Source organism: Lepisosteus oculatus, chromosome 14, assembly GCF_040954835.1.
Source record: "Lepisosteus oculatus isolate fLepOcu1 chromosome 14, fLepOcu1.hap2, whole genome shotgun sequence".
In the NCBI taxonomy this organism is placed as follows: Eukaryota; Metazoa; Chordata; class Actinopteri; order Semionotiformes; family Lepisosteidae; genus Lepisosteus; species Lepisosteus oculatus.
This window is the reverse complement of record NC_090709.1, coordinates 47,897,808-47,969,331: the sequence shown is the minus strand read 5'-3', so window position 1 is coordinate 47,969,331 and position 71,524 is coordinate 47,897,808. Positions and strand designations below refer to the sequence as shown.

At 47.5% G+C, this 71,524-nt stretch overlaps 1 protein-coding gene, 2 long non-coding RNA genes, 3 other non-coding genes and 1 pseudogene across 8 annotated transcripts; 3 read left to right on the top strand and 4 right to left on the bottom strand.

Moving 5' to 3' along the window:
* The first annotated feature begins 12,662 nt into the window (after positions 1–12,662).
* Positions 12,663–12,775, top strand: trnal-caa (transfer RNA leucine (anticodon CAA)). Its single transcript has 2 exons — positions 12,663–12,700; positions 12,730–12,775. It is a non-coding gene; the product is annotated as a tRNA-Leu (tRNA).
* Positions 12,776–17,760: 4,985 nt separating this feature from the next.
* Positions 17,761–17,834, top strand: trnat-agu (transfer RNA threonine (anticodon AGU)). The gene has a single exon. It is a non-coding gene; the product is annotated as a tRNA-Thr (tRNA).
* Positions 17,835–22,338: 4,504 nt separating this feature from the next.
* Positions 22,339–22,492, bottom strand: LOC138243706 (U1 spliceosomal RNA; annotated as a pseudogene).
* A 7,380-nt stretch (positions 22,493–29,872) lies between these two features.
* Positions 29,873–29,930, top strand: LOC138243842 (U7 small nuclear RNA). The gene has a single exon (XR_011192460.1). It is a non-coding gene; the product is annotated as a U7 small nuclear RNA (small nuclear RNA).
* A 306-nt stretch (positions 29,931–30,236) lies between these two features.
* On the bottom strand, positions 30,237–42,609 carry LOC138243052 (histone H4-like). The gene is made up of 4 exons (XM_069198546.1): positions 42,524–42,609; positions 40,212–40,256; positions 40,013–40,042; positions 30,237–30,722 (listed from the first exon to the last, which is right to left on the bottom strand). Exon 4 carries the CDS (start codon positions 30,546–30,548, stop codon positions 30,237–30,239), a length of 312 nt encoding a protein of 103 aa, XP_069054647.1. The 5' UTR covers positions 30,549–30,722; positions 40,013–40,042; positions 40,212–40,256; positions 42,524–42,609.
* A 7,792-nt stretch (positions 42,610–50,401) lies between these two features.
* LOC138243053 (uncharacterized) lies at positions 50,402–58,088 on the bottom strand. 2 transcript variants are annotated; one of them, XR_011191906.1, is made up of 4 exons: positions 58,010–58,088; positions 55,686–55,759; positions 54,762–54,832; positions 50,402–50,648 (listed from the first exon to the last, which is right to left on the bottom strand). It is a non-coding gene; the product is annotated as an uncharacterized lncRNA (long non-coding RNA). The 2 variants fall into 2 exon arrangements; XR_011191905.1 differs by lacking the exon at positions 58,010–58,088 and adding an exon at positions 57,472–57,958.
* Positions 58,089–61,471: 3,383 nt separating this feature from the next.
* LOC138243239 (uncharacterized) lies at positions 61,472–69,578 on the bottom strand. Of its 2 annotated transcripts, XR_011192060.1 has the most exons (5): positions 69,522–69,578; positions 63,685–63,754; positions 62,621–62,689; positions 62,000–62,092; positions 61,472–61,637 (listed from the first exon to the last, which is right to left on the bottom strand). It is a non-coding gene; the product is annotated as an uncharacterized lncRNA (long non-coding RNA). The 2 variants fall into 2 exon arrangements; XR_011192059.1 differs by lacking the exon at positions 69,522–69,578 and having other exon boundaries at positions 63,685–65,859.
* Positions 69,579–71,524: the final 1,946 nt, after the last annotated feature.

The window sequence follows — 71,524 nt, the reverse complement described above, 5'->3', positions numbered from 1 at the left end:
CTCCGAGGGGATCTACCAGCAGTCCGGCTGGCTAGTAGAAAGTATCTATGCACAGAGTGTGACCGCAAGTCCTCACAAGTCACTCTTTTGCCCGGGAAGAAGCTGGTTCGTTCCCGGACCAGCGCTGCTTCTGAATAAGCTATTCAGGTTGTTGACGAGGGTCCAACTGTAGGCTGCCGTTGATCAAGCAGAGCATTCACGTTGGTAGAATTCTGAGTACGTACGGGATCCTCGGCCTCGCGCTTAGAACAAAGTCCAAGTCCCAGTGCAGACAACAGCAGTTGTCACGTGATTGTCTCTGAGGATGCGCGGAAATGGCCAAGGAGAGCCCCGATCTGAGCTTGCGCTCCCTTTTTGACCAAGACACAGATGTGTGCTGATTGGTTGAGAGTTTGGCGGGCATTGGAGACCCACGTGGTATTACCACGCCCTGCCAATCCCTGATTGGTTGATCAAGGTGAGATATGAGTCACTTACTCCTGACACTTAGGAATACAGTCCAGATGTCCATTCGGCACTCCCTAGACAGATAGGCGCCAATGGATGACCATTGATCATGATAGTTAGGCTTAGCTAAGTGCATCTCCGTTTAAGAGCTGTCCCTTATCAAAAGAAAACATCTTAAATCAGCCTGCATGAATACCTTCTCAGTGGCTGCACCACAGAAAGGGAGAGTGAGATGGGGCCTCATTTAGCTTTTAAGATTTTTGGTGAGCAAGAACCACTGAGAACGAGTCTGAATCAATCAAGAACACATATGGTACTGCTGTCCTGTGTATTACTGCTTCATCCTAATTGAGCTTTTCAGTGTTGAAGAAGATGTTTCCAATTTCGATTGCTGGTTTCAGAGGATGTGCTACAGGATCACAGATTCAATTGAAAAGATTTGGAGATGCATTGGCTGGGATTCAAACCTGGCTCAATTTCATGAAGGCACCTATACTCAGCAACGTGAGGAAAGGAGAGGGGGCCAGAGGTAGTGTGGCTGAATGATCTAATATGCTGGATTTTAGGCTCCACTCTCTCAGTGGTGTGGGTTTAAATCCCACTACTGCCCAATGTTTTAAGACCTTACTTCCTGTGATTTGTAATATGGTCAGTAAAAGCACTTTATGTGAGTATCTCTTATGTTAGCGAATTCCTCACCGCGTGTCCTGTACTGTGCAGCACAGTGACAAGAACGCCTTGAGTTCTTTTCCGTATGTGAAGAAAAATGCAAAAGAGCATGAAAAGTATTGATGGTATAAAATATCCATGGTACAACTCGAGAAAGAACTGACGGACAAAACAATGACATTTGATGAGTACAAGAGAAACACAACCGTCCGAACATGGGCTTGGATCCTGACCGCTTGCGTTAAAAGACAAAGCAAAGGATATAACCTGTAAATGTCTTCATGTCTTACAGTTTATGAAATAACACAATTTCTTACTTTCTTAATAATTTCTTACTATTGATAGATGCTTTTTTAATTTGAACAGAATCACAATTACAAACATTTGGGGTTAAACTGTTATTCACATACTCTAACGAAGAGAAACGTTAGTGTCTTCCGGTGTGTGAGCCCATTTCTTAAAAAATAAAAAAATAAGTTATAAATATTGAATTGTTCTATTTTTCAGGCTTGCATAGTCTTATTCATATTTCAGTTAAGCCTTTTCTTCTGTAGTAATTTCATTTTATATTAAAATTAGTCCTGATTTACAATTTTTGGACATGGTTCATCTTAAAGAATTTTGTAATAAGTTTCAGTTTAGGAAAATCGTGCCCAGAAGCTACCAAAACTGGTAATGTTCACATTATGTGTAATGCAAAAGCAGTAGTTGGGGTGGGAAACAAAAGGCATTTCTTGGTATGAATCCTAAAACTTCATAGATGGCGTTCTAGGACTTCTCGCTTCAGATAAAGCTGTCAATACATCATAGATTTCTACTCAATCAATATCAGCAGTGTTATCACTACCGAACGCTAAATATAGATCCTGGCAATACTTCGTGAGATCTTCGTAAGAAAATCCAAAAAAGTACAGAAGCAATCAACGTTTCTTTTGGATCGAGAAGAGGATAATTATGAGACTCAAAATATGCCTGTCTTTTCTTTTTTCGAGGACAAATGGATTATTGAGGTGTAAAGATGGGTTCAAAACCAAAATCATCTGCTATTGCTGCTGTTTCTTTGATAGTTTCTTCAAATCCTTCAATTGATCATTGATATCGAGGAATAATATTATACAAATTGTGTTTTTCTGTTAATTGCCAATTTTATTGTAATTACATCTTCGTTTACAGATGTCTTGCATGTATCACAAGGTATAATAGTCGCCGTGTGTCCTCAGCTAAAATGTTTTAAAAAGTACGACAAAAGTTCAATATGCTTAACATCATTTATGGTTATATCTATATTAAAATGAAGGTAAATATACCAAGATATTAAAAAACAATTTTACAGTCCTAACCTAATAATGCTTGTGAAGTTTTCTAATAAATCCGAACTGTAATTTTGAAATATTATTGCTCATTACTTCCCCGGAGGAAGCCGGGTGGGTTTTGCTCTTGTCGCCCGACTTAGTGGCGTTATGACCATGGAACCGACTGCACCTGCTTTTTCTGAGATGCTTCCCCTCTCATGGCGAGATCTCGACTTCTTTAACACCTCTGGATAAAGATCTTCTGTGGAGCAGGTTTCAGACCTCTGCGTACAGCACCCTTGATGTCATTTTATTTTTACAGCAGCCGCATCCGGAAAGTTGTGTCTTTTACTTTTAATTTGAACAACAAAAATACATACAATACAAACGAGCACATAAAACGTATCAAGATAATCGTCAGGGGTTCATGCTATAATACTGTACTGTTTTCAGGTTCCCTCAGGAAAAGGACAAGTGGCGACGTGATAGTTAACCAAGCGACAGCTTTATTCTTTTATCGAAACCACACAAAACCAAACACAGGACATACACACACATGAGGAGACTGATGGAACACGTTCACATATTTAGGGTGGTAATTACTTAACAACAGGCTATACACTTATAAGGCTACACAGGACACTAAAACTACTATAACACTATTCACATATGCAGAGTCAGCTGCTGGTCATCGAGCTGACCCTCACTCTCCCCGGCTACATCTCCCAACCTGCTCCACGGTACCATGAGTGCCTAGGTGCACTTCCTCCTCACCACCGGGCCAGGGGGGTTACACTGTCCCCACCTGAAGCGTCTGGCGTCCCGCCGACATCGAACACCCCCCTCAGGCTATACTCATACTAGGCTAAAGGCTGTGGAACTCTGCGTGAGCAGCTGTTACGAAGCGGTGGTTGCCGGCGGCCTGCGGTCACCCCATTGTCGGTCGGCTCCGGCCCTGGCTGCTCCTCCGGAGCCTCCCCGCGGGTCTCCTCCTCCCGGTCCCAGTAGGGGGCCAGGCGGTCTCGGTGCAGAACCACCACTCTCCCCTGGTAGCAGTCCTTGCCTACCACCCTGAGGACCTCAGCGGCCCCCTCCCACAAAGGCGCCAGCTTAGGTCTGAGGCCTTTGCGGCGGTGCGGGCTGTACACCCAAACCAAGTCCCAGGGCAGGAAGGCAGGCCCCCTGCAGAGCAGGTCGTAATGCCGCTTCTGCCGGACTCCCGTCTGAGTCAGATGGGTCCGGGTTAAGCTGTCCGGTCGTAGTCCGGTCCAGCTGGTGGTGCCGACTCGTCTCCGGGCGGCGGGCCGAAGACCAGGTCCACCAGGGTTTGCATTTCCCGGCCCAGCATGAGTGAGGCCAGGGTACACCCGGTAGATTCCTGGACTGTGGTCCGATAAGCCCAGAGCTCGAGGGGGAGGTGGCGGTCCCAGTCCCGTTGGTGACAGGACACCAGGGAGGCCAGCTGGGTGGGGAGCGTCCGATTAAACCGCTCTACAGACCCGTCGCTCTGGGGATGCAGCGGGATGGTCTGAGTCTTAGAGATCCCCAGGCGCTGGCACACTCTGGCGAAGACCTGGGACTTGAAGTTACGCCCCTGGTCACTGTGTAACTCCTCCGGCACCCCCAGCCTGGCAAACATCCCCTCCAGTAGTGCATCGGCCACCGTGGGGGCACTCTGGTCCAGGAGGGCATAGGCCTCCGGCCACTTCGTGAAATAGTCCATTGCTACCAGGACATAGTGGTTTCTGGCCTCGGTGCGCGGAAACAGGCCCAAAACATCCACCCCCACCCGCTCCATAGGAGCCCCCACCTGGTGTTGTTGGAGGGGGGCCCGAGAGCACTCGAGGGGACCTTTCTGCGCCACGCACACCGCACACGTTTGGCAATACCGCCCCACGTCCCGGTGGCAAAGACCCCAATAAAAATGGCCTCGGAGACGCTGCAGGGTTTTTTTACAGCCGAAATCCCCCATGCCCGGCTGGCCATGCACCACTCTGAGCACAGCCGCGCGGAGCGACTGTGGCACCACCAGCTGCCACCATATCTCGCCACTGGAGGGTACCTGCCACCCCCGGCGCAGCACCCCGTCCTTTACCTCCAAGGCCTCCTACAGGACGCAGAGGGCCTTGACGGACTTTGGGTGCTGGGGGAGCTCCTCTCGCACAGGCCGCGCTCCTGCTGCCTTCCAGCGGAGCACCGGCCCCACGTCAGGATCAGCTGCCTGTTGCTGTGCCAGGTCTGACATGCCCACCCCCAGCAGCCGCTCCAGGGCTGTGGCCGAGGTGCTCGCCTCCGTCACTGTGCAGACGGCTCCCTCACACTGCTCCCACCGGGCACAGTAGTGGCAGTCCGCAACCTCACAGGGGCGCCGCGAGAGAATGCCGGCATTGAGATGGCGAGATCCAGCACGGTGCACAACAGTGAAGTCATACTCCTGCAGGACCTCTATCCATCGCACCATCTGCGCCTCCGGCTCCTTAAAGTGGAGCAGCCAGGTGAGGGACGCATGGTCGGTCCTCAACAGGAATCGGGTCCCGAATAGGTATGGCCTGAAGCTCGCGACGGGTCACGCAGTAGTTCCGTTCAGCCTTATTCAAAGCCCGACTGTAGTAGGCAACTACCCGCTCCCATCTGGCCCCTCCTGTGCCAGCACCACGCCCACCCCCGTCACTTGCATCGGTATCCAGGATATACGGTAACCACGGATCGGGATAGGCTAGCACGGAGGGAATGGGAATGACAGTAAAGTGCCAGGGGCCCTGGCCGATGGAAAAGGCTGTCTTCGAGCGAGCATTGGGAGCGAGCGGTACCTGTCATTACCTGCTTAGTGAGCCCAAGATCTCATCAAGAATCGTATACAGCAACAGCATTTGGCGCATTGTTCCATACTCCGACCACTCTCGGTGTAAACAGGTCCCTCCTTGAAATGCACTGGTCTCTGCTTGAAATGCACTTTCCTGCATTTGCTTTGGTGTAACTGGCTTCCCCTGCATGGGCAAATGTGAAGAAGATCCTTAGTAAGTCATTGAAGAAAACCGAGAAGAGGTCGGAGTGGCCTCTGTCGTTCATCAACGATCCACTCAGGCAGTACTCCGCCGTTTGTTCACATCGATAGGCTTTTTTTTGCCTTCATTTGTGCAAGTAGTAAAAGCAGACACCCCTATTCTGCCGTGACACGGATTCGAACCGGGGTTGTAGCAGCCACAACGCAAAGTACTGACCACTATACAATCACGGCGAGTTACCAATACACACGTGCAGGGCAGAAAAGGCTGTGCTCTCTTCGTGTGACAGGAGTTGGAAAAGTCCTGATGTTGCATTTCAACTGAGCCCCAGTATACATCGACCCTTCGACACTATAAGTGCAAACAGCAATTACAGTTTGCTTGCATGACACACGGAAGAAGGCTGCATGCTCCCATATGGGCTAGTGGTTAGGATTCCTGGTTTTCACCCAGGCGGGCCAGGTTCATTTCCCGGTATGGGAATGTGTCAGTTTTGCCTCCTGCTTTCCAAAAGATCAGCACCGTGTACGAAGGAGCCACACTGAAACCACTCGATCATGTGCAAAACGTACAAGAAGAAGGGGCGCGTGTTTCCAACCGAGGACCTCTCGCTTGTGAGGCGAAGTGATCATCACTGCAGCTCGGAAACCTGCAGGAGGTGGGAGGGGTGACTCTGGTAGATAGTGTTGACCTTCGGCAATAGAATTTATACTCTCCAAGATGATATTTGCACTTTCTGGAGAGGCGATTTTCTCCACTTCAGTAGCCCGATTGCGTCGATTGCGTGGAGAGGGCTGTAGAATGTGGCGCAGCCTTTCCTGCTCCGTCCATGACAGGCGTGCTGGTCTCTGGTGAGCACGGTCAATCAGCGCACTCCAACAAAGGCACTGGAAGCAGCTGAATAGCATTGGCGAAGCTCAGCACTGGGTCACTGTGCATGGTTTCCCATCGTTTCCGTTGTGTAGTGGTTCTCACGTTTGCCTCACACGCGAAAGGTCGCTGGTTCAAAACCGGGTGGAAACACAGTGGCCACGCTCACTGTTTAGGGATTCCTAGTGTGGGGATCTAAGGGATCTGCACAGTGCATGTCGCAAAGCTTCCTGCTGTCACTTCAATGTGCATCCTGATGTCGAGTTGTGTGCTGTGCACAGGCTCTGAAAGTGATTAAAAGGTGCACGACGCTGTGAAAGAAAATGCAAAGAAGTGAAAGGCAGTCCTTTCTATAAGGAGGTAGAAGGAGAGCAACTCGCTGTCGGGGAATCAAACCACGGTCTCTAACGAGGAAGACATCGCTCTCTGTCTCCCGGTATTTCACATCTGAACGGAAAACACAAACGACCAACTCGGAATGACATGCTTTTGATGCTTTTCAAAGCCTTCTTTGTGCACGACAACTGCGCCGCCTAGCAGATACAGCTTCGGCTGTGGAGACTTGTTCGGCTGGCGTTCTGGGAGTCGCGTTTTTCAGAATTGTATTGAGATTGTTTTCCACAGAGCTCAGATGTCAAAGCACAGCAGCAGCTCTTCACATTGATCATCTATAACGCCCTTTCTCCCGCAGCTCCGTCCTTATTGGAAGGAAGCAAGAGTGAAATAGTGCAGGGAAATAGACTGTGTGTAGTGTCTATGTGAGTATTAATGATCATGACATTACTGATAGTTTCAGTATTAATGCTAGTATTCATGTTAATATTAGTGAGAGTATATCTGGTAGTTTTACTAATAATACAAGTATACATGTGACTTTGTGATGATAGATACTTTTAAATTTAGTTTTAATGCTAGTTTTCATGTTAAATTTAGTGATAATTATACTGTTAGTGTCAGAGTATTAACACTCATCATCATGTTAGGTTTCATGACAGTATTACTGTTATTATACATATTATTAGTCTAGTAGTTGTTTTTGTCAGTGTTAGTAACAATGATAGGGTTTGATGATAGTGTTAGTGTTGTAATATTGGCAGTATCTGCATTAGTGTTAGTTATAGTGTATCTGTACCTAAGAGTGGATGCGGTGTCTATGTGTGTACAGATGCAGCCATTCAAAGTGAGCGGTACAGACACGTACCGCAGGTAAGATGACACGGGGTACCGCGGTGCGTGATTGGTTGACCGACAGGGGCACTCGTGGTCCGTTGGTCTGTCGTAGAAAGACTTACTGTAAACGTCTTTACTGTGCCCGTTGTAGATATTGAATTTTACCACTGAAGGGAAATCTTAGTAGCTGAGCATGAAAAGAATAGGAGCATACTGTAACGCGTGTGAAGGCCATAAACGATATTAATTTTGGAACATAAACATACAGTACATGGCTGGTCTTGGTACTTTAAAGAAAAAAATACACACCAGTATTCCATTTCTCCCTAAACATTGTAAGCTTCGAAGTCTTTAACTAACGTGATACTGGAGTCAACAAGCATACTTTTAGAATTTGATTAAAAGGGAATATAATATGGAATCGCGTATCTCAAGAATTTAATAACGGTATGATTATATCCGTGTACTGCGGCAGGGCTGTGTAGGGCTGTATCGCCTGCCTGTTCATGCGAGCTGTCCTGTAGCCTACTGGTCTAGGTGCGTGACTACCAGCTTGCAGGTTGTGTGTTCAAATCCAGCTGGTGCTGGACCTTCCAGTTTTATTTATTTATTTTTTAATCGCGTATATGGCGCTGAAATATGTGTGACACACTGGTGGCCTGACACGGTGAGGTGCCCTGGCGCCATATATTTCATGGATATTATGGAATATAATGGATGGATATCTTAGTTATCTTTCTAGTTCACAGGTTTGCATGCATAATTTAATTTTGAAAGCCACTGAGACATCAGGTACTACTGTTGTATTTATGAAAAAGAAACAAAACAAAAAACATACTAACAACTGTGCCATCCTACTCCTTAGTTAATACATTTTATTATTCATAAACAGTTAACATTGTTAGCAAAATATTTTGAATTATATTTAACCCTATTTTTTCTTTAGTTTTGTATTTAACTTATTATATGATAGTCAGACTTAATGTATATTTGAACAATGAAAATATATTTTTACAAGATTTTACATTAAGCACTTAAAATTAATATGGTTAATAATAGTAAACTGTAACATGCTGTAGCAAGATCGGTTAAACTGCGAAGAAAATGCTTTCAGAGAAAATGTTTCAGGTGTGAAGAACATAGATCTCCAATGCAATTTCAACCAAACCTGTTCCCACACACCCTGCCCCCACTACCATTAGAATATACACAAACATTTTAGCGTTTCATTCTGAGCAGAAGACCCTCACACCTGAAGAGTGCTGGCTGTGACGAATTAAACCGGTTTTACAGGTTTCAATCACAGACCATGTGACATAGGACTCAGTAAAGTAACACACAGCGCCACTGGATTTGATAATACCTAACCAAAATCCGCAATATGGAAACAGAACCTGTGTGATTGTTGATAGATGATGTACTCGTAACATTTTTTCAAGACGAACTACAACATTTAAAAAATGACTTGTATGTACTTGATATCTCTAATCAATCCACGGGTTCCAGCACAAAACAAAAGTAAAACGCATACCGTTTCGCGCTTCTTATTAGTTGCTCAAAAGTAATTTGACCGTATGAAATGCATAATATAAACCTAGAAACATATACGTGAGCAGTACTTAAGCACTGTAGTATCGGTGTTAAGACATACCTCTCAAATACTGTAAATCAAGTTAAAAATATCTCAAGACCGATTCTGGTCGTAATGAAACCATGCAAGGGAGTTTTTATGTCCGTTGCAGTTCTTTTGCAACATGAATATAATTATATCGTTATTAATTTCTTGAGATACGCGATTCCATATTATATTCCCTTTTAATCAAATTCTAAAAGTATGCTTGTTGACTCCGGTATCACGTTAGTTAAAGACTTCGAAGCTTACAATGTTTAGGGAGAAATGGAATACTGGTGTGTATTTTTTTCTTTAAAGTACCGAGACCAGCCATATACTGTATGTTTATGTTAAGATTTCCCTTCAGTGGTAAAATTAGATATGAATATTCAATACTTAAACGGGCACAGTTAAGACATTAAATATACATATACATATTGTATACAGTACAGTTTGCATACAGTAATATGTTTATGTTACGCGATTAAAAAATAAATAAATAAAGCTGGAAGGTCCAGCACCAGCTGGATTTGAACACACAACCTGCTAGCTGGTAGTCACGCACCTAGACCAGTAGGCTACAAGACAGCTCGCATGAACAGGCAGGCGATACAGCCCTACACAGCCCTGCCGCAGTACACGGATATAATCATACCGTTATTAAATTCTTGAGATACGCGATTCCATATTATATTCCCTTTTAATCAAATTCTAAAAGTATGCTTGTTGACTCCGGTATCACGTTAGTTAAAGACTTCGAAGCTTACAATGTTTAGGGAGAAATGGAATACTGGTGTGTATTTTTTTCTTTTCATGATAGGTGTCGCATTTTAAATCATTTTCGTAGTTAGAAATTATGAAACGCCCTGTTAAAAGCAAGGAAGTTTTTATGCCCGTTGAAGTAAAACAAAATGCCTGACAAAGTATGGCTTGGACAGATTCCAAGTGCTTGTACAAATGTGCTAAAGAAATTATACTTTGAGTATACAGCTTGTCCAAAGTCATCCATTATTAATACTATTAGTAATATCTTCAGTAAAGGCTTTGATGCATAAATATTTCTGATAAAGGTAGGTTGTGTACTTTTGTCCAACTGAGCAATCTTGCTTTCATAAAATATACCAACATTTTAATGACTGATGATTAACATGCTGTAATACACAGTTCAAAATTAAAGGCTCAAATGCTGTACATGAGACGTTAAGCTCCCCCTGGCGGTTTTACAAGGCGACGCCGGATAGTTAGTCACGTGACACACGTGAACCGCGTGATACCCCGGTGGGCGTGTATGCCGCGGTATGCCGCGAAATACCTCACCCATTTTGAATGGCTGCATCTGAACATCCCCGACATAGAAGGTTGTGGAAGTGACTTAGAGATGTGCAGGTGCTCACAGAACACAATCCATCTTTTGCATCTTTTAAGTGCTCTTGATTAAACTATGCATAGTAAAACAGCAGTACTGATGATTTTCATGGACTGATGCACACTTGTTCACAACTCCAGTGATAAAACCTTGTCTGTAAATATTGTAGAACGTAAAAGGGTGAAACAACGCTCCAACCGCAGGAATGGTAACAGAAAGGATAATTTTCTTATTTAATACGTCCTTTTGAGATGCCTTGTCAACGCACACAGACGTTAGAGCTGAACAAATATTTTGTACACAAGACGGCAGTGCGATATTAGAATTCCTGTCTTCTTGATGGATTCAGACTCCTTCTCAGAGGTCCATGCTCACCAAATAAGTTTACAGCTGTAGCGGCAATGCTTGTTAATAAGACAGAATTAAGCATTGCTGAGCTTTCCTAAATGAGGCCCCATCTCACTCTCCCTCTCTGTGGTGCAGCCACTGAGAAAGTATTCATGCAGGCTGATTTAAGATGTTTTCTTTTGATAAGGGACAGCTCTTAAACGGAGATGCACTTAGCTAAGCCTAACTATCATGATCAATGGTCATCCATTGGCGCCTATCTGTCTAGGGAGTGCTGAATAATTTTGCGAATAATTTTGCACGCCCCACTTTTCATTTTTTTATTAGTTAAAAAGGTTTCAAAAATCCAATAGATTTCGTTCCACTTCACAATTGTGTCCCACTTGTTGGTGATTCTTCACATAAAATAAAAAATTTATATCTTTATGTTTGAAGCCTGAAATGTGGCAAAAGGTTGAAAAGTTCAAGGGGGCCGAATACTTTCGCAAGGCACTGTACCTTGTATATTGATAACCCTCACAGTAAGGTCTGCCGCTTGTATCCAGGCAGACTGGTATATTTTTGGTGCACAATTTATATTAATCACTGTATCTCGTGTATTGAACCCGTGTGTGTGCGTTGTTAGTTGTTCTGACGATTGATTTTCTAAAAGCCACAACGAACCACCTCGTGATTACTGCCTCAGTCTCAGTAATTGTCTCAGTAAACCCATCAAACCTCTACACAGCTAAGGAAGAGTAGCTCGGAAAATACCCAACTCAACAAGCGAGTGCGTTGGTTGCTCTTGCTCTTAATGCAAGGAGCTGTTTTTTATTTTGCATTAATTATTATTAACCAGAAACAGCTGCACAACTGGTCGCATTTGTGATTGTCACTTCTCTGCTTCAGCAAGGTCAATAAAAGACTCTGAAAGTAGTAGAGAAAAACTGAATTAAAATCATATTAGCAATTCTGAGCGATATCTGCATACAGGCAATCCAATAAGAACGTTGAAATCTTTGAATGTCATCTCTCTATATATTGCGCTGCTTTTTACTTGGAGTAAAACTATTGGATTGAAGGGTTAAAATGTATTGTTGTTATTTGGAGAAATCAATGAACTCGTGATTTTATATGTTTTAAAAGACGGTCATGCGCACAGAAAAAAGACAGTGCTGATTATTTTTCTGGAGACGGAGCACTGATGACCTGTCCGAGCCAATTGATAAAGCCCACCCAGTGGATACTCTAGCAGAACGTGGAAGAACGTTCACCATTGTAACCAAGGCAACCACAGGAACAACATCAAGAAGCACAGTCAATTCCCCATTTAAATCTTTCGTGTAAGGTATGCCATGTGAAAGCATGAAGTAGATCCCCTGATCTCTTTTGAACATGGACAAGGTATTTTTGATGGAGCGCTATGAGAAAAGATTTAATAAGCTACTCCTGCCGATGATTCAGCATAAAGAAGTAAAAGCTTCACAAACAAAAGCAGCTCGCTACCACAGCCAATATTAAATGTACTTGGTGGCACATTACTATTTGCACTGGCTCAAAAGTGGTCTCGGCAGACGTTGTTCCCTACTTTACGTAGCGCCAAAGAGCATTTCCATTGAGAAAAAAAAAATCTTTCTTGATGTTAAACATAGAGAGCCTGCCTTTTAGAAGTTCTCCCTCTAAACACCTTGTGCAGCCTCCCGACAGACTAACAAAAAGCGCCTTTTCACCAACTCAATTTATAATATGCCCCTCAAAACTCACAACCGAATAACAATCCATCCGTATATTTGATTTCCAAGATCCATTCAAGGCAACTTGGCTCTTCGCAAGCAAATCATTTCAGGGAAGAAACTCAGTTTAGTCAACTACTGGTGCAATCAGCACACCACTTGCTCTTGCTTGTCAGGGTGGCCGAGTGGTCTAAGGCGCCAGACTCAAGGACATGTGTCTTTCCAGCTGGCTTGGGTGTTCTGGTCTCCAAATGGAGGCGTGGGTTCAAATCCCACTCCTGACAGCTTCTGCTTTTACCTCTCTTGAATTGTTCCAGTGCTAGCTGACAGTGAATGACTGAAATATAAAAGCAGCAGAAGAAAGCAAGCAACTCAGTGCAATTTGTGAGTATTCTGCACTGTTAAAATGCACAGGTTTTCATACTTTTTGGAATTCGTAGCTCAAGAAGTGACTCCTGTTTCATTTTCTATTCACCAACTCGATTTGCATTCCGCCCCTCACACCTCACAACAGAATAACAAACGGCTTCATGTGCCACAGCATTCCCCTGTAGATTTGGTTTGCACTATGAATTAGGCGACCCCGAATGAAATATTTTAGTGTTGGCTCAAATGTGAGGAATTTCATGAACCCTCAAAAAGGAACGCTTGCAGAAAATGCCAGCAATTCAAAGCGTGTAGGCAGCATGAACAGACCAATTCTGCAATTTCTTTTATCGCGGGCGGTGCTTTCCGAGTCGATGGCTCTGCATTAGAAATGAGAAGTCCTGAACTCTAAACACGTTCTTGCCATAACTGCTACTCCTGCTGCTACTCCTTCGTCCTCGAAAAAAGAAAAGACAGGCATGTTTTGAGTCTCAAAATGATCTTCTGGATCCACAAGAAACATGTAAATTTGATTGATTCCGCAGTATTTTGGATGTACTGTACTTATAACTTCCATTGAAGAGAGATTTCATCAGTTGCATGAAATTGAAACTTTCGACTTTTTGTCTGGTATTGAAAATATGTTAAAAAAAAACCATAAACAATTTTCTTACAAACAACTCATGAATTATTGCCAGGATCTATATTTAGTGTTCGGTAGTGATAACACTGCTAATATTGATTGAGTAGAAATCTATGATGTATTGACAGCTTTATCTGAAGCAAGAAGTCCTAGAACGCCATCTATGAAGTTTTAGGATTCATACCAAGAAATGCCTTTTGTTTCCCACCCCAACTGTTGCTTTGGCATTACACATTATGTGAACATTACCAGTTTTGGTAGCTTCTGGGCACGATTTTCCTAAACTGAAACTTATTACACAATTCTTGTAAATCAGGACTAATTTTAATATCAAATGAAATTACTACAGAAGAAAAGGCTTACTGAAATATGAATAAGACTATGCAAGCCTAAAAAGTAGAACAATTCAATTTCTATAACTTATTTTTTAATGTTTTGAGAAATTGGCTCACACCCCGGAAGACACTAACGTTTCTCTTTGTTTGAGTATGTGAATAACAGTTTAACCCCAAATATTTGTAATTGTGATTCTGTTAAAATTCAATAAATCGTCTATCAACAGTAAGAAATTATAAAGAAAGTAAAAAATTGTTTTATTACATAAACTATAAGACAATGAAGAGAGTTTACTTCGCTTTTGTTCTTTTGACTTAAGCGTTCAGGATCCGAACCCATCTGCGGACGGTTGTGTTTCTTGAATCTCTTGTAATCATCAAAAGTCGCTGTTTTGTGCTTCAGTTTTTTATCGAGTTGTACCATGGATATTTTATATGATCAATACTTTACATGCTCTTTTGCATTTTCCTTCACATACAGAAAAAGTTCAAGTTGTTCATATCACTGTGCTGCACATTTACGCTGGACCACCTGTAACAGTACAGGACACACAGTGAGGAATTCGTACAGCTTTCAGCTCAGTGCGGAGTCCAGAGGGAGGACTCGCTCGCTGAATCATCTCTCAGGAAATCCCGGGTGAGATTCAAAAGGTAAAGCTGGCTCTCTATGAACACGAGCAAAGAGTTCTCACTCAACAGAAGATTTCAATGTGAGTACAGTTATATAAAACACCTGAAGATGCCAGGGATTGAACCCCGGACCTGTGGAGCAGTAAGTGACTTGTAGCACTGACATAAGAGATACTTACATAAAGTGCTTTTACTGACCATATTACAAATCACAGGAAGTAAGGTCTTAAAACATTGGGCAGTAGTGGGATTTAAACCCATGCCCCTGAGAGAGTGGAGCCTAAAATCCAGCATATTAGACCATTCAGCCACACTACCTCTGGCCCCTTCTCCTTTCCTCTCGTTGCTGAGTATAGGTGCCTTCATGCAATTGAGCCAGGTTTGAATCCCAGCCAATGCATCTCCAAATCTTTTCAAATGAATCTCAGCCAATGCATCTCCAAATCTTTTCAAATGAATCTGTGATCTTGTAGCACATCCTCTGAAACCAGCAATCGAAATTGGAAACGTCTTCTTCAACACTGAAAAGCTCAATTAGGATGAAGCAGTAATACACAGGACAGCAGTACCATATGTGTTCTTGATTGATTCAGACTCGTTCTCAGTGGTTCTTGCTCACCAAATAACTAAAAAGCTGAGGAAGAACGCTACGAAAAATACTAATCAAAATACAAAATAATAATTAGTATTAACCAGAAACAGCAGAAAAACTGGTCACAATTGTGATTATGTCGCTTCTCTGCTTCAGCAAGGTCAATAAAGGACTCTCTGAAAGTAGTAAAGCACTAAAGCACTGCAAAACTGAATTCAAAATCATATTAGGAATTCTGAGTGGTGCCTGCTTACATGCAATCCAATACGGATGTTGTCTTTAAATAAGAATTCTCTATGTTTCCCTGCCTTTTCCCTGGAGTGAAACTATTGGATTGAAGGAATTCTTCTGACAGGTTTACAAGGTCCCGTTGATATTTGGATAAGTCTATGAACTCGTGATTTTTATATACTTTAAATAACTGCCATACACACAGAATAAAATGACAGTACTGATGATTTTTCCTGAGATGAAGCACAGCTTATCTTTCCAAGACTGCTTATAAAGGCAAGCCAGTGGATACTCTAGCAGAACATGGACAAACGTTCAGCTTCGTAACCAACAAATTCCCAATTTAGATCTGACATGTGAGGTATGCTTTGTGATTGCTTGAAGTGAAACCCACAATCTCTTTTGGACTTAGACAAGTTATTTCTGATGGAGCGCTATGCGGAAAGACATAATCAGCTCTACCCCTGAGGATGACTCGACTTGAAAATGCAGAACATTAACGTTTCACAGATAAAAGGAGCACAACCGACATAAAAATTGAGGGCGCACTGTGATTTGCACTGACTCAAAAGTGATCTTGGTAGACAAACTTCCCTGCTGAAGGTGGAAACGATAAATTGTGTTGAGAAGAAGAAACACTTTTTTCTCCCTGCTTTGATGTTAAGCTGATAAAGTAGCTTTTAACACATTGCTCCATTTGGTGGTTGTAACACAAAAACTCCTAGCAGCAGTGGGATTCAAGCCCACACCCCCAAAGAGACTGGAGCCTTAATCCAGCACCTTAGACCGCTCGGCCACGCTACCCACTGGGCCCTCTTTTTTTGTCTCATTACTTGCCCGGAGGAAGCGGGCTCTTGTCACCCGAATTAGTGGCGTTATGACCGTGGAACCGACTGCACCTGCTTTTTCTGAGATGCTTCCCCTCTCATGGCGAGATCTCGACTTCTTTAACACCTCTGGATAAAGATCTTCTGTGGAGCAGGTTTCAGACCTCTGCGTACAGCACCCTTGATGTCATTTTATTTTTACAGCAGCCGCATCCAGAAAGTTGTGTCCTTTACGTTTTATTTGAACAACAAAACTACATACAATACAAACAAGAGCACATATAACGTATCAAGAAAATCGTCAGGGGTACATGCTATAATACAATTACACTTTATGAAAAACGATTACACAAGGTAAATAAAGATAAGGTCCGCACAGCTCGTTCTTACATTTCGAAAGAGTCCGTAAATACCCCTTTACGTCTATTTTGAACTGTTCAAACGTAGGACTCTTCCCAGACCATTTCACTTTATACCACATTCCTAAACGAGGATGCTTCTCCTGTTTTAGAACTATTTTGGGCGGTATGGCTTATACAACACCCCCACAGTATTCTAATGGTGGACTGCAGATCTGTGCTATAGTTCAGTCGAATTCAAAGGATCCAGCAATCTTACTGGATTTGACTGGGATTCTGAAATGTCTCTTGCAAAAGTATTCGGGTTTGCTTGAACCTTTGATAAAAAAAGTGATCTGATCTGAAACTACCCAGCTTACAATCTCTGAGGTAGTTGTCACTAAACTCGGACGTGATGTGGCACACATGTGCCGTGTGCCTTTACTTTTGTAAAAAACTGGTATCGGGAAAAGTTTCTTAATATTTCTTTTGATTAGCATGCAAGAAAATGTGATCATTACCTATGGAATTTCCCGCCAGCGTGGAGCTTGAATTCACAACCTTGAGACTCAGTCTTCAAGAGTCACAGAAGAGGTCAGCCTGGTCTTCAGTTTGCCAACGATAAGCTCCGGCAGTGCTCCTCTGTAAAGCAGATTGTTCGGATCGGTTATGTGGGACGGCACTTCGATACTAAGATCGTTTGCAGCACACGCATGGTTTCCCCCTTCACGCAAAAAACATAGACGAAGGAAACTCTCTTGTCTTGGGCTGCTGACTCCCGGATTTAAAGCGCTCTGGGTGCCAGCTATGTCTCTAACAAGCACACTATAAAGACAGGAATTACACTTTGCTCACGTCACGCATGGAATGGCGAGGCTACTTGTTCCAATATTATCTAGTCTCACCTCATATGGTGCCGATTCCTGGTTTTCATTTAAGAAAGAGCACTGCAAACACCGTAAACAGTGCAAAACGTGTGATGAAAGAAGTCTTTTCCCCCCTTTGTCTAAAGCAGAACACAGCGGAGTCATGCCGAGGGTTGTGAGATCAAGATTTCAGTGGAGCACTGTCGTCTACGTCTTTAGCTACATGAGTTGGACATCCTCTTGTACAGGGAAAGCAGATTGAGATCCTCTGACATGAAAAGTGACAGATAAAAGCCATTTCTCATCCTTTCTCTTAGTTGTGGAACTATCGCATGTAAATGAGGCAACTTGCAAGGCGAGCAGGCTCGGTGCACACCGAACGCAGATGTCTCAGAGCAGTTGAGACGTGTCCAAGTGGCTGTCAAAGGACAGCACTTCGCCGGCGCCGTGGCTTAGTTGGCTAAAGCGCCTGTCTAGTAAACAGGAGATCCTGGGTCCGATTCCCAGCGGTGCCTTTCTTCCTGTCTTACTGTACAGAATTTATCCTTATGGGCAAATCCCATGCCTTTTAATTCAGGTGCATGCAAGTGTTCGTTTCCTTTCTGGAACAACTTGTTTTGAAAGAAATCTATACAGCTTGCGAAAGATGAAACACAAATCTTGCTTATCAGTGAAGAAGAGGTACTCCCAGCAGGCCAGCTAATACCAGCAAAGTTTTTTTTTCACCCTAACCCAGAGAATGGAGAAAAGCGAGGTGCCTGTGGCTCTGCAGTGTAATCAGTTCGCGAGTTCGGTGGTTAGCTGAAAGAGTGGTAAATGGAGCTCGCCATAGCCCGTCCTTATTCTTTTAAAGAGGATAAAAAATTAACTTCGCCGCCATTACTACCAGCTTTAAAAGACTGCCATGGGCACGGAAAAAAAACAAACTACAGATGACTTTTCTGGAACCGAAGCAGAGATTCCTTTACGAACCAACTGATAAAGCTCAGCCAGTGAATACTGTTAACAGAATGTGAAAGCACGATCAACTTTGTAACTGCAACCACAGGAAAAACAGCAAGAAGCAGGCTCCATTCCCCATTTAAATCTGTCGTGCGAGGCATGCTTTTTGCACGCATGAAGTAAATCCCACGATTGCTTTTGAACTTGGACAAAGTACTTCCAAAGGAGCGCTATGCACAAAGATTTATCATGTTCTTTACCACCCCTGGGTGCTGCAGGTGCTTCAGGTGGAGAAAGGCCTGCAGGTAATACAGTACAAGAAGCTGCTCAGGCAAGGTGATGTCTTGCCCAGTCTGTGCAACACATCTCTCTTTGCAACCATCAACACCTTCCAGCAATCCTTCGTACTTGGTTCTGGACTCTGCAACTGTCTATATCTGTTTGAGAAATTCGTACTCATCAACTTTTTTTGTATTCAAATTAAAAGTACAACTGAAAGAAGTTTTATAATGAAAATGACCTAATTTTAGTAATCTCTTGGCAACATTCTTACTGTTCTTCTTCTGAATATCCTTTAGGATACTTTGGAAGTTGATGAAGAGGTTAGCCAGGCTGGGATCCTCTACTTTCACACTGATATCATTTAGGATGTAGCCCGGAAAATGGTTTATGTTCTTAATATAATTAGCAATGATTTGGTGAGACAGTCCAGTGGTCTTCATTTGGTTACAATAATTGTTGTTTTGGATAGGCCCTTTACAAAATTTAAGGAAGATGCAGATGGATCCATAAAAACAGGAATCTGGAAACATTTTCTACCTGATAAATGTAGAGTCACTATGTTTATGGCTGAGATTTCACATGGGTGAATTTTAAGCTAAGGAGTAAAAACGTGCTATGGAAATATCACTGCTCAATTTTAAATGCCTTTAAAAAATAAATACCTCCTGAGAGCAATCTGCCACTCCAAGATCCTTGGTAAGGTCCTGTTTAAACCCAGCCAGGTGAGGAGCATCCAGGGAGTGCGTTCTGTCCAGTCCAGCCTGGGTCACCATCTTCCTGAAAGCCTGCTGATGGCTTTTAAGAACTGGGGGGACAGAAGGAATACAAAATACACATTTAAACATTTTTACTTCTAAGACAAACTAGAATACAAGTATAAAACAAAAGATACATTTGGAAAAAATAGAAAGTTCTCCAGAACTCACATCTTCCCCTTCCTCTTCCACTTCAGTCTCTGGCATCTCTTCCTCCTGGACAGCAGCCTCTTGCTCAGGGCATCTGGACCACTGGTATATCATTTTAACATACCCTTACATAAAGGTAAAGGTTAGAAATGAAACAGAAGAACCCTTATAAATTCTAAATATCTTACCTTGCTGATGTGTCTTCAAGATTCCACATAAAACAGTCCATGGACTCCGCCAGTCTCACATTCTCACCACACATGAGCCCTATGCTCTTGCAATCCCTGACCTGCCGATTCCTCAAGTGATTCAACAAGTCCTTCCTGGCCTGGAGAAGGACCTTGCTGATCTCCTCTGCTGAGGCTCATTTCATACACACCCTCTTTAGGTGAAGAGGAAACTGGTCAAATGTCTTCAGGCAGGTCTTGCACACCAGAGGAATCCTCATGGGTCTCTTTTGAAAATAAATAACTTTTGTGTAAAGGAACAAGTCAAGACTGTTTCAGTTTCTTAACCGAGCCTTAATTGTCTCTCCAATAGCTTCACCATATTGTTTATTGTATTTTTATCAGAATTATACCTTGCTCTAAAATAATGACTTTATAAAACAACTTAACTCTTACTTGGTCTTGTTCGCAGTCTTTCCAGTAGAAGTCGTTGTAGAATCTAAAAACTGCTGTGATAATTTGATCTGCCCGAGTGTCCTTCCCTAACCCAGTATTGATAGTTTGTGTACTGTAGGGTCCAAAGGTGGTGTTCTGCAATTTCCTCCCATAATGTTTCTTTGATCAGTTGGAAGTAAGTGTGAAAGCTTCCTCCCAGTGGGGAAGCTCAAGATCCTCTAGTTGTATGACAGATTTTCGTCGTAGTGCTCTTCGAGGATCTGCAGTGTGGTGTGAAGCCAATTTTTGGCATTGCTTACCAGGTTCAGATATGTGAGTTTAGGTGGCTTGGCAGGTTTTATGAGTTCCTCGGTCTTCCGTCGTAGGCTGGCGGGTGCTCGGTTCTCCCGTCCAATAAAACTGCTGTGTTTTGTAAATGGTGGACTGTTTGGATCATTTTGTAGATGATCCTGGTTCCTTGGTGGAAGGTATCCTGTCTGACATGTTTGTTGTGTAGGCAGTGTGGAGGGTGACCATACGGTTGCGTGCATTGTCAACTCTGGATTGATCCATACTTACCATTTAAATGCCTAAAGCTTCGTTGACACCGTTAGGTTTCCACTGTTAGGCAGCTTTAACTCTGTAGAATCTGTGGCTCCATAGGAAGACTATCTTGCCTTTCTGTGTGTCGCTATGTTTCTGCCTGGGTCTTCTTCAGGCATTGTTCTGGAACACTGTGTCCATGCTGGCTTGTTTTTATCCTGTTTTGTAAGGGGCAGTGTGTTGTAGTTCCTCCTAGGGGGCTAGTTTGTATCCTATGGTCTGTGTTCCTTCTGTACGTTTCTGTATGAGTAGGTGCAGTTTCAGTTGGTAAATGGGTTTCTGCTTTCCCTGGTGGGGATTATGCATGGACCATTAACATCTCAATAGGCAATCAGGGTCTTTTGTTTTCCTCCCTAGTAGGACTGTGCAAGCTGTGTGAGTTTCCATAGCTGATTGGTTTCAGTTATTCTTCTGTTTGTTGCGTGTTAGTATGGTGAAGAGTTCCAGTCCCTGTAGGATCTGGCTAGTTAGGAGAGGGGAACGAAGCTCCTTCTCCCAGACTTTATCCGAGAGGGGACCATCTGGGACAAGGAGAGGACTCTCCTTCCAACGACTAAAACCCTCCCGGTTTTTCTGATGTACAGGTCTTGTGTAAAGATAGTATTAAGTCTTTTGATCCACTCCCTTTCCTTTTTCTTTCTTTCTGTCTCTGTCCAGTTGGGGTTGCTTTCCAGTCCCGTGGTTCCTGATGTACCTGTGTTGTGTCAGCTGGGTTCGGATGGAGTTACCCGTTCCCCCCACATAGGTCACCCCGCACTTTTTGCACTGGATGCTGTAGATGGCGTTATTGATGTTTTCTGAGAGTGCCTTTTGCAACTGGAAGATTTCTTTAGTTTCTTTGTTTTGGATAGTTGTTTTCTGTTATGAAATGTTTGGCTCTTGGTGTATATGATCTGTTGTGTACAGGTTTTAGCTTGCTTTGGTCTAATTAATGCAAAAGGTTTTTGTTTTTTTCTGTGTGCAGATATGATTTTGTGCTCCCTCAGTATGTTTGTGTTTTCTAATATCATGGTTTTTGGTTGGTTGGTTTTGGAGTTGAGAATATGATGTGTTGAGGGGTATTTTTCTGTCATCTGGAGTTTTTTTATTTAGAAATGTTTGTGCCACATTTTTGAGGAAACTTTGTGTGTATCTTTTCTGGCATAAAGCTTGGAAGAGTGTGTATTTGGCTTCCTCAAAGTCTTGTTGTTGTGTACAGATTTTGTGGAAGTGTAGGAGTTGTGATTTTACCAGTCCTTTTAAAGTATGTTTTGGGTGGAGGCTATCCTTGTGCGGTAAGCCGTGTAAATGTGTCTTTGAAAAATACCTTGATGTCCAGTTTGTCTGTGTTGTTGAAGGAAGAAACCTTGTATGTGGTGGTGTCTAGGAAGTCTATCAGGCTACCATGCTTGGTGTATTTGAGTTTAATGGACCTGTGGTGTGTGTTGAGGGTGTTAATGATTTCTTGTAAGGCTTGATATGTGCTGCCTATATGTTTATTTTTTATATCTTTGCCCTGGGATGGACTGGAGTCCTTACCAGGGTTTAGCCTGCCATGTGTCTATTTCTTGCCACGTTTTAAAGTGGAGTTACAATCTTACTATTCAAGCTTTTTAATATATTTGTATTAATTCCTTTCGAATTGGGATCCTATCGCAGCTCGTGGTGTCGTAACTCTTCCGTATCTGATATTGGACCAAGCACATCAGGGGAGAGCGTGAACACAGTCCCCCACTACCAGAAATGATGCAGTCGAGATTCCCACATTTGGGGAATTCGCAGGGGTCAGCACAGCTGGAGTGCAATGGCCGAGCCTCGCTCTGGGTGAACCGATTTCGATTTCGATTTTTAAGAACTTTTATTTCCTTTTCACAATCAAATACAGGGCATCACAAATGCTTTACATTAATATACATACTTAAAACAGTATATATGATCACATCTTATTACATTTTGACACGGTACCAGTTACATAGCAACAATTTCTTTTTTCTGAAGCAAATCACATTCTTTACTTAAACATGATAATGTTTTTCACAGTTTCTTGAGATATTGACCTATGCCCTCTATTTCCCACAGATTTTCTGCTTCCTCCCTCCCTTCTCTCCACAGATCTCTGAGGTAATAGTTCTCTCGGGTGATGAACAGGGCCAGGCTACCTGCTGCCTTGAATGGGACCTCGATGCCTTTGAACAGCCCCATGTTCCTCACTCTCCACAGGGCGTCTTTCCCACTGTTCACCACGGCCCAGATCCTGTCAAACACGTCAGGAGGAAGTTTGACAGGAGAGATGCCGTATATGACGAAAGCAGCGGTCAGGGTAAATTGGGGCGAGAGAGCTTGCAACCAATCTTCAAACTGTGCCCAGAAGGCCTTAGCAAAAAAGCAGGACCACAGGAGATGGGTCACAGTCTCCTCCTCGCCGCAGCCCACCCTAACGCAGCGAGGGCTGGGGGTGAGGCCTAAGAACTAAGAAAGTTCGTACCGGTAAGCACTGGTGGACGACACTCCAGGCTAAATCTCTGTGAATGTTGCACAGAAACTTAGAGGATGTGTGTTTCCACACCTTCCTTGTTTGGGCTGATGTTAAAATGCCCACAGGGGTCTGCCTATTGTTCTGGGGTGCAACGAAATCTTCCAGTTTTTGGACGCTGACATCTCGGAGGGGATTATGGCGAATTGGGTGAGATCTTAGAAAACTTTTAACTGTCCCATAAATTGCAGGGCATGTGTCAGAGAGTGGGACATCTAGCTTGGGTCTGACACCCCACACTCTGAACACCTCCCTACCTACCCAGAGCCTGGCACAATAAGTCCAGGTACGCGCTGCAGGTGCTGTTGCAAAGCCTCTCAGCACAGAGGACAGGAAAATGCACAGCAGCTTCGTAGCAATATCTGGGACAGACTTCCCCCCTGAGGGTAGCGGCCTGTACATTATTTCCCTTCTGAGTCTTTCCTGCTTCCCACCCCATAGAAATTGAAACATCAATCTCCTCAGCACCGCCGCAACACGGTGTCGGATTGGGAAGGTAGAAGCCAGAAAATTCACAGGCAAGAGCTCGGCTTTGATGACCAGCACCTTACCTGTCATGGTGAGGTCTCGGTCCTTCCATTGCATCAGTTTTTTGTTTAAGATTGGCAATTTGTTCTGCCAATTTACTGTTCCCATCTCTTCTCCAAAATACACCCCCAGGACCTTAATTCTCTTCTCTTGCAGCCTGAGGTCATGTCCTTCTTTTGGCTCCCTCCAGTTCTGATAAAAAATCTCACTCTTAGATTTGTTAATTTTTGCAGAGGAAGCCAAAGAGAAACGATCACATCACTGCAGAGCTCTGCTAATTGAGGCATTGTCAGAGAGGAGCAGGGTGACGTCATCCATGTATAGAGATGTCTTTACCTCTCCTCCCCCACTTCCAGGCACTGGTATCCCATTAATGGCCTGATCCTGGCGCAAGGCACAGGCTAAGGGCTCCATAGCCAAAACGAATAACAAGGGGGATAATGGGCAGCCCTGCCTCACCCCTGAACAGACTTCAAAGGGGCGTGATCTATTGCCATTAACCATTACTCTGCTGTTGCTACCTGTGTACAGCAGGTTAATCCACTTTCTCATGATGGGGCCAAACTTCATGTGCTCAAGTACCGATGTTAAGTACTGCCGGTTTAGGCGGTCAAAGGCCTTTTCTAGGTCTACACCTAAAATGCACAGAGGGAGGGAGCGATCCTCTGAGTACAGACAGACATCCCTCAACAAGGCCAGGTTGTCGCTCATCAGGCGTCCTGCTATCCCACAAGTCTGTTCTTTCCCTACCAGTGAGGCCACTACATTTTGTAGGAGCAGGAAAAGGGCTTTGGACAGAATCTTAGTGTCCATGCCTAACAGGTTGAAGGGTCTCCAGTTCTTTATGTCATTCTTTGCTCCTTTCTTAAACAAGAGAGAGATAGTGCCTTCTCTTAAGGAGTCAGGCAGCAATTCTGTCTTATAGTTTTCCTCGAATAGGAGCAGTAGCGGATCCTGAAGCAGATCCCAAAAGGTGCAGTAAAATTCTTTAGGGAGCCCGTCAGCACCCGGATTTTTCCCCTTTTGTAAGCTCTCCATAGCCTGTTTCAGCATTTCTACTGTCAAATTCCTCTCAAGTACTTTCCTATCTTCTTCACTCAAAACGTTTTCTAGCTTTGAGGTAAAAAAATGAATTTCTTCATCCTTTACCTCTGTAGAGCTGTACAGTCTTGAGTAGAAGGCCTCGGTGCAGGAGAGGATAGCACTCGGCTCTGTTCTCTCTCTTCCCTCCTCATCAACTACACTTTCCATGACAGACTTGGAGCCTACCACTTTCCTGAAAAAGAAGCGAGTACACTTCTCATTTTCTTCCAAGAACTGCACTCAGCTTCTTAACAGCACTCCTCGACTACTTTCTTTCGCTATGCTCCGGATGTCCTTTTTTAAGAGGGTGATATCCTCGAGCACATCGAAGCCACTGTGCAGCATCGTGTAGAGACCCTGCAGCTGCCTCTGTTTCCTGGCTAGCACTCCTCTCCGTCTGGCAGCAGCCTTCCTTCCCTCAGCCATGAAAAAGGCCTTTGTCCTCACCTTCACCTCCTCCCACCACTCTCCTACTGACCCATACAGACACTGCAAGGACAGCCACTGTGATAGTTTCTCCTTGTAGCGGGATACTAATCCCCTCGTTCTCTAGCAGCTTTGTGTTGAGTTTCCAGAGGCCTGGGCCAAAGACAGTCCCGCCCTTGAGTTCCACTCTACACCCTAAAGCCTGATGATCTGATGATCTGAGAAGAAGACAGGCTGAAGAGTGACCCCAACAACTTTCATTTTCTCTGACACAAAGCAATAGTCGATTCTGGAGCTGCTATTCCTCCCTGACCATGTATATCCTGCTGTTGTGGGATATATACATCTATATGTGTCTGAGAGTTTAAAGTCTTGAACTAAGTTTTGCAGGGCCAGTGAGCTGGAATCCAATTTTATCGGCCTTTTGGCTAAGATCAAGTTCAAGTGGCATGCCCGCAGTTCTTGTCTTTCCAAAGTTCTAGAAGGCGATCGAAGATCCTGAAGAGCGCTTGAGCTGGTATCACCCTAGGTTGAGCCTAGGGGGTTAAGGCCAAGCAGCAGCTGAGCTGGGTAGGATCCGGCAGCAACGTTCTCTCTCTCTGCTCTCTCCTCTCCCCTCTCCCTTTCTCTCTCTCTGCCTCCTTGGCCTCTTGGCTGGGAGTAGGTACTCGTGGCCTGCCCGGGGTGCTTACTTTCTTCCTCGAGACATGGAAGCACTATCCGCTCCCTCCCTCTCTCTCCTCCTGCGCCTGCACCTAGCTGGGCTTTGCCCACAAGGACAAAGGCCAGGGCTCCCTCGCTGCTCCTTTAGCAGCTAAACCCTCCTCTCCACAGGACCTTGCTCTCTCTCTTTCTCTCCTTTTTTCTTTTTTCTCCTTTCCAGATGGCAGACAAGAAGACACTGAAAGAGGACCTAGAGGGCGTCAACGGTTTCCAGCACCCCCCGGCCCACTTCAACATCGGAGCTGACAGGGGGTAGCTTTACTACCCCAGGATGCTGGATTTCTGCAAGAAGTGCAGACAGTCCGGCCACAAGGAGAACACGTGTGACATCGTCAGATGTCACAACTGTAACAAAGAGGGGCACCTGGCAAAAGTGCGATGGATGCGGCGTCGAGGGACACCTCCTTCACTAATGCAAGGTAAGCAAACCTTCGTTTGCGCAGGTGGTGGAAGCCGACCGGCAGAAACCGGTCTCAAGACAAAGGGAGATAGGTGAGAACAAAGAACCCGCACCTCCCCTGCAGAGAACCAAAACTGCCGAGGCCACACCCCAGCCGCACCAGTGCCTCAAGATGGCCGCCAGGACGACGGACAAAATGGCTGACCGGAGGAAGGGCCCTGGATAACTCCCAGCAAGAAGGGAAAGAGGATCCACCTTCGGAAGGACAAAAGAAAAGAGTGGTAAGGGAGAACCGTTTCCTCGTCCTAGAGGAAACAGAACTTTCTTCCCCCGAGGCCCAGGAACCAACAGAGGAGGCAGCCCAGGAAATGGAAACCCTCCCCCCCGAGGCCCAAAGATGACAGGAAGTGACAGCCCAGGAAACGGAACCCCCCTCCCCCGAGTCCCACGGACAACAGGAGGAGGCAGCCCAGGAAGTCGGAACCCCCTCCCCTGAGGCCCAGGAACAACAGGAAGAGGCAGCCCAGGAAGTGGAGCCCCCCTCCCCCAAGGCCCAGGAGCAACTGGAGGTCCCCGAAACTCCTGGAGAAAGGGAAGAAAAAAGCCTTCCCGAAGCAGTGGCGGAGAGTATCCTCGAGGAAGACTAGGATTACTTTGAAGCCGCCCTGGAGCCGGGACTGATGGTAGGGCTGGACCTGTCCAGCATGTTTACCTTTCAGTCCCCAGCGAGACCTGGAGGTAGCCCAGCATATTCCCCCCAGGACCCGAACGAGAGAAGTTACATCTAGGCTAAACAGTGCCCAGATGTAGACTCCCAAGTTTTCCACTGTAAGCACAAAGAGAGGAGGTTCAACTTTCACTTGTTTAATCATGACTGTGAAACTTATCTTTCTAACAACTAACGTGAGAGGGCTAAGAGACCCGGTGAAAAGACGGGGAGTCTTTCATGATCTGGCCTCAAAGTCTTTCTCAGTTTGTTTCTTACAGGAGGTCCACCTGAAGGATGAAAGCGACAAGCTGACATTCAGCAGGGAATGGACGAAGGGAGAATCATGCTGGAGCGTAGGAGGGGTCCACTCTTCCGGAGTGGGAATCCTCCTCGGAAACCCAGAGATGACGCTGGTTTCCTCCTTCTCGGTGGTGCAGGGCCGGATCCTGGTCGCAGACATCGACTGGAGGGGGCAGAAGTTGAGAGCAATTAACGTCTATGCTCCAACAGAACCCTCTATCCTGAAGGAAGTGTTTGCTGACCTGGCCAGCTGCTGCACCACCAACAGACAGGTGGTGCTTGGCGGGGACTTCAACGTCGACCGGGAGAAGGGGAGCGATGCTAGCTCGGCAGAGCTGGAGTCGCTACTCAAGCAGTTCTCCCTGGTAGACGGTTTCAGACGGTGCTGCCCTAACGACACCGGAACGACATGGAAAAACTCCCAGGGAGTGTGCAGCCGCCTGGACTACATCTGCACACGACCTGCTCCCTGGAGTCGGTGACGGTGTCCCCGGAGGGGTATTCCGACCACGAGCGATTGATGGTGGTGGCTAACACCAACCTGCCGCCATTCGGTCGTGGGTACTGGAAGCTGAACCGGGAGATACTGGAGGAAGATGACTTCAAGGCACTGTTCCGTAAAGACTACGCGAGCTGGGTCGATCTGAGAGACGGCTACAGCTCCATGGTGGAATGGTGGGAGTCGGTGAAAGACAGGACCTGAACCCTGGCGCAGACGTACTGCAGACGGAAGGTGGCCAGGGAGAGGAAGGAAGCTGCACAACTCCAGGGCCAACTAGAGGAGGAGTACAGCTCGGCTAACGGGGGAGGAGCCTTCAATTCAGCCCGGGCACGGGACCTGAAGGAGAGGCTCTGCAAACTCAATCAGGTCCGAAGAGCCCAGAAAAAGAGTGTGATCCACGGCCTGAGACGGGGAAATGGAGAGGAACTGCTGGGCGAGAGCGACAAGGTAGAAGCGGCCACCGCTTTCTACACGGAGTTCTTTTCAGAAAAGCAGACGGAGGTGGTGAGGGAGGACTTGGAGGGTCCGATTGCGGCCGAGGAGCTGAAGGCGGTGCTCTTGTCCATGGAGAATGGCAAGGTGCCAGGGCCGGACGGACTCCCCAAGGAATTCTACACCTGCTTCTGGGACACCCTGGCGGAAGACCTGGTGGAAGTGGCGCAGGAGATCTTCCGCCGGGGGAAACTCGGAGACACCATGAGGGAGGGCTCCCTGCTCTTCAAGAGCTCTTGGCAGAGACGGTGAGACGGGACCCTGTCATCGACGGCCTGGAGATCTTGGGAGGCGTGGGGGAAACCCTGAAGATCTCCCAGTACGCCGACGACACGACGCTGTTCCTGAGGTCGGACAGGGGGTTGAGGAGGGCCCTGCAGGTCATGGAGCAATACTCTAGAGTCTCGGGGTCGAAACTCAACCGCCGAAAGAGCAAACTGAAGTTCTTCGGGCCCTGGAAGCACAGGACGACGGCGCCGGAGGGTCTCGAGCTCTGCACGGAGCCCCTCAAAATACTGGGGGTTTCCTTCCAGAGCCAGGACAACGAGACCAACAACTGGACCAAGAGGATCGCCAAGGTGAACGCGAAGCTGGGTCTGTGGAAAACGCGGTCGCTGTCCTACACAGGGAAAGTGATCCTGCCGGCTTTGGTTTACCTGGCGGTGGTGGCTTCGTCTGGGGCGGGAAGTACGAGTACATCACGAGAAACCGGATGTGTCAGCCGGTCGAGGAAGGGGGTCGAGATGTCCCACATTTCTCCTGAAACTCGACTGCATCTTCTACTGCAACCTCTGTCGGGCGCTGCAGGAGCCCATCGGACCTCAGGAGGAGGACGAAGTGCCTAGTCGCCAAATGGGGTTTCCCCACGGCGAGGGAGCGCTGGAAAGGACTTTGGGCCCTATACAGGGATTAAAGGACAATAGCGAGTGGTAGGTTTGGAGGGACTCTCTTATTTGCGCAAATCCGCCCCCACTTGCAAAGATTGATAACGGACAATCAATCTCCGTTACGCCGTTGTTATTTATTATATGGAGTGTTAATATGTGTGAGATGTTTCTTTTGAGATGTTTATTTTGCGGAATAAAGTATATTTTGTAGAACAAAAAAAATCTTATGACAAGGTTTACAAGGTATCTGTTGAACTACATTCTAATAGGTGTGGTCACATTCCAGGTCATTTGTTTACGTTTTTGTTTCTGGAGTACCTGTTAGATGAAATGTGCTAATATGTAACCTAACTCCAGTGTGAATAACTAGAAGAGGGGAGCAGCTCCATTCCAGACCAAGGGAGCTTTGAGATTGGCTGGGCCAGATCTCTCATTTGCATATCTGATTTGGAAATACAACACTAAACCCCCTTCTTGCATGGATTTAACTTGCACCCAAGAGACCCCTACTGTGTATTGCTACTTATTTTTTATGATAAGTGGTGATTACCAGTTGACAGGTTTCATTTGTTGAATTATAAATGGTTCTGTATTATCACCCTGAATGGCCTGTACCCAAGGTTTGGTAGGGTATGTGTTTTCATTTCATTTACCAACTGGAATTTTTGCTCTTTTAGTATTTGTCTAGAAGGCTTTTTAAAGTCAGGAAGCCCATTTATTTGGTGAAAAAAGATTCTGTATTAATATTAATATTTCTCATACAACATAAATAGGGTCTTTTATGAATAAAAAGATCTTGCACTTGGAAATCTTGATAAAGCTGTGTGCTTCCATACACTCGAGCAGTTTTGATTCCTAATATTTGACCTTAGGTGTGGGAACGGGTCTTTTTTGCAATTTGATTTCCAATTGATCAGCACAGTATAGAAAATAGACCCATAAAGCAACCTCAGCATTGACAAATGTCACTGGGTCACTTGGGTTTATACGTCGGGGTCCGGTAGTGAAGCTCCGCTCCTGTTTAACCTCCGAAGCCGTACAGGGTGCGGCCCTGGTGCTTCAGCACGTACACCACGTCCATGGCGGTGACAGTCTTCCTCTTGGCTTGCTCGGTGTAGGTGACGGCGTCGCGGATGACGTTCTCCAGGAACACCTTCAGCACCCCGCGGGTCTCCTCGTAGATCAGCCCGGAGATCCGCTTCACTCCCCCACGGCGAGCCAGGCGGCGGATGGCGGGCTTGGTGATTCCCTGGATGTTGTCACGGAGAACCTTATGGTGACGCTTAGCGCCTCCTTTCCCAAGTCCCTTTCCGCCTTTGGCTCTTCCAGACATCTTTGTAACGAACAGTTCTTTCCGGACCCTATGCGGACGACACAATCCGACGAAGTGGGGAAACACTGGGGAAACGTCATGCAGGAATACGGGGCTGAAGACAGGAGGGCGTGTCCAAGGTGCGCTGGTGCACAGCGGAGGTGTGGCCGAGGCGAACAATCCAAAAGAGAAGTCCTAAGGGAATATCCAAAACACACGAGAAAGTCCAAAACCAGAAGATCCATCAGAACAAGTTAAAAACCGCGAAGACCGGCGGACAGGGAACAGGAACGGGAACCGAGATTAAAACCTTAACGGGACCAGGCGCTTCCATGTCCCAGACTCGCACGATACAGAAATCAGATGCAGAGCCCGGATGAGCGTCAGCGCCTGGCTTTTAAGGTGGGCTGGGAATGGGAAACAGGTGCAGAGAATGAAGTCTTAAGTGAAAGGGCTGGAGCACCCTTAAGGAAGGGGAACTAATATCATGACAATCTTCTAGTTATCAGCTGTGAACACGACACACACTGCTCATCTTTGATGTACAGATGCAGCCATTCAACGTGCGCGGTACAGACACGTACCGGAGGTAATTGGCTACGGCGTCGTGCATCCTGACGCGCGATGACGCAAAATACCGCGGTATTTTTGCCGAGACAAGTTGCCTTTCTTATACGCGGAGGGATCTGCTCGTGAGATGTCCGCTCGGTCCATTTCTGAGCTCAGTATAAGGTGTAGAAAGCATGACTGTCATCATAACCCGCCTCTCACCCTGGCCCGAGCCTGAAGCATGCCCCCTAGTGCAGGGTTAGAGGTGTGGAATAATGTTGTGACTATTGCTTCATCAATAACATGCTGATTGCATGTTTCTAGATGGGTATAACAGAGATCTCAACTACTGAGGGGCCTTACTAATAATTGCTTACACTTATATACAGATGCAGCCATTCAAAGTGAGCGGTACAGACACGTACCGCAGGTAAAATGACACGGGGTACCGCGGTGCGTGATTGGTTGACCGACAGGGGCACTCGTGGTCCGTTGGTCTGTCGTAGAAAGACTTACTGTAAACGTCTTTACTGTGCCCGTTGTAGCTATTGAATTTTACCACTGAAGGGAAATCTTAGTAGCTGAGCATAAAAAGAATAGGAGCATACTGTAACGCGTGTGAAGGCCATAAACGATATTAATTTTGGAACATAAACATACAGTATATAGCTGGTCTTGGTACTTTAAAGAAAAAAATACACACCAGTATTCCATTTCTCCCTAAACATTGTAAGCTTCGAAGTCTTTAACGTGATACCGGAGTCAACAAGCATCCTTTTAGAATTTGATTAAAAGGGAATATAATATGGAATCGCGTATCTCAAGAATTTAATAACGGTATGATTACATCCGTGTGCTGCGACAGGGCTGTGTAGGGCTGTTTCGCCTGCCTGTTCATGCGAGCTGTCTTGTAGCCTACTGGTCTAGGTGCGTGACTACTGACTGACAGGTTGTGTGCTCGAATCCAGCTGGTGCTGGACTTTTCATTTTTATTTATTTATTTTTTAATCGCGTAACATAAACATATTACTGTATGCAAACTGTACTGTATACAGTATGCATATGTATATTTAATGTCTTAACTGTGCCCGTTTAATTGAATTTAAAAAAAATATTTAACACGAACATTAAGCTGTTTACATCTTCCGCCTGAGAACAGTCACCCGTTGCTACCCAACGCAGAAACACAGCCACTAACTAGCAAAGAGAGGACATTAGCTACCCAATATGATAAAGAAATAAATGATTATTTTGTTTATTTCTTTTGCACATTTATTTGAACATTTCTATCGATTGTACAAGCACTTGGAAACTGTCCAATCCCTACTTCATCAGGCATTTTACCGGTCTGGCGCCGGTCTGTGTCTTCCAGGATATAATGCCAGGGAACTCTTGTTTTTATGTCCACTATAACAGACAATCTCCTTTGCTTTTAACCGAGCGTTTAATAATTTCCTAAAATGAAAATGATTTACTTTATTTCCCTCACGGGATCAATAAAATTATCTATCATCTGTCTAAACTATGGGACAGAATTTTGGGGTCTCCCCATACCAGAGATTATGGTAGGGCTTCAGAATGGTGATTGGCTGACACCATCTGGCACCCCTCTGATTGGAGAAAAAAGACGTGCTGGTTTGCTATACATACTGTACCAGGAAGAGGATTTCTTTCTATTCAAAACGTGTATTTTAAAAGTTTAAGGAGTAAAAACCTTACAGCGTACACAGATTTCTAAACTGATCAGGATCGTTATCTTTGTCTTATGCATAATAATGTTCACCGCTTTGTCCAGCAAATTAATCATAAACTTTATTTTATATAGCGTTTTAAACGAATAAGTAATTAGATTGCTCATAAACCTAATCACTTGCTTTTTCTTTTTATTTAGGCTCAGATTTCAACTATAGATCATATTATTAATAACCATAATAACAACCAACCAACAAAAACAACCATATAAACATAATACCAACCAAAAACATAGATAACAACCACAATACAAAATCAAATATATCAAACCATTTTACTCTCGCAAATTCCACCAATTATCATAATCCCGCCCCTTATGCAAAACCAAACCCTCCTCCAATCCCAGTTTATCCTCTTTATCATAAACAAAATCCACCTCAATTTTCAACATAAAGCATTACACAAAATCAATACCTCAACACTCCATACTCAACAACGATAATTCACAAACAGCCAGAACATGTAACTACACATTCCCAAACAGACCTAATTTCCATAGCCCCACCCCTTATGCAAAACCAACATCCCTCCCCTGTTCTCTCTCTCCCCTGGCGGTTGTAATTGTTTTTATTTTCAAATAAATTTTAGCAAAGTCATGTATTTTAAAAATCTTAAGATTTTTATATTTATGTCTTTATTTAGTGGTTTCATTAGTGACAAAGGCTAAACTTTCTTGGAAAAATGTCTTTTATGTAAACCATGTTTGCTATTAATTCATTCAGGGCTAAAATATGTTCATTGTCTTCTAATGAAAGAAGGGTTCCTTTCACCGTAGTCGGGAGCCTAGCCTTTAACTAGTAAGTACTGTACTTACTGGGTTTTTGAGGGGGGGAGGTGTCTTTCGCTGGAAATCTCGCCTCCTACCCGTGAAACCGGTTCAATTCGTCACAGCCAGCACTCCTGCAGAGAGGGGGGTTGTACTTGCAGTGTATACAGTACACGCGTTATGCTCTTCGTTAATGTCTGTGAAGTTTTATTTAATCTCTGAGCCATACTGATTCTTCTGGAAGCCAGTTTCCGCCAGGGAGTAAAAAAAAAAACACACTATGGTATTCTCTCCAATGCAGTGCAGTTAAAAACATACCTCTGATGCTGCTCCTAAATGAATATCGTTTATGACCATCAGAAGCTTTATGCTCCTTTTCTTTTTTCCAGTGGATTGAACAGGGAGAGGCATTTCATGATGTACTTTTCACTGATGAAACAACAGTGGCTCTGGAACAGTTTTCAACCAAGTCGTTTTATAAAAAGGGGAGATATGTACACGTTACTGAAGCTAAAAGTTTAGCCTTTGTCACTAATGTAACCACTAAATAAAGACATATAGAAATCCCTACGTTACAGACTGTATATGGCTGGTATTGGTAGTTTAAAGAAAAAATACACACCAGTATTCCACTTTCTCCCTAAACATTTTAAGCATCAGAGTCTTACATGTGGTTATTTCGGAAACGTTTGTACGTGCTCCTTCTGACCATGTTACTGTTTACTGTTACTGACCATATTAAGTTTAAGTGCCTGTGGGCACTTTTCCTGTCCGTGGGGGGTGGACCGTCTTTCATTAGAAGATTAGTCTGTTCTACTCTGAGAATGTAGAGGGGGTGGAAAGTGCCCGCGGTCATTTAATTAGTATTAAAATTCACACTGATTCCCTTGCGAAGATACGGACATAGGAATATTCGTGCGTGGTCAAAAAATGGCATAAAAACGACAAAGTGAAGGCTGTGAAAACATTCACAATGTACTTTATACACAAAGCAAATATACCCCCCCCCCTCTCAATTTAATTCAAGCTGCTTTATTAGCATGACAGATGGGTACAATCAGTGTTGGGTATTTACTTTGCTTTGAGATGCCACTTTTAAAGGTGATATATAAAATCAAGGCTTTATTTCGCTTTAACTCCGCAAGTCTGAGTTCTTGTGTCTGTCCTATCCGAACCCGAAAGTATTACAATATGTATCTTTATAGCAGGTGGTGTACAGCTTTTTAGTATAGATTACACTTTTCTAAAATGTATTTAAAAAATAAAAACGATTACAATCTAATCTTTCCACGTTTGATCCCAAAATAAATCTAAACGGGGAGAAAGCTATGCTGAAAGTTTATTAAGATACTTAGAAGACAAAGATATCAATTTATGTGGCATTTGTCTGATTGTGAATCAAAAAACACATATATTTAAACCCGCATTTGCGATTTAAATCAAAACGTTATTTAAATCAATATAAATGTTTATATTGTAACGCCTAGGTGACTATTCATTGTTATTAAAATGACTTAAATTCGATCATGTTGTGATATTTAGAAATATAAATTTGTTTGGTGCGAGTGAGGTTTTATTTAATCTCTGACTCAGTGATGGCCTGGCATGGTGAGGTGCGCTGGCAGCTATGTGGTGTTACGCAGTGGTGGCCTGACACGGTGAGGTGCCCTGGCAGCTGTATGATGCAGTGGTGGCCTGGCACGGTGAGGTGCGCTGGCAGCTGTGTGATGCAGTGGTGGTCGGGTATGTAGAGGTGCACTGGCAGCTGTGTGTTGTGACGCAGTGGTGGCCTGGCACGGTGAGGTGCGCTGGCAGCTATGTGATGCAGTGGTGGCCTGGCACGGTGAGGTGCGCTGGCATATAATTAATATATTCATGTGCATCCAACACACAGTTCAACGCTAGCAACTTCACAAAATCTAAAATATGAGCTCTACTTGCCACTTACAATACAACAGTACCAGCTAACTTTAGTAGTGACATTTTCATGGATCTTTTTAACAATAAAATTTACAACATCAGACTTCAGACACAATTAAACAGGCCTCAAAAAAGTCTGGTACAAACATTTTCAGCATGGTGAAACATGGTGAACATTTCCACCACTGCGTCACACCACACAGCTGCCAGCGCACCTCACCGTGCCAGGCCACCACTGCATCACATAGCTGCCAGCGCACCTCACCGTGCCAGGCCACCACTGCATCACATAGCTGCCAGCGCACCTCACCGTGCCAGGCCACCACAGTGTCACACCACACAGCTGCCAGCGCACCTCACCGTACCAGGCCACCACTGCGTCACACCACACAGCTGCCAGCGCACCTCACCGTGCCAGGCCACCACTGCATCACACAGCTGTCAGCGCACCTCACCGTGCCAGGCCACCACTGCGTCACAACACACAGCTGCCAGTGCACCTCACCGTAACGGGCCACCACTGCGTCACACCACACAGCTGCCAGCGCACTTCACCGTGCCAGGCCACCACTGCGTCACACCACACAGCTGTCAGCGCACCTCACCGTGCCAGGCCACCACTGCGTCACAACACACAGCTGCCAGTGCACCTCTACATACCCGACCACCACTGCATCACATAGCTGCCAGCGCACCTCACCGTGCCAGGCCACCACTGCATCATACAGCTGCCAGGGCACCTCACCGTGTCAGGCCACCACTGCGTAACACCACATAGCTGCCAGCGCACCTCACCATGCCAGGCCACCACCGCGTCACACATATTTCAGCGCCATATATTTCATGGATATTATGGAATATAATGGATGGATATCTTAGTTAACTTTCTAGTTCACAGGTTTGCATGCATAATTTAATTTTGAAAGCCACTGAGACATCAGGTACTACTGTTGTATTTATGAAAAAGAAACAAAACAAAAAACATACTAACAACTGTGCCATCCTACTCCTTAGTTAATACATTTTATTATTCATAAACAGTTAACATTGTTAGCAAAATATTTTGAATTATATTTAACCCTATTTTTTCTTTAGTTTTGTACTTAACTTATTATATGATAGTCAGACTTAATGTATATTTGAACAATGAAAATATATTTTTACAAGATTTTACATTAAGCACTTAAAATTAATATGGTTAATAATAGTAAACTGTAACATGCTGTAACAAGATCGGTTAAACTGCGAAGAAAATGCTTTCAGAGAAAATGTTTCAGGTGTGAAGAACATAGATCTCCAATGCAATTTCAACCAAACCTGTTCCCACACACCCTGCCCCCACTACCATTAGAATATACACAAACATTTTAGCGTTTCATTCTGAGCAGAAGACCCTCACACCTGAAGAGTGCTGGCTGTGACGAATTAAACCGGTTTTACAGGTTTCAATCACAGACCATGTGACATGGGACTCAGTAAACTACAGTAACACCGTATTTGATAACGCTATAAAAACGCTATAAAATAATTTGACTTAGCACAGAACAAGTTTACAGCACAGTACAAAAATAAATGCTGACCATGACTTTAGAAGCATAAATTGCCTTACACTCAATTTAAACACAAGCTGTCTTTAGCCCTCTAAGCTGGTTCATACAGAAATGTAGAGATCCAGGCTCAGAACACACAGCTTCATTAGCGAATACATATGCAGGACAACTAGAGAAGACGTTTTACAGAGGATGGATTTTTAGAAACATCCCATCAGACATCCCATCATATTCACAACGTGAAATCTAGAAAATAATATTACGTAACCAAAATCCGCAATATGGAAACAGAACCTGTGTAATTGTTGATAGATGATGTACTCGTAACATTTTTTCAAGACGAACTACAACATTTAAAAAATGACTTGTATGTACTTGATATCTCTAATCAATCCACGGGTCCCAGCACAAAACGAAACTAAAACGCATACCGTTTCGCGGTTCTTATTAGTTGCTCAAAAGTAATTTGACCGTATGAAATGCATAATATAAACCTAGAAACATATACGTGAGCAGTACTTAAGCACTGTAGTATCGGTGTTAAGACATACCTCTCAAATACTGTAAATCAAGTTAAAAATATCTCAAGACCGATTCTGGTCATAATGAAACCATGTTTCGTGTATGTTTTCTTTAAAGTACCGAGACCAGCCATATACTGTATGTTTGTGTTCCAAAATTAATATCGTTTATGGCCTTCACACGCGTTACAGTATGCTCCTATTTTTTTATGCTCAGCTACTAAGATTTCCCTTCAGTGGTAAAATTAGATATGAATATTCAATACTTAAACGGGCACAGTTAAGACATTAAATATACATATACATACTGTATACAGTACAGTTTGCATACGGTAATATGTTTATGTTACGCGATTAAAAAATAAATAAATAAAAATGAAAAGTCCAGCACCAGCTGGATTCAAGCACACAACCTGCCAGTTGGTAGTCACGCACCTAGACCAGTAGGCTACAAGACAGCTCGCGTGAACAGGCAGGCGAAACAGCCCTACACAGCCCTGCCGCAGTACACGGATATAATCATACCGTTATTAAATTCTTGAGATACGCGATTCCATATTATATTCCCTTTTAATCAAATTCTAAAAGTATGCTTGTTGACTCCGGTATCACGTTAGTTAAAGACTTCGAAGCTTACAATGTTTAGGGAGAAATGGAATACTGGTGTGTATTTTTTTCTTTAAAGTGCCGATTCCTGGAACACCCCTCTGAAGTGGTTCCATAAGAAAAGAAAGCGTTGATAAATACAAGTGTCTTTTAATACACTCTTTGCTGTGCTCTTGAGGATCCTTGTGATATTTTAAGCTCTAGTTGAATGATAGGTGTCGCATTTTAAATCATTTTTGTAGTTAGACATTATGAAACGCCCTGTTAAAAGCAAGGAAATTTTTATGCCCGTTGAAGTAAAACAAAATACCTGACAAAGTATGGCTTGGACAGATTCCAAGTGCTTGTACAAATGTGCTAAAGAAATTATACTTTGAGTATACAGCTTGTCCAAAGTCATCCATTATTAATACTATTAGTAATATCTTCAGTAAAGGCTTTGATGCATAAATATTTCTGATAAAGGTAGGTTGTGTACTTTTGTCCAACTGAGCAATCTTGCTTTCATAAAATATACCAACATTTTAATGACTGATGATTAACATGCTGTAATACACAGTTCAAAATTAAAGGCTCAAATGCTGTACATGAGAGGTTAAGCTCCCCCTGGCGGTTTTACAAGGCGACGCCGGATAGTTAGTCACGTGACACACGTGAACCGCGTGATACCCCGGTGGGCGTGTCGCGGTATGCCACGAAATACCTCACCCATTTTGAATGGCTGCATCTGTACACCGATACCTAGTGTTCTCGGTGCACTCCCAGTGTTCAGAGGATACCCAGTGTTCCCGGTGCACACCCAGTGTTCAGAGGATACCCAGTGTTCCCAGTGCACACCCAGTGTTCAGAGGATACCCAGTGTTCCCAGTGCACACCCAGTGTTCAGAGGATACCCAGTGTTCCCAGTGCACACCTAGTGTTCAGAGGATACCCAGTGTTCCCAGTGCACACCCAGTGTTCAGAGGATACCCAGTGTTCCCAGTGCACGCCTAGTGTTCAGAGGATACCCAGTGTTCCCAGTGTACGCTTAGTGTTCAGAGGATACCCAGTGTTCCCAGTGCACGCCCAGTGTTCAGAGGATACCCAGTGTTCCCAGTGTTTGAGTTCTGCTTCTCCGGTGTTTCCTCTAAAGCAGCTTTCCTCCCCCGGAAATGCAGTCGGCCTTTCTTACCCAGAGGGGAAAGCAGTCCTTCTCTGATCTAGGGTGTTTTTTTTTTGTCTGTCTTCTATATCTGTTACCTTGTTTAACAATCGCTAGCTACCGTCATTAGCCATTTTTAATAATGGTCGTACTTTCGGGTCATTGCAGTTTGCACAGGCCCTGCTTCCTGTCGAAGAGGACGTCTTGAGCAAGAGTTTGACCTGCCCAGTGTAGACTTCAGAAACCCTTAATAGGTCTCCACCAACCTGTCCTGCGTTTTTCTGAAGGAAATACAAATGTAATGTAATATGAGCGTTATGTAACACAAGCATGATGTAGTATTGTGAGTATCACTTAGGGATAATTGTGTCTGGGCTCTGCCCACGACATCAGGGAACAACAAAGGCATCCTTTCTGTCCCCTTTAACCAATGTGCAAACAACGTATCTTTTATTCCTCATTTATGTAGAGGCTGGAGACCCTTAATGAAGTTATATACTTTTTCACCTGAACAATCAGTGCAACATGCATCACAATCTGAAAGAGAAACAGAGTTTGATGACGCCCTGCACAGCCATCCTGTCTACTTCAGCCCCCGCTGTCCCCTTTAAACAGCATATAATTTATTTTTAATTCATATAGAGGTCGGAGACCCTTAATGAAGTTATATACTTTCTCACCTGAACAATTAGCGCTGCTTTTATTAAAGTCTGAAAGAGAAACAGAGTTTGATTAGGTACAGCAAAGCCATCCTGGCCCAGTGTTCCCTAGTGCCTAGTGTTCAGTGGATACCCAGCGTTCCCAGTGCACGACCAGTGTTCAGAGGATACCCAGTGTTCCCAGTGCACACCCTTGAAGTGGTGTTCCAGCCATACTCACTGTGACTTGTGGGAGCAGGAGTGGTGGTGCTGGATGTTGTTAAGTCTGGGAATGAATGAAAGACGTTAGTTCAGCACCAGCTCCAGAAACCAGTGGGAGAGCTGACTTTGGTTTTGCAGGGAGAGCTTTTAAAAAATCATTTGACAGCCCAGACTGATTAATTGATCATTGACTAACTCAACTAACTTGTTCATTAACTAACTCGATTTTTGACTGATCTAATTGCTTGCTGGGTTGTCAGAGGGTTGGCTGATCTGACAGATCGATTCACTGATTTATCCCAGGCAGTTCCTGGTCCAGTCAGTCCGGGGGTCTGTGACTCTGATCCAGTCAGTCCGGGGGTCTGTGACTCTGATCCAGTCAGTCCATGGGGTCTGTGTCCCCGGTCCAGTCAGTCCATGGGGTCTGTGTCCCCGGTCCAGTCAGTCCAGAGGTCTGTGTCCCCGGTCCAGTCAGTCCATGGGGTCTGTGTCCCCGGTCCAGTTCTGGACACTCCACTCAGAGCTCTTCCCAGGTCAGGGGGATCCCCTCCAGACCCCCCAGTGTGCAGCCCCACCTGGATGATGCTCCAGTCCGCTCAGCACACAGCAGCTCTCAGTGGGGAGGAGAGCAGAGGGATGGAGCCAGTTCAGAGAGGGGGGGTGATTAGGAGGCCATCATGGGACAAGACCAGGGGGGGAATCAGGCCAGGACACTGGGGTAACACCCCTACTCTTCTCCAGAAACACCCCGGGATTGTAAATGAGCACAGAGAGTCAGGACCTCGGTTTGACGTCTCATCCGAAGGATGGCGCCTGTTTACAGTCCAGTGTCCCCCGTCACTATACTGGGGCATCAGGACCCACACAGACCGCAGGGTGAGAGCGCCCCCTGCTGGCCCTACTAACACCTCTCCCAGCAGCAATATTAGTTTTTCCCAGGAGTCTCCCCTCCAGGTACTGACCAGGCTCCCACCTGCTGGGCTCCAGTGGGGAGGGGGCTGCCAGCTGGGAGCTGCAGGGTGAGATGGCTGCTGGGCAAACGATGGCTAAAGAGCTTCCTAGGACACCCTGGACTTCGTGGTCGACTTCCTTCTCTTCAGACGGAGGTGGCTTGAAATCTGTCTCGTTTCAAGGAGTATTGGACACGATGCCCCCCCTGCTATATCCCCGCCAACTGGTGGCACGCCGACGACGAGGGCTCTCGGCCTCAATCCATCAACCACAAACTCTCCGGGATGAAAGAGAAGGACAGACTCTGTTCGTTCGTTTTGGTGGGGGGGGAGGGAAAAAAACAAAAGCTAAACAGATTTTTTTTAAAAAATTTTTATTGATGCTTAACAAAAGAACAAAAATTACAATACAGATCAATGTCAAGGGTTTATTTAGTGACCCCCCCCCCCCATCTTACGATCATCACAGGACCTTAAAATAATACTTAATAATACAAGGTCATGCAGACGGTCTGAGGACTCAGGTGGAGATAATGTGAAAGTTTTCCACAGTCCAGTCTGGGGTCCCTCAGCATCAGTCCAGACTGGGGTCTGGGGTCCCTCAGTTTCAGTCCAGTCCGGTCTGGGGCCCCGCAGCTTCAGTCCAGTCTGGGGCCCCTCAGCTTCAGTCCAGTCCAGAATGTGGCCCCTCAGCTTCAGTCCAGTCCAGACTGGGGTCCCTCAGCTTCGGTCCAGCACAGACTGGGGTCCCTCAGCTCCGGTCCAGTCCAGTCTGGGGCCCCTCAGCTCCGGTCCAGTCCAGTCTGGGGCCCCTCAGCTCCAGTGCAGTCCAGTCTGGGGCCCCTCAGCTCCAGTCCAGTCCAGTCTGGTGTCCCTCAGCTCCAGTGCAGTCCAGTCTGGGGCCCCTCAGCTCCAGTCCAGTCCAGTCTGGTGTCCCTCAGCTCCAGTGCAGCCCAGTCTAGGGTCCCTCAGCTTCGGTCCAGCCCAGTCTAGGGTCCCTCAGCTCCGGTCCAGCGCAGTCTGGTGTCCCTCAGCTCCGGTCCAGCGCAGTCTGGTGTCCCTCAGCTCCGGTCCAGCGCAGTCTGGGGTCCCTCAGCTCCGGTCCAGCGCAGTCTGGGGTCCCTCAGCTCCGGTCCAGTCTAGTCCAGTCCAGATCTTAGCTGGACTGTCCAGTCCAGTCGTCTGGTGTCCCTCAGCTCCGAACCAGTCCAATCCAGTCCAGATCTTAGCAGGCACAGAACCAGGAAAGGAACCTGGAAAGAATATTGTTATTGCAGGTGTGAGGGACACAGACACAGACGTCACCATGACATCAAACAGCAAGAGGAGACTCCTCCTTGAATCACAGACACGACAGGGCGGCGCCTCCCTGTCTGCTCACCTGCACCTCCTCTTCTTCTTCTTGTCCTTCCCGGCAGCCTGGTCCTCCTCTCCCTCGCTCTTCCTCTCCTGACCCACGGTCTCCACCGCCTCCATCGGCTCATCCTGATCATCTGTCTCCACCGACACGCAGCTCAGGGAGTTTAAAAAGACCAACCAGCGCTTCTGAAGCAGAGACAGGAGAGTCACGTTAAGAGTCGGACTGGACACTCCAGTACATGAACACTGCACTGAGAGAGAGAGACGGGTTCATACACACACACTGACTGGACACTCCAGTACATGAACACTGCACTGAGAGAGAGAGGGGTTCATACAGACACACTAACTGGACACTCCAGTACATGAACACTGCACTGAGAGAGAGAGGGGGGTTCATACAGACACACTGACTGGACACTCCAGTACATGAACACTGCACTGAGAGAGAGGGGTACATACAGACACACTGACTGGACACTGGACAGGAGTAAAAAGAGGATCAGAGCATTACCCACCTTCTTTTTCTTCTGTCTCACAGGAGGTGGTGATTGGACCTCCTCCAGCTGGAGTCCGAGGAGGGAGAGAGGGGGCAGGAGAGGGACAGCACAGGGAGAGAAAGAGAGAGACAGCTGAGTAAAGTGTCCCAAGAGCACAGAGACTCTGCTGAGATCACACTCGCAGTGAGTGACCTGGGTGTAGCCCACTAATACTGACCCACTGGACACCACAGGACAGAGAGGAGGAGGAGAGAGACACACTGCCTGGACACCACAGGACAGAGAGGAGGAGGAGAGAGACACACTGCCTGGACACCACAGGACAGAGAGAGACAGAAAGGAAGGAGAGAGAGAGACAAAGATGATGGCACAGAAAGACAGCAGGCAAAGAGAAAGATTGAGTTTGAGGGACAAACAAACCAAGAGAGAGAGAGGAAAGAGAGAGAGAGAGACAGACTGACAGACGGGGCTGAAAGAGAGAGACAGAGAGGCAGGGACAGACAGACAGCAGGCCGAGAGAGAGACACTGAGATCAAAGGGACAGACAGGGCTGAAAGAGAGAGAGACAGAGAGGCAGGGACAGGCAGACAGCAGGCCGAGAGAGAGAGACTGAGATCGAGGGACAGACAGACTGACAGACGGGGCTGAAAGAGAGAGAGACACTGAGACCCAGGGACAGACAGGACAGGAGGCAGGGTGGGACCAGCACTGACCTCCTTCCTCTCTCCTGCCGGAGGAGCTGTCTCCACCTCCTCTTCCTCCTGCAAGTCAAGAGACAGGCTGAAAGAGAGACGGGCTAGCGGGACATCGGGGAACAGAGCTGAAGGCAGAGAGCAGAGGAGACAGGCCCAGCTGGGACAATGCAGGACAGACAAAGAAACAGACAGGGAGATACACTGAGAGACACAGGGAGAGAGACCCAGCTGGGACAACGGAGGACAGACAGAGAGCAGGGAGACATGGAAAGACACAGGGAGAGAGACAGGGAGAGAAGGACAGACACAGAGAAAAAGAGAGACTCAGACAGAAGGACAGAAAGACACAAAGAGAGAAGTACAGACGGACAAAAAGACAGAGAAAAGGACAGATGGACTGATGGACAGAAAGACAGATGGACAGAAGGACAGAGAAAAGAACAGAAGGACAGAAAAACAGAAGGACAGATGGACAGAAGGACAGGACAGAGAAAAAGAAAGAAAGACAGAAGGACAGAGGGACAGAGAAAAGGACAGATGGACAGAGAAAAGGACAGAAGGATAGATGGATAGAAGGACAGACGGACAGACTCTGCCCCACTGGCCTTGTCAGACATCTCAGCCTCTTTCCTTGCCCTCCGCACCGGGGAGCCCCAGGTGGGGCCTGGCGGGGCCGGGCGGGCGATGGAGGGCAGGACGGGTGGGGGCAGGGGCAGAGGCACCGCCCCCGGGCATCGGGGGGGCTCGAGGGGCATGGCGGGGAGGAAGGGGGGGCGGCGAGGCGGGGCGGGCAGGGGCCTGAGGGGGCCGGTTGGGGGGGCCGGGGGCGGGGAGCGGAGGGGGCTCGAGGGCGCGGAGGGGGGGGACACCGAGCGGGACGAGCCGGGTGACCCCGGGAGCTCCAGCTGCAGCTCGGCCGCCCTCTCCAGCTTCTGGACGAGCTCGGGGAGACACGAAGACACCACAGGATTCTGTCCAGCGGGGAGAGGGGGAGACACAACGCAGGGGGGATGAGGAGCAGAGACTACGCCTGGACAGGTGAGTTTGTCCAGTAAGAGTCCGGACAGGTGAGTCTCTACAGTGTGTCCAGTGAGAGTGCGGACAGGTGTGTGTGTACAGTGTGTCCAGTGAGAGTGTGGACAGGTGAGTGTGTACAGTGTGTCCAGTAAGAGTCTGGACAGGCGAGTGTGTACAGTGTGTCCAGTAAGAGTCCAGACAGGCGAGTGTGTCCAGTAAGAGTGTGGACAGGTGTCTCCAACAGTAAGAAGCTGTCTAACCCTTTAACCCAGCTCAGGAAAGTTAGTGGGTGCTCTGTCTCCTCCCCAGATCTCACCTTCAGGTCTGGCTCCACAGAGCTCACTCAATCACTACAGCAAGCTGAGACCTCTCGGCCATCAGGACTGTGGGGGTCAGTGTGGGGAGCTGTAGGGTATCGGGAGTTTAGGGGTCAGTGTGGGGAGCTGTAGGGTATCGGGAGTTTAGGGGTCAGTGTATGGAGCTGTAGGGTATCGGGAGTTTAGGGGTCAGTGTGGGGAGCTGTAGGGTATCGGGAGTTTAGGGGTCAGTGTAGGGAGCTATAGGGTATTGGGAGTTTAGGGGTCAGTGTGGGGAGCTGTAGGGTATCGGGGGTTTAGGGGTCAGAGTGTGGAGCTTTATTATTATTATTATAATACAGCGAGCGCTGCTGGGGGCGGAGAGGTCAGTCGGTGGAGGGCTGGACACTGGACGCTGGCGGGCGGGAGGGGTGGACTTACGACGCCTCGCCGGGCCCGGGTCCTGCTGCGACCGCGCACGGCCGTGCGGCATCTCTGTTGGTGCATCGTCCTGCCGAGACAAGCAGAGTCACAGTGGGGTGGGGAGGGGACGCAGCCACACAGCTGGGCGGCTTGTTCCCCACCCCCGCCCCCCTCTGTGTACAGTAGAGCCTCCTGTCCTGACTGGAGGACCTCACCCAGCTGTGTCTGGAGAGAAGCCGGGGTATCGGCTTCAACCACAGGGCTGGGCAGCTTGTTCCCCACCCCCACCACCCTCTGTGTACAGTAGAGCCTCCTGTCCTGACTGGAGGAGCTCACCCAGCTGTGTCTGGAGAGAAGCCAGGGTATCGGCTTTGTTCCACACCCCCGCCACTCTCTGTGTAGAGGTGCACCTCCTCTCAATATCTTTTTACAGCACGATCACACCAATAAGAGTGGAGTAATGTTAAAAAAAACAACTTATTTCTCAACTTATTTTGTTATTTCTCGCCAGCGACGCTTTTGAGCGACTTACCAATTTCACGGGGATACTTCAGAGTGAATCTGAAGCTGAAACTGTGATTTGATCGAAGTCGAAGTAACCCGCGAATCTTTTTTTGAAGAAACACGTGTTTATTAAGCGCTATATAGTCCTTTCCTCCTCCTCTCTCTTCACTCCTCTGAGCTCACGGGGCTCCGGCACCGCCCCCCGCTAGAATCCGCCGCTCTGTGACGTCAGGCTGCTCACTGTGACGCCTCCGTGACGTCGCACCCAGCCGGGTGTCCCTGTACGACCCCGGTAGTCGCCACCTCGGACAGGCAGGGGAAACGGGTCCAGCTGTTTCCGGCCCAAGGGTTACAAAAGCTGCACTTGAATTTAAAGACAAAATCACGTCGAGGGCGCATTCAGCACCCCCACGTCCAACACGGGTTTCCGTGGGGTTTGGTTCAGTGAAATTAGCATCCCCCCCGAACCCCAAATCAAAGAAAGACCAAACTCCACCCCCCTCTAGCGGCCAAGGGCGGAAATTTCGGGCCACGCCACGTCCAAAAAACACGGGTTCCCCCCCCCGTCTTGCGGGGAAAAGAGACGCCATTTTCTTTTCCGAGCACTGCATGGGACCTCATGACCCCCCCAAAAAAAACGGGCTTCGGAGACAAGGAAAACCAGGCACGTCGACCTCTCTACAACACCACCCGGCCGTTTCAGACCGTGGGAAAAAAATAAATACAATTTCGCCCCTCACCGACCGCCACGCAAAAAAACACAACTTCACGCTACAGAAACGGCCTGTGTGTGTGGGGGGGGGGGCACGGGAAAAAAATAAAACCTGCGTGTTTTCGGCAGAGTAAGCTCAGCGGGGAAACTCTGAATCTCGGGGTTGCTTCTTGAACCTCGAAAACGACCTTTTTTCTCTCTCTCGTTTTTTTGGTGTCTGGGACGTTCACGAACTCCGCCGCGTTGGTGCGATTCCCAGCGGGACTTGAACATAACCCCCCCGTGGGGCCACAGCGCCCCCGTGTGGCCGAGAGGACCACCACCCGCAGGGCTGAGCTTTTACTGCCGTGTCCCGCTTTCACTCTGGCGATGAAGGAGGGAATCAAGGAGGAGAATTAATATTGTGATCCACCAGTCCATCACAGGACACACACACACCCTGGAAAGGACAGCAGTCCATCACAGGACACACACAGACTCACACACCCTGGACAGGACAGTAGTCTATCACAGGATGTTCAGTGCCTCTCTCTAATAAAGTAGAAACGTGACATTAAACTCCGTTCAAAACGGGAGAAATCACCAGGACACGATACACCTTGCTCCGGACGATGGGAGAAGACCTGTACCTTCACGTGTCCGGGTTGTGAAAACGTCTTCTGGCAGTTCAAAACGTTTCGAAGAGACTACAGCGCTATCCTGTGTTCCATTTCTATCGTGTATTATTATACAGTCATAAGTATCTGTACTGATCACAGAGTCCCCCTCTCACTGCCAGGACTGAAGCCCAGTGCAGCACGAATAATAATAATAATAATAATAATAATAAGTCTGGACCCTCCACTCAGAGCTCTTCCCAGGTCAGGGGGATCCCCTCCAGCCCCCCCAGTGTGCAGCCCCCACCTGGATGACAATCCAGTCCGGTCAGCACACAGCAGCTCTCAGTGGGGAGGAGAGCAGAGGGATGGAGCCAGTTCAGAGAGGGGGGTGATTAGGAGGCCACGATGGGTCAAGACCAGGGGGGGAATCAGGCCAGGACACTGGGGTAACACCTCTACTCTTCTCCAGAGACACCCCGGGATTGTTAATGAGCACAGAGAGTCAGGACCTCGGTTTGACGTCTCATCCGAAGGACAGCGCCTGTTTACAGTCCAGTGTCCCCCGTCACTATACTGGGGCATCAGGACTCACACAGACCACAGGGTGAGCGCCCCCTGCTGGCCCTACTAACACCTCTCCCAGCAGCAACCTCAGTTTTTCCCAGGAGTCTCCCCTCCACGTACTGACCAGGCTCCCACCTGCTGGGCTCCAGTGGGGAGGGGGCTGCCAGCTGGGAGCTGCAGGGTGAGATGGCTGCTGGGCAAACGATGGCTAAAGAGTTTCCTAGGACACCCTGGACTTCGTGGTCGACTTCCTTCTCTTCAGACGGAGGTGGCTTGAAATCTGTCTCGTTTCAAGGAGTATTGGACACGATGCCCCCCCTGCTATATCCCCGCCAACTGGTGGCACGCCGACGACGAGGGCTCTCGGCCTCAATCCATCAACCACAAACTCTCCGGGATGAAAGAGAAGGACAGACTCTGTTCGTTCGTTTTGGTGGGGGGGGAGGGAAAAAACCAAAAGCTAAACAGATTTTTTTTTAAACCATTTTAATGATGCTTAACAAAAGAACAAAAATTACAATACAGATTAAGTCCAGTCTGGGGACCCTCAGCTTAGGTCCAGTCCAGTCTAGGACCCCTCAGCTTCGGTCCAGCACAGTCTGGGGCCCCTCAGCTCCGGTCCGGTCCAGTCCAGTCTGGGGCCCCTCAGCTCCAGTGCAGCCCAGTCTGGTGTCCCTCAGCTCCAGTCCAGCCCAGTCTGGTGTCCCTCAGCTTCGGTCCAGCACAGACTGGGGTCCCTCAGCTCCTGTCCAGTCCAGTCTGGTGTCTCTCAGCTCCGGTCCAGTCCAAGCTGGTGTCCCTAGGCTCCAGTCCAGTCGTCTGGTGTCCCTCAGCTCCGAACCAGTCCAGTCCAGTCCAGTCCAGTCCAGATCTTAGCAGGCACAGAACCAGGAAAGGAACCTGGAAAGAATATTGTTATTGCAGGTGTGAGGGACACAGACACAGACGTCACCATGACATCAAACAGCAAGAGGAGACTCCTCATTGAATCACAGACACGACCGGGCGGCGCCCCCCTGTCTGCTCACCTGCACCTCCTCTTCCTCTTCTTGTCCTTCCCGGCAGCCTGCTCCTCTTCTCCCTCGCTCTTCCTCTCCTGAGCTACGGTCTCCGCCACCTCCATCGGCTTGTCCTGATCTTCTGTCTCCACCGACATGCAGCTCAGGGACTTCAAAAAGATGCACCAGCGCTTCTGAAGCAGAGAGAGGAGAGTCACGTTAAGAGTCGGAGTGGACACTCCAGGACATGAACACTGCACTGAGAGAGAGAGAGGGGTTCATACAGACACACTGACTGGACACTCCAGTACATGAACACTGCACTGAGAGAGAGAGGGGTTCATACAGACACACGACTGGACAGTCCAGTACATGAACACTGCCCTGCTCTCGGCCTCAATCCGTCAACCACAAAAGAGAAAGAGAGAGATAGGTGAGTCAAGTGTCCCTAGAGCACAGAGACACTGCTGAGATCACACTCGCAGGGAGTGAGCCTGGGTGTAGCCCACTAATACTGACCCACTGGACACCACAGGACAGAGAGGAGGAGGAAGAGAGAGACACACTGCCTGGACACCACAGGACAAAGAGGAGGAGGAGAGAGACACACTGCCTGGACACCACAGGACAGAGAGGAGGAGAGAGACACACTGAGGACAGAGAGGAGGAGGAGAGAGACACTGACAGACAGGGCTGAAAGAGAGAGAAACACTGAGAACCAGGGACAGACAAGATGGCGAAACTCCACCACAGACAGTACAGGAGGCAGGGTGGGACCAGCACTGACCTCCTTCCTCTCTCCTGCCGGAGGAGCTGTCTCCACCTCCTCTTCCTCCTGCAAGTCAAGAGACAGGCTGAGAGAGAGACGGGCTGGCGGGACATCGGCGAACAGAGCTGAAGGCAGAGAGCCGGGGAGACAGGCCCAGCTGGGACAACGCAGGACAGACAGAGTGACAGACAGAAAGGAAGGAGAGAGAGAGACAAAGATGAAGGCACAGAAAGACAACGGGCAAAGAGAAAGATTGAGATTGAGGGACAAACAAACCGAGAGAGAGAGAGGAAGGTGAGAGAGAGAGACAGAGATCGAGGGACAGACAGACTGACAGATGGGGCTGAAAGAGAGAGACAGAGAGGCAGGGACAGACAGACAGCAGGGTGAGAGAGAGACAGAGATCGAGGGACAATAATTTGGTTTCGAAATTTATTCTGAAAATATACAATCATTCACTCCTGAAAAATATCGAGTTCAAATTATACATTATGTACAATATTATAATCAACATATGGCTAATCATCAAAAATAAAAAAAACTGTACTGGGGGAAACAGCTGGCTGTGCTGTTCTGGACAGAACACACTGAGGTCCAGTTTCCACCTCCTGCAGGATCAAACAGCACCCCCACTGGCTCTCCAGTGAACAGAAGGACAGACAGAGAGGCTTCAGGCTGCAGGGTGACAGTGTCTCTGTGAGCTGAAAGACAATCAGGACAGAGGATGATAGAAGAACACACTCTGTCAAGAATATAGAGCCCTCTAGTGACCCTACTGTAGACCTGCTCACTGCCCACAGTGACGATCACAGTGCTGATACTGCTTCCCTTAAGGTCCCTCACTGTGTAGTTGCCCTGATCAGCTGGAGTGAGGGAGCGGAGTGTCAGAGAGCTGTTCTGTACTGACACCCACTGTTCGTACCTGGGGCCAGGGAGCCCTGCGCTGCTCAGTAAGACTATACAAGACTGGACAGATCCTGCAGGATCAAACAGCACCTCCACTGGACCAGCAGTGTGGAGGGGGAGAGACAGAGAGGCACCAGGCTGCAGGCTGTGGACTTCTGAGTGAGCTGAAAAGGGACAGGTAGAAACATGTTGAATATTTAGTTTTACAACAATACCTTGAGTTTGGACTGCGATCAGCTTCATTTTGTATTTCAGCTGTGAAAATGCAATTTCAAAAATGCACGCCCCAGTCATGTTAGGTTCAAGTTACAGTTGCATCACAACTCAATACATTTGCAATTCACTTCAAATGTTGTTTTTGTTTGATCCAGTCTGTCCTCACCTAAAGGAGATATGGACTCAGTCTTTGGAATTTGTATATATATATTTCAGTGATCCCTCAGCCATTCCTTCTGTTTTGTAATTCAATTTCTCTTTTAAAATTCCTTCCCCACTTCTAGGACCTGCAGTTGCTGAACTCCACAATGGCTTCTATTGGAAAGTCTGTGACTGAGACCAAGTAAGTGTTCACTTTTTTATAAAACCATTATTTATTTTGGAGCAATGAGCAATTCTTATATAAATACAATAAAATCATTATGCTCAAACTATGAGAGAGAAAATTAAGGATAATTTAAGAAATCAGTCTTAGCTTGTTTCTATACACAGATGGTTTTATTTATTTTCAAAGGAAACCCACGAGGATTCCCCTGGTGTGCAAGATGTGCCTGAATACTTTTGATCAGCTTCCTGCTCACTTGAAGAGGGCGTGTATGAAGCACGCCACGGCAGAAGAGATCAGGATGGCCTCTCAACAGGCGAGGAAGGACATGATAAATCACCTGAAGAACATCGTGGATTACAACAGAATAGAGATCGTGTCTGGCGAGGCAAACAGGGCAGTGGTTGTAAGACTGCTGGAGTCCTTGGCATTAGGGACTAAATATACTAAACGCATGATGCTAAAATGTTATTTTCACATATGTTAATGTAATAAATGATTGCTTATGCTTTATGCACTACTTCACTGCTTCACTGCTCTATGCTGTCTGGAAATAAATCCTCAGACTGCTTACTGCCCTGGGCATGTACCAATAAATCCGAATGCACATCTGAATCCCAAACAGAATCTCTAGTAAAATACGATCATTTGTGAAACAGGCAAATGACTGTCTCAGGGGCCCATTCCTCATTCTCAAGACACATGTATGTAGTACGTACACCATGCATTGAGCAATAGGGACTGAAGACACCACAGGTAAGGTTAGAAGTCATTCTGAGGTGCCACATGTGAGGGATACAGCTAGGCATCTGAAATGCAGGGTTTGAGAGCCTTCAGGAGCACTGCATCCTTTGAGACAGACCCGTGCGTGTTAAACAAATGATCATTTCTTTCAGCATTAGGGACTAAATATACTAAACGTATGATGCTAAAATGTTATTTTCACATATATTAATGTAATAAATCATTGCTTATGCTTTAACAACAAATCTAATTAAAATAAAAGCTTAAGTTTTGTATTTATCTTGTACCATAGAACATGATTTTCTTTGTATTTCATGCCCACAAAGTGTCCAAATGTTCTATGATCATTTCTTTCAGCATTAGGGACTAAATATACTAAACATATGATGCTAAAATCCTGAAAAAAGGATGTGCTCCATCTCGTCAGTAGATTGGATTCCAAAACTGATTTGGGTCAATATACATTACCTTTGAAGATAAGGTACAGTCTACTGTAGGGAACCATCAACGTAGAAAGCATTGGCCTTCCCTGGGGGGCAGGTAGGTGCAAAAGATAAACCTTTATCCTATCTTTATCCTAAGATAAGTGGCCAAGCTCATCATGTTGCCATAGTAGACAAAGTTCTATAAAATGTTAAATAACTTTTAAAAAAAGCATTTTGGTCTTTCAGTACTGTACAAGGTGAATTAAACTGTCCCTGGTAATGCAAAGTAATTAGAAGCATCCCAGAAACTTTATCTCTAGAGACATTAGCTGTTTTATATCATGTAATTTAGTGTGATGTTCATTCAAGGACATTATCACACACAGAAATTGATTCAGTTAAATCTAAAAAACACAGCTAAACATGGGTTTAAATGTGAAATAGAAGTCTTACCTCTTGTCAAAAGATTTAATTCAAGAAGTGAACCTCAGATCCTTCTTTGGAAAAAGTAAGTTCAAATGAAAATGATTGTTAAAAACTGGGCTTTCAATAAATGACAAATTTAATCTAATACTGCTCTGATCATGGTAGCAGGAAGGTGTGAAAATTACTCTGTACCTAGGAGTATTTTGATCCCGAGTTCTGAATCCCAAACAGAATCTCTAGTAAAATAGGAGGCACTGGACTATAAATACCCATCTATGTTATAACACACTCACCAAGGGTTTTTTAGTTTAACTCTGAGCTTTGGGAGATTTAATACCTATGGTACCCATATTCATCCTTTATTTAAGGGAAGTACACATCCTAGACACACAGGAAACCCTCTTGCCCCAAGGGAAGACCGATACTTTGGATGGTAATGATTGAACCTGGCTTACAACAGACATCTTTTGAAATGGTAATTCTTTCAGGTGGCTTGGCAAACTTCCTGCCCCAGCTAAGACAGGTACTTTGGATGTTAATGCTTGAGACTAGACATCTTTGGAAATGGTAATTCTTTGCGAGGGCTTGGGAAACTCTATTTCTTTGAATGCACCTGCACTGTTGAATATACTTTAAATCCATGCTTAGCCATGTTTTTAAAATTAAATTATAACGATTTCTGTGTTTGATAATGGTAGCAAAGGCTTACTGGATACGAGTGTCAAGTGTCGACACGAGTGTGAGCAGCATCGATTCGAGTGTGAACGGTGTCAACACGAGTCCTGTTGTTCAGTACAGTGTCAATACGAGTGTGAACAGTGAGTCCTGTTGGTCAGTACAGTGTCAATACGAGTGTGAACAGTGTCGACACGAGTGTGAACAGTGAGTCCCGTTGATCAAAAAAGTATCAATATAAGTGTGAACGGTGAGTCCTGTTGTTCAGTATAGTGTCAATACGAGTGTGAACAGCGAGTCCTGTTGTTCAGTACAGTGTCAATATGAGTGTGAACAGTGAGTCCTGTTGTTCAGTACAGTGTCAATACGAGTGTGAACAGTGAGTCCGGTTCTGTACAGTGTCAATACGAGTGTGAACAGTGAGTCCGGTTCTGTACAGTGTTAACTCATTGAATTCCCTCTTGCTCTACACAGTGTTACAGGTGAGAACACATGTTTTATTCTTTGCAGAATTAACACAGATACTGCTGTTGAATACTCCACAGTCAACAAACCCCGAGCCGCACAAAGTGAGGATCTTTTACTTCTATCTATTAAACTAGCAGAAATAAAACATCATGATAACTTCTTGCTGCTCTGTCCAGTTTTAACACAAGTGTGAACATTTGTAATAATAGTGAGTCCTGCTGTTGTGTACAGCGAGAATACAAGCGTGAACAGTGAGTCCTGTCGTCTGAACAGTGTCAATACGCGTGTGAACAGTGAGCCCTGTTGTTCAGTATGGTGTTAATGTAAGTCTTATCCTGTATAGTATAAGTTAACATAAGTATTGACCCGTATCCTGTTCTCTACAGACATCACACTACCCAACAGTGATGTGGAGTACGCCACCGTTAACAAACCAAGAGCAGCACAAAGTGAGGACTTTTTTAACTCTCTACCACAGTATAAAACCCACAGGAGTAATGAGAATGACACTGAAAACAACAACACTGATAGTGAACAAGAGATTTTGAACAATACACATTCTAGTCAGATTTAAATACCCACAGACCTGACCGTTGGAAGTAGTAAAAAAATGCAAATTATTTTTTTTCTGCGTGCAGGTTTTCTAAGAATTGAAGAAAGGTTAAAAACGAGAGAACGCCATTTGGTTTTTCAAGCCTGTCTGGTAGTTAGTGATTAATTGGACCCATGATTTAATCCACCTGTATCTGGAGAGAAGCCAGGGTATCGGCATCAACAACAAGGCTGGGCAGCTTGTTCCCCATCCGCCTCTGTGTAAAGACGCGTCACCCATTCTTGGTTTTATTTTCACCTTTCACTATACGTGAAGAATTCCAAAAGGTGCACAAATGCTCAGGAGCTATTCTGTGGTTCAGCGATGTCTCTGGAGCATTTTTTCACAGTGTGCGACTTCCCTGTGTGTCTCCCCGAACACAGGGTCTGACTGAAGGGGCACTGACCTGCAGGAATGGGAGGAGACCGAGCTGGGACGGTTCTGCCACGTCAGCGAAACTCTGGACCCCGACTTCATCTGCCAAAGAAACAGCAGCGTCAATTAACTCAGCCAGCGAGTTCAGCGAGATGGGACACATCTCTTTATGAAGAGATGTGTCCCATCTCTTCATAACCCGTCTCCTATCAATCCTACTGTGTTTCATTTACTCTTCCTCACTCTGTCTCCTGTCCGGTTGTCTGCACTTAAAACTGAGGTATTTCCTGCGATCTCCTCTCTCTCGCTGTGTCTCCTGTCCTGTGGGTTTGTTACTGAGGGATTCTCTGTGATCTCCTCTCTCTCTCACTGTGTCTCCTGTCCTGTGTGTTAGTATGTTTGTTACTGAGGTATTTCCTGTGATCTCCTCTCTCTCACTGTGTCTCCTGTTCTTCAGTGGTTTAATTCTCTTAAATAATTTAGCTCATTCCTCTCTCACTCACTGCGACTCCTATCCATTCTGTGTTCAGTTCCTCTGACTTGCCTCTTGCATCAGCGCTAGCAATATCATGCATCTATTTAATTTAAAATTATTGATCTGTCACCTTGATAGTTCGATCTCGGCTACAGTTAGCATAGATGGCACAATTAAAAGGACGATGAGCTCAACATCTGTGCGCGTCTAATTAACTGAACCGTACAGAACATCGTGCCTCAGATAGTCTCTCGCTGGCGGGGTCGCCCATCGGCGAGACCACGTCTCCAGGAAATTCTGCGGACTGGACACCGCGGGAGGGTGGGGCTGTGTTTCCGCACGAACGCCGGAAATCACTCAGGATCTCCAGAGAGACTCCTGTAGCCTTACAGCATCACAGTCACAGGCCTCAGCATTGCAACTGTATAATATCAAACGCCCAGACACCCCGAGGTGAGGCCAACCAGTCTGAAGTATTACCTGTAAACACCAGGCACACTGGAACCTGACTTCATCGTCCACTTAGCGCAGAGGTGGGGCGGACAGTCAGTTTTCTGGGGTGAAAAAAAACAACACCAGGAATTTAGCATACTGAAAGGATTATGGAGTGATGATCTGGCTGAACCCGCTTGGCTGAGGGCTCCTGGCCAGAGGACGAGGAGGCTGGGACCCCCCCTGCACAGCGAGGAGGAGTGACCAGGGGGGGCAGCTACACAGGTGGAGACGGGGTGGGAGAGGGACGCGAGGGAGAGAGGGGGATCACGTGCAGTATTGACAGTGTTTCAGGAGAGGAGTCAGGAGTGATTGCTAAAATATCGACAGCCGAGTCTGACCGAACTAGGGTGTGGCCATCCCTCATGAACTTTCATCACAAACTCCTGTCTTCCTGCGGTGTCTCTGAGGAAGCTACCATTTTTCATTGGCTAATAAGAGGTGGAAGAGGTGTTAGTGGGACAGCAGGGGGGCGCTCACCCTGCGGTCTGACACCCCAGTATAGTGACAGGGGACACCATACTGTAAACAGGCGCCGTCCTTCGGATGAGACGTAAAACCGAGGTCCTGACTCTCTGTGGTCATTAGAAATCCCAGGGCGTCTCTCGAAAAGAGTAGGGGTGTAACCCAGGCGTCCTGGCCAAATTTCCCATTGGCCCTTACCAATCATGGCCTCCTAATAACCCCCCTCTCTGAACTGGCTTCATCCCTCTGCTCTTCTCCCCACTGAGAGCTGGTGTGTGGGGAGCGTTCTGGCGCACTATGGCTGCCGTCGCATCATCCAGGTGGGGGCTGTACATTGGTGGCGGTAGAGGGATACCCCATTCCCTGTGCAGCGCTTTGAGTGGAGTGTCCAGAAAAGCGCTATATAAGTGTAAGCAATTATTAATAAGGCCCCTCAGTAGTTGAGATCTCTGTTATACCCATCTAGAAACATGCAATCAGCATGTTATTGATGAAGCAATAGTCACAACATTATTCCACACCTCTAACCCTGCACTAAGGGGCGTGCTTCAGGCTCGGGCCAGGGTGAGAGGCGGGTTATGATGACAGTCATGCTTTCTACACCTTATACTGAGCTCAGAAATGGACCGAGCGGACATCTCACGAGCAGATCCCTCCGCGTATAAGAAAGGCAACTTGTCTCGGCAAAAATACCACGGATTCACATCCAAAATATGATAAAAAGGCAAAAACCCCAGACTTGGAATGCAAACGTACCCTACAAAGGAAACACGGTTTTAAAACCAACTTGATTTTCCCCTGGAGAAACCTTTTTATGGACACACATCGCATCTATTACACATGTAGAACTAAATATAAAGATAAAACTTAATATAAGAAGTCATGACACATCACACATGACAAAGTCTGGTCCAGAATAAACAGTTTACACTGACCCACCTTTATTTACCCTGGTCACTTCTATTAACTGTTTAACTGGGTAACAAATGAATATTTGTTTCAATTTCGGATCTACACCTGGGAGCCCTGAAATGTTGGCCAGAGGGGAGAAGCTGATATTCAGACGTGAGAATATATTATAATGTTGTTTTTCACCTGTCTAATCAAAGCTTGTTCAAAAATTATCTGATTATAGGACACACGAGTTTATAATCATACTCATTCCACTTTTTAACCCCGTATATATGCACAATATGAAACGTATATACACTAAATCTCACGTGTGACTCCCATAATATACATTTCTTTACGAAAATTAGGAACACTTATTACAATTATCAACCCCCCATGACGAGGCAATATTTCATACCTTTGTTTCTTTGTGGGTTCAAAGTTCTGTCCTGTCGTTTCACACGTAATGTTTTGGTAGTTATCTCAATTTTCCTTTGCAATTATCTCCAAGATCATCATCAACTTTTTGTAAAACGCTATGCACAACTGATATTTAAAGAAAGTCCTGTACCAAAAGGTCTTCGTAGGGAAAGACAACCTTTTTTTTCCTTACGTCAGTCGCTACACGGTTACTCTTCAAATCCATTCATCGCCTTTAAAAAAAAGTTTCGTTTTTTATTGTGGTTCACTGACATTTCTGTCACAATTCTGAGGGACCCCAAATAAAATTCACTTGCCGGTATAAAGACGCCGGCGAGGTTAAGACAGGTATCGAGCCACCTGCGTATCTAGCGGACGTTTAAAATAAAAAAAAATGGCGTGTAATGTTGCGAAGGGCTACTGTTTTTTTATAGTTTGTCGATTGTAAGGGACGTGGGCCGCGAAAGAAATACTGGTCGGAGTAGGAAAAGGTTTATTGATGGTTTATTGTACCGCAACGGTCACAATTGACTCACCAGCAAAGATGGCGCCGAGGCCACATCGACTCCCTCCCGCCCTGCCTCGCACCGAAGCTCGAGCTGCGGAGCGCGACGCCGAAACCGCCGGGCCGCGGGCGCGGGCGCCGGACATAGACGTCATAACCCCTTCCGAGGCGCAGGAATTATAGATCACTGTAGTTTCTTCTGGACCCGGGTTAGGGACAGTGTGCCCTCCGTGAGAGTTTTCTGAGGAAGACAGTGTCTCATGGGTGTCCAGGCTGTCCATCACAGGACACACACAGACTCACTCACACACCCTGGACAGGACACCAGTCCATCACAGGACACACACACACTCACTCACACATCCTGGACAGGACACCAGTCCATCACAGGACACACACACACACTCACACACCCTGGACAGGACACCAGTCACTCACAGGACACACACACACACACACACACACACACACACCCTGGACAGGACACCAGTCCCTCACAGGACACACACACACACAACCTGGATAGGACACCAGTCCCTCACAGGACACACAGACACACACACTCACACACCCTTGACAGGACACCAGTCCATCACATGACACACACAGACTCACTCACACACCCTGGACAGGACACCAGTCACTCACAGGACACACACACACCAGGGCCAGTTTTCCCAGAAGCCAATTAGCCCAAAAACCTGTCTTTGGACCCGGAGAACACAGGGAGAACATGCAGACTCCACACAAACAGTTCCGAAAGCCCGAAAAGTGGTTGACGTTTTAATTTGGCAACGCCACGATGGATCCCAGTTTTTTTTTATTTTGGAGGCCAAAGAGGGCAAAAAAGGAAACGTCCGGAGTCTTGTAGCGTGAAAAGGGTTTAAATTTCGACTTAAGGAGTTGGCCATCGTTATATTTCGCGAGGTATATAATACAGGGGGAAAAAGAACATTTACATTTATCAACCTACTAGTAATACTGGGTGGATGTCACGTTCCCCAAAGTTCAGTGTCTCTCTCTAATAAAGTAGAAACGCGACATTAAACTCCGTTCGAAACGGGAGAAATCACCAGGACACGATACAGCTGACGTCCGGAAAAGAAAAAAAGAACTCCTATTCCCATTTGTAATGACCCGTGTTTTTCCCGGTGTACGCTTCTCTTTCGGAGACCGTTTCTCTCTGGTGTTGTTTTGCTGTTGGAATAAATGCCGAGGTGACCCTTCTGTGTGGAGTCTGCGTGTTCTCTCCAGCGGGTCGTTTCCTCCACCGCAGGGGCTGGTCGAACCGGGGTCTCCCAATCGTCACAGAAGTGTGTGTCGTTTTGGGTGGTGGGGGGGGGTGCATCGGGGATACTGCGCCCCGAGGGGATGGCCTCTCACCTTGCTCCGGACGATGGGAGAAGACCTGTACCTTCACGAGTCCGGGTTGTGAAAACTTCTTCTGGCAGTTCAAAACCTTTCGAAGAGACTACAGCGCTACCCTGTGTTCCATTTCTATCGTGTATTATTATACAGTCATAAGTATCTGTCCTGATCAGAGAGTCCCCCTCTCACTGCCAGGACTGAAGCCCAGTGCAGCACGAATAATAATAATAATTAATAAGTCTGGACTCTCCACTCAGAGCTCTTCCCAGGACAGGGGGATCCCCTCCAGCCCCCCCAGTGTGCAGCCCCCACCTGGATGATGCTCCAGTCCGCTCAGCACACAGCAGCTCTCAGTGGGGAGGAGAACAGAGGGATGGAGCCAGTTCAGAGAGGGGGGGTGATAAGGAGGCCATGATGGGTCAAGACCAGGGGGGGGAATCAGGCCAGGACACTGGGGTAACACCCCTACTCTTCTCCAGAGACACCCCGGGATTGTTAATGAGCACAGAGAGTCAGGACCTCGGTTTGACGTCTCATCCGAAGGACGGTGCCTGTTTACAGTCCAGTGTCCCCGTCACTATACTGGGGCATCAGGACCCACACAGACCGCAGGGTGAGAGCCCCCTGCCGGCCCCACTAACACCTCTCCCAGCAGCAACCTCAGTTTTTCCCAGGAGTCTCCCCTCCACGTACTGACCAGGCTCCCACCTGCTGGGCTCCAGTGGGGAGGGGGCTGCCAGCTGGGAGCTGCAGGGTGAGATGGCTGCTGGGCAAACGAGGGCTAAAGAGTTTCCTAGGACACCCTGGACTTCGTGGTCGACTTCCTTCTCTTCAGACGGAGGTGGCTTGAAATCTGTCTCGTTTCAAGGAGTATTGGACACGATGCCCCCCCCGCTATATCCCCGCCAACTGGTGGCACGCCGATGACGAGGGCTCTCGGCCTCAATCCGTCAACCACAAAAGAGAAAGAGAGAGACAGGTGAGTCAAGTGTCCCTAGAGCACAGAGACTCTGCTGAGATCACACTCGCAGGGAGTGAGCCTGGGTGTAGCCCACTAATACTGACCCACTGGACACCACAGGACAGAGAGGAGGAGGAGGAGAGAGACACACTGCCTGGACACCACAGGACAGAGAGGAGGAGGAGGAGAGAGACACACTGAGGACAGAGAGGAGGAGGAGAGAGACACTGACAGACAGAGCTGAAAGAGAGAGAGATAGAGAGGCAGGGACAGGCAGACAGCAGGCTGAGAGAGACACTGACAGACAGGGCTGAAAGAGAGAGAGACACTGAGACCCAGGGACAGACAAGACGGCAAAACTCAACCACAGACAGGACTGGAGGCAGGGTGGGACCAGCACTGACCTTCTTCCTCTCTCCTGCCGGAGGAGCTGTCTCCACCTCCTCTTCCTCCTGCAAGTCAAGAGACAGGCTGAGAGAGAGACGGGCTGGCGGGACATCGGCGAACAGAGCTGAAGGCAGAGAGCCGGGGAGACAGGCCCAGCTGGAACAACGCAGGACAGACAGAGAAGCAGACAGGGAGACACACGGAGAGACACAGGGAGAGAGACCCAGCTGTGACAACACAGGACAGACAGAGAGCAGGGAGACACACGGAGAGACACAGGGAGAGAGACAGGGAGAGAGGGACAGACACAGAGAAAAAGAGAGACTCAGATAGAAGGACAGAAAGACAGAAATAGAGAAGTACAGACGGACAAAAAAACAGAGAAAATTACAGATGGACTGATGTACAGAAAGACAGAGAAAAGGACAGAAAGACAGATGGAGAGAAGGACAAATGGACAGAGAAAAGAACAGAAAGTCAGAAGGACAGAGAAAAGGACAGACGGACAGACGGACAGACGGACAGACGGACAGACGGACAGACGGACAGACGGACAGACGGACAGACGGACTCTGCCCCACTTGTCTCGTCAGACATCTCAGCCTCTCTCCTTGCCCTCTGCACCGGGGAGCCCCAGGCGGGGCCTGGCGGGGCCGGGCGGGCGATGGGGGGCAGGAAGGGCGGGGGCAGGGGCAGGGGCACCGCCCCAGGCAGCAGGGGGGGCTCGAGGGGCATGGCGGGGAGGAAGGGGGGGCGGCGGGGCGGGGCGGGCAGGGGCCGGAGGGGAGGGGGCCGGGGGCGGGGAGCGGATTGGGCTCTCGGGCGAGGAGGGGGGGGACACCGAGCGGGACAAGCTGGGCGACCCCGGGAGCTCCAGCTGCAGCTCGGCCGCCCTCTCCAGCTTCTGGACGAGCTCGGGGAAGCACGAAGACACCACAGGATTCTGTCCAGCGGGGAGAGGGGGAGACACAACGCAGGGGGGATGAGGAGCAGAGATTACGCCTGGACAGGTGAGTGTGTCCAGTTTGTCCAGTGAGAGTGTGGACAGGTGAGTGTGTACAGTGTGTCCAGTGAGAGTGTGGACAGGTGAGTGTGTACAGTGCGTCCAGTAAGAGTGTGGACAGGCGAGTGTGTACAGTGTGTCCAGTAAGAGTGTGGACAGGCGAGTCTCTACAGTGTGTCCAGTAAGAGTCTGGACAGGTGAGTGTGTACAGTGTGTCCAGTAAGAGTCCGGACAGGCGAGTGTGTCCAGTGTGTCCAGTAAGAGTGTGGACAGGTGTGTCCAACAGTAAGAAGCTGTCTTACCCTGTAACCCAGCTCAGGGGTGTTAGGGGGTGCTCTGTCTCCTCCTCAGATCTCACCTTCAGGTCTGGTGAAGTGACAGACCACAAGGAGACGCTGGAAACGAGGACAGAAGACAGAGGTCAGGTCCACAGAGCTCACTCAATCACTACAGCAAGCAGAGACCTCTCGGCCATCAGGACTGTGGGGGTCAGAGTGGGGAGCTGTAGGGTATCGGGAGTTTAGGGGTCAGTGTGGGGAGCTGTAGGGTATCGGGAGTTTAGGGGTCAGAGTGTGGAGCTGTAGGGTATCGGGAGTTTAGGGGTCAGAGTGGGGAGCTGTAGGGTATCGGGAGTTTAGGGGTCAGAGTGGGGAGCTGTAGGGTATCGGGAGTTTAGGGGTCAGTGGGGGAGCTGTAGGGTATCGGGAGTTTAGGGGTCAGTGTGGGGAGCTGTAGGGTATCGGGAGTTTAGGGGTCAGAGTGTGGAGCTGTAGGGTATCGGGAGTTTAGGGGTCAGAGTGGGGAGCTGTAGGGTATCGGGAGTTTAGGGGTCAGTGGGGGGAGCTGTAGGGTAGATGTGGGGCACCGGGCCCACCACAGGGCGGCCGGTCCAGTCTCGCGGAAGGCGAACGGGTCAGACTTACGGAAAAGCACCGGGACTTGGGCCGGGATCTCTCCCACTGCCAGTCCGGGTTCTGCCTGACCGGTGTGACCTGTGAAGACGCCAAACAGCCCATCTCCGAGACAGCTCTGACCAAATAGCCCAGTCCAGTCGTGTCGAGACTAGAGGCCTTGGGCAGTCTCTACAGTGTGTCCAGTGAGAGTGTGGACAGGTGAGTGTGTACAGTGTGTCCAGTAAGAGTCTGGACAGGTGAGTCTGACCAGTGTGTCCAGTGAGAGTCTGGACAGGTGAGTGTGTACAGTGTGTCCAGCAAGAGTCCGGACAGGTGAGTGTGTACAGTGTGTCCAGTAAGAGTCTGGACAGGTGAGTCTGACCAGTGTGTCCAGTAAGAGTCTGGACAGGTGAGTGTGTACAGTGTGTCCAGTGAGAGTGTGGACAGTGTGTCCAGTGAAAGTCTGGAAAGGTGAGTGTGTACAGTGTGTCCAGTAAGAGTCTGGACAGGTGAGTCTGACCAGTGTGTCCAGTGAGAGTCTGGACAGGTGAGTCTGACCAGTGTGTCCAGTGAGAGTCTGGACAGGTGAGTGTGTACAGTGTGTCCAGCAAGAGTCCGGACAGGTGAGTGTGTACAGTGTGTCCAGTAAGAGTCTGGACAGGTGAGTCTGACCAGTGTGTCCAGTAAGAGTCTGGACAGGTGAGTCTCTACAGTGTGTCCAGTAAGAGTCTGGACAGGTGAGTCTGTACAGTGTGTCCAGGAAGGGTCTGGGACGTCCAGAGGCAATCTGTACTCTCAGAAGGGCCATAATGGACCTGCGACCCTGTCTCTTGAGCCGAGGCGCGTCCTCAGTCAAGATCACCACTGGAAGTGTCTCTCCTCGTCTGGAGGTGTTACCGTGAGACCTGGTCTGTCAAGCGCTTTGCGCTGCTATGTGTATGAAAGGTGCTCTATCAGTCAAGTTTATTATTATTATTATTATTATTATTATTATTATAATACAGCGAGCGCTGCTGGGGGTGGAGAGGTCAGTCGGAGGAGGGCTGGACGCTGGACGCTGGATGCTGGACGGCGGGCGGGAGGGGTGGACTTACGACGCCTCGCTGGGCCCAGGTCCTGCTGCGACCGCGCACGGCCGTGCGGCATCTCTGTTGGTGCATCGTCCTGCCGAGACAAGCAGAGTCACAGAGGGGAGGGGAGGGGGCGGAGCCACACAGCTGGGCGGCTTGTTCCCCACCCCCACCCCCCTCTGTGTACAGTAGAGCCTCCTGTCCTGACTGGAGGAGCTCAACCAGCTGTGTCCTGAGAGAAGCCAGGGTATCGGCTTCAACCACACGGGCTGGGCGGCTTGTTCCCCACCCCCACCCCCCTCTGTGTACAGTAGAGCCTCCTGTCCTGACTGGAGGAGCTCAACCAGCTGTGTCCTGAGAGAAGCCAGGGTATCGGCTTCACCCACAGGGCTAGGCGGCTTGTTCCACACCCCTGCCACCCTCTGTGTAGAGGTGCACCTCCTCTCAATATCTTTTTACAGCACGATCACACCAATAAGAGTGGAGTAACGGTAAAAAAAAAAACTTTTTCTCAACTTATTTTGTTATTTCTCACCAGCGGCGCTTTTGAGCGACTTACCGATTTCACGGGGATACTGAAGAGCGATTCTGAAGCTGAAACTAACGATCGAAGTCGAAGTAACTTTATTGGAAGAAACACGTGTTTAGAAAGGACTCTATAGTCCTTTCCTCCTCCTCTCTCTTCACTCCTCTGAGCTCATGGGGCTCCGGCGCCGCCCCCCGCTAGAATCCGCCGCTCTGTGACGTCAGGCGGCTCATTGTGACGCCCCCGTGACGTCGCACCCAGCCGGGTGTCCCTGTACGACCCCGGTAGTCGCCACCTCGGACAGGCAGGGGAAACGGGTCCAGGTGTTACAAGGGTTACAAAAGCTGCACTTGAATTTAAAGACAAAATCACGTCGAGGGCGCATTCAGCACCCCCACGTCCAACACGGGTTTCCGTGGGGTGGGGATCAGTAAAATAGACACCCCCCCTACCCCCAAGTCAAAGAAAGACCGACCTCCACCCCCCTCTAGCAGCCAAGGGCGGAAATTTCGGGCCACGCCACGTCCAAAAAACACGAGTCCCCCCCAACGTCCTGTGGGGAAAAGAGACGCCATTTTCTTTTCCAAGCGCTGCGTGGGACCTCACGACCCCCCCAAAAAAATGGGTTTCGCAGACGAGGAAAACCAGATACATCGACCTCTCTACAACACCACCCGGCTGTTTTTGTTTCAGACCGTGGGAAAAAAATAAATAAAATTTTGCCCCTCACCGACCGCCGCGCAAAAAAACACAACTTCACGCTACAGAAACGGCCTGTGTGAGGGGGGGCATGGGAAAAAAATAAAACCTGCGTGTTTTCGGCAGAGTAAGCTCAACGGGGAAACTCCCTGAATCTCGGGGTTGCTCCTTGAACCCCGAAAACGACCTTTTTTCTCTCGTTTTCTTGGTGTCTGGGATGTTCACGAACCCCGCCGCGTCGGTGCGATTCCCAGCGGGACTTGAACATAGCCCCCCCCCGTGGGGACACAGTGCCCCCGTGTGGCCAAGAGGACCACCACCTGCAGGGCTGAGCTTTTACTGCCGTGTCCCGCTTTCACTCTGGCGATGAAGGAGGGAATCAAGGAGGAGAATTAATATTGTGATCCACCAGTCCATCACAGGACACACACACACCCTGGACAGGACAGCATTCCTTCACAGGATACCAGTCCATCACAGTACACACACACACCCTGGACAGGACAGCAGTCCATCACAGGACACACACACACTCACACACCCTGGACAGGACAGCAGTCCATCACAGGACACACACACTCACACACCCTGGACAGGACACCAGTCCATCATAGGACACACACACTCATACACCCTGGACAGGACACCAGTCCATCACAGGACACACACACTCACACACCCTGGACAGGACAGCAGTCCATCACAGGACACACACACTCACACACCCTGGACAGGACACCAGTCCATCATAGGACACACACACTCATACACCCTGGACAGGACACCAGTCCATCACAGGACACACACACTCACACACCCTGGACAGGACAGCAGTCCATCACAGGACACACACACAGTCACACCCTGGACAGTACACCAGTCCATCACAGGATGTTCAGTGCCTCTCTCTAATAAAGTAGAAATGCGACATTAAACTCCGTTCGAAACGGGAGAAATCACCAGGACACGATACACCTTGCTCCGGACGATGGGAGAAGACCTGTACCTTCACGAGTCCGGGTTGTGAAAACTTCTTCTGGCAGTTCAAAACCTTTCGAAGAGACTACAGCGCTACCCTGTGTTCCATTTCTATCATGTATTATTATACAGTCATAAGTATCTGTACTGATCACAGAGTCCCCCTCTCACTGCCAGGACAGGAGCCCAGTGCAGCACGAATAATAATAATAATTAATAAGTCTGGACTCTCCACTCAGAGCTCTTCCCAGGTCAGGGGGATCCCCTCCAGCCCCCCCAGTGTGCAGCCCCCACCTGGAAGATGCTCCAGTCCGCTCAGCACACAGCAGCTCTCAGTGGGGAGGAGAGCAGAAGGATGGAGCCAGTTCAGAGAGGGGGGTGATTAGGAGGCCATGATGGGTCAAGACCAGGGGGGGAATCAGGCCAGGACACTGGGGTAACACCCCTACTTTTCTCCAGAAACACCCCGGGATTGTTAATGAGCACAGAGAGTCAGGACCTCGGTTTGACGTCTCATCCGAAGGACGGCGCCTGTTTACAGTCCAGTGTCCTCTGTCACTATACTGGGGCATCAGGACCCACACAGACCGCAGGGTGAGAGAACCCCCTGCCGGCCCCACTAACACCTCTCCCAGCAGCAACCTTAGTTCTTATTGTCAAGAAGGAAAGAATATTAGGAACATGAAAAGGCTGAATGTCTTAAATGCATTTTTTTATACTGAAACAGAGGAGCACACACACGTCATTACAAACGCACACCCGCACAGAGACGTTCTCAAGTGCCTTGTTCATATTTATGGGCTCCAACAGGAACAAAAAACGGCAGCCTGACAACTCGAGCATTCAAACCAAGAACCCAACACGTACTCACGTTGGCAGCCTGTGCATCCAGAACGTATCATTTCTTGAAAGGGATTGCTGTCCGCATGCACATCTGAATCCCAAACAGAATCTCTAGTAAAATACGATCATTTGTGAAATAGGCAAATGACTGTCTCAGGGGCCCATTCCTCATTCTCAAGATACATGTATGCAGTACGTACACCATGCATTGAGCAATAGGGACTGAAGACACCACAGGTAAGGTTAGAAGTCATTCTGAGGTGCCACATGTGAGGGATACAGCTAGGCATCTGAAATGCAGGGTTTGAGAGCCCCTCCAGGAGCACTGCATCCTTTGAGACAGACCCGTGCATATTAAACAAATGATTATTTCTTTCAGCATTAGGGACTAAATATACTAAACGTATGATGCTAAAATGTTATTTTCACATATATTAATGTAATAAATGATTGCTTATGCTTAATAAACAAATCTAATTAAAATAAAAGCTTAAGTTTTGTATTTATCTTGTACCATAGAACATGATTTTCTTTGTATTTCAAGCCCACAAAGTGTCCAAATGACACACTACATGATATAAGGAAGATTATCACATGCATATCGGTATTATCTTTCTTATGAAAATGCATTCCTTTCATTACCTTTTACTTTTTAAAATGAACTCAAATTGTGTATAATGTAATAATTTAAGTAGAGGACGCCTTCACTGTCCTGACTCTCCCCTGTGTCTCTGATCCTGTCTCTGTCTGTGGTTCTTCTCTCAGTGTATCTGATCTCCTCCATGAGGACTCCTTCACTGTCCTGACTCTCCGCTGTGTCTCTGATCCTGTCTCTGTCTGTGGCTCTTCTCTCAGTGTATCTGATCTCCTCCATGAGGACGCCTTCACTGTCCTGACTCTCCACTGTGTCTCTGATCCTGTCTCTGTCTGTGGCTCTTCTCTCAGTGTATCTGATCTCCTCGATGAGGACGCCTTCACTGTCCTGACTCTCTCCTGTGTCTCTGATCCTGTCTCTGTCTGTCTGTGGCTTTTCTGTGAGTTTGACCTTGAGAGATCTGTAATGCTGAGTTCTCACTGGAGCAGTCCGATATGATGGTCAATAAAAGGTCCAGCAAAGTCAAAGCTGGTCGCTCCCAGAACAGGACAACGCAAGCTCAAGTATCAATTCATGAAGTTTGTGGGTTTTAATGGATCCGGCCTGAGCAAGCCTGGTTCAGTTAGCAAACGGGCGGCCCACGATCGGCTTTCAACTCATTTCACAACTGCGGTCTCTCATCCTGTGTTTTGGGTTGTTTCAGAACGCCTGGAGAAAACGGACTCCGACTACTGTCTGGCGCAAACCCCACTCCCAGCTGGTAACGGTGAGATCCGAAGACCTTTTAGAACAGGACTTGTAAATATTCCCATTCCATCGTCGTCAGAAGTATGAAGTGGCTCTGCGGGTTTTTTTTAAAAACCCAGCGACACCGACTTTGTCTTCACCCGCAGCGGAGCAGGTCAAGGTTTATCCCTGCGCTGGAAGGACAGGAAAAGAGACGCGGCGTTTCGGCCGCGGAGCCTCCTTCGGGCGCGTGAAGCCGGAAAAGACCACAGTCGAAATGTTGCGTCTCTTTCCCCTCTCTCTCGGCCGCGTGGAATGATCCCGTACCTGCTGCCTCTGCGGCCTGCGGGTGGCCGACACGGCCCCCTCCCTGACCGTTATCCCTACCTGCCGCGCGTCTTCAGCGACGCTTCCCTGACCGTTATCTCTCTTTCAGGAACCGCGGCACCGCAGGAATTCCACTACTCTGTGATCCAGGATCCCGGGCCCGCGGGCGGAAGTAGGTTTTGCCTTCTCGCGTGTAAGGGCTCGCAGGGCTCAAACAGCAGCGGCGGGGGGCGGCGAGACGCCTGTGGTGCGCGGGCTTGCTAGGTCAGTGCGAGGTGAAGTCGGGGCAGAGCCCCTGGACCACAGCCCCACCACCAGGAGCTCTGCTAAGTGGTGGGTTGGGCAATCATTACTGGAAACGAGTGTCAAGTGTCAACACGAGTGTGAGCAGCGTCGATTCGAGTGTGAACGGTGTCGACACGAGTCCTGTTGGTCAGTACAGTGTCAATGCGAGTGTGAACAGTGAGCCCTGTTGTTTAGTATGGTGTTAATGTAAGTCTTATCCTGTATAGTATAAGTTAACATAAGTATTGACCTGTATGCTGTTCTCTACAGACATCACACTACCCAACAGTGATGTGGAGTACGCCACCGTCAACAAACCGAGAGCAGCACAAAGTGAGGACATTTTTAACTCTTTACCACAGTATAAAACCCACAGGAGTAATGAGAAAGACACTAAAAACAACAACACTGATAGTGAACAAGAGATTTTGAACAATACACATTCTAGTCAGATTTAAATACCCACAGACCTGACCGTTGGAAGTTGTAAAAAAATGCAAATTATTTTTTTTCTGCGTGCAGGTTTTCTAAGAATTGAAGAAAGGTTAAAAACGAGAGAACGCCATTCGGTTTTTCAAGCCTGTCTGGTAGTTAGTGATTAATTGGACCCATGATTTAATCCACCTGTATCTGGAGAGAAGCCAGGGTATCAGCATCAACAACAAGGCTGGGCAGCTTGTTCCCCACCCGCCTCTGTGTAAAGACACGTCACCCATTCTTGGTTTTATTTTCACCTTTCACTATACGTGAAGAATTCCAAAAGGTGCACAAATGCTCTGGAGCTATTCTGTGGTTCAGCGATGTCTCTGGAGCCTTTTTTCACAGTGTGCGACTTCCCTGTGTGTCTCCCTGAACACAGGGTCTGACTGAAGGGGCACTGACCTGCAGGAATGGGAGGAGACCGAGCTGGGACGGTTCTGCCATGTCAGCGAAACTCTGGACCCCGACTTCATCTGCCAAAGAAACAGCAGCGTCAATTAACTCAGCCAGCGAGTTCAACTGTTGCCTCCCTTCTCTCCATCTCTGTGTGTCCCATCTCTTCATAACCCGTCTCTTATCAATCCTACTGTGTTTCATTTACTCTTCCTCACTGTCTCCTGTCCGGTTGTCTGCACTTAAAACTGAGGTATTTCCTGTGATCTCCTCTCTCTCGCTGTGTCTCCTGTCCTGTGTGTTTGTTACTGAGGGATTCTCTGTGATCTCCTCTCTCTCGCTGTGTCTCCTGTCCTGTGTGTTAGTATGTTTGTTACTGAGGTATTTCCTGTGATCTCCTCTCTCTCACTGTGTCTCCTGTTCTTCAGTGTTTTAATCCTCTTAAATAATTTAGCTCATTCCTCTCTCACTCACTGCGAACACATCCATTCTGTGTTCAGTTCCTCTGACTTGCCTCTTGCATCAGCGCTAGCAATATCATGCATCTATTTAATTTAAAATTATTGATCTGTCACCTTGATAGTTCGATCTCTGCTACAGTTAGCATAGATGGCACAATTAAAAGGACGATGAGCTCAACATCTGTGCGCGTCTAATTAACTGAACCGTACAGAACGTCCTGCCTCAGCTAGTCTCTCGCTGGCGAGGTCGCCCATCGGCTAGGCCACGTCTCCAGGAAATTCTGCGGACTGGACACTGCGGGAGGGTGGGGCTGTGTTTCCACACGAACGCCGGAAATCACTCAGGATCTCCAGAGAGACTCCTGTAGCCTTACAGCATCACAGTCACAGGCCTCAGCATTGCAACTGTATAATATCAAACGCCCAGACACCCTGAGGTGAGGCCGACCAGTCTGAAGTATTACCTGTAAACACCAGGCACACTGGAACCTGACTTCATCGTCCACTTAGCGCAGAGGTGGGGCGGACGGTCAGTTTTCTGGGGAGAAAAAAAACAACACCAGGAATTTAGCATACTGAAAGGATCATGGAGTGATGATCTGGCTGAACCCGCTTGGCTGAGGGCTCCTGGCCAGAGGATGAGGAGGCTGGGACCCCCCCTGCACAGCGAGGAGGAGTGACCAGGGGGGGCAGCTACACAGGTGGAGACGGGGTGGGAGAGGGACGCGAGGGAGAGAGGGGGATCACGTGCAGTATTGATAGTGTTTCAGGAGAGGAGTCAGGAGTGATTGCTAAAATATCGACAGCCGAGTCTGACCGAACTAGGGTGTGGCCATCCCTCATGAACTGATGCCCCAGTATAATGACGGGGGACACTGGACTGTAAACAGGCGCCGTCCTTCGGATGAGACGTAAAACCGAGGTCCTGACTCTCTGTGGTCATTAACAATCCCGGGGTGTTTCTCGAAAAGAGTAGGGGTGTAACCCAGGCGTCCTGGCCAAATTTCCCATTGGCCCTTACCAATCATGGCCTCCTAATAACCCCCCTCTCTGAACTGGCTTCATCCCTCTGCTCTCCTCCCCACTAAGAGCTGCTGTGTGGGGAGCGTTCTGGCGCACTATGGCTGCCGTCACATCAACCAGGTGGGGGCTGTACATTGGTGGTGGTAGTGGGATTCGTCATACCGAAGGTCGCGCTTCGGGCCGCGGCGATGTTGACGGACTGTCTTGTAGCTGATATTGATGAAGCAATAGTCACAACATTATTCCACACTTCTAACCCTGCACTAGGGGGCGTGCTTCAGGCTCGGGCCAGGGTGAGAGGCGGGTTATGATGACAGTCATGCTTTCTACACCTTATACTGAGCTCAGAAATGGACCGAGCGGACATCTCACGAGCAGATCCCTCCGCGTATAAGAAAGGCAACTTGTCTCGGCAAAAATACCACGGATTCACATCCGAAATATGATAAAAAGGCAAAAACCCCACACTTGGAATGCAAACGTACCCTAAAAAGGAAACACGGTTTTAAAACCAACTTGATTTTCCCC

Coding starts and splice junctions, on each gene's coding strand:
- LOC138243052 (XM_069198546.1), bottom strand. CDS start 30,548: ATGTCTGGAAGAGCCAAAGGCGGAAAGGGACTTGGGAAAGGAGGCGCT.